The sequence below is a fragment of the Schistocerca gregaria genome, chromosome 3, assembly GCF_023897955.1.
Source record: "Schistocerca gregaria isolate iqSchGreg1 chromosome 3, iqSchGreg1.2, whole genome shotgun sequence".
Classification (NCBI taxonomy): Eukaryota; Metazoa; Arthropoda; class Insecta; order Orthoptera; family Acrididae; genus Schistocerca; species Schistocerca gregaria.
This window is the reverse complement of record NC_064922.1, coordinates 684,024,853-684,091,035: the sequence shown is the minus strand read 5'-3', so window position 1 is coordinate 684,091,035 and position 66,183 is coordinate 684,024,853. Positions and strand designations below refer to the sequence as shown.

The following is a 66,183-nucleotide window of genomic DNA, read 5'->3' as shown; positions in this document are numbered from 1 at the left end:
TTCACTGAAGAGTCATGCAGGACATTGCTCCCTCCTACGTATATCTCGCGAAGAGACCATGAGGATAAAATCAGAGAGATTAGAGCCCACACAGAAGCATACCAACAATCCTTCTATCCACGAACAATATGAGACTGGAATAGAAGGGAGAACTGATAGAGGTACTCAGGGTACCCTCCACCACACACCGTCAGGTGGCTTGCGGAGTATGGATGTAGATGTAGATGGATGTAGATGTAGATGTAGATGTAAATTAAAGTCCCCATCCCTTTTTATTAGGTTATCCAAAATCTTTATTTTGATAGACTCCTTAATTATACTGTCCAACAAGTAACCTGGCATTTGCACCCCAATACTGGTTTTATCATGTTTCATTTCATAATATATTTGAGGCAGTGCTCAACAACAGCCGATTTTCCAGGTCCGGTCAGTAAGGTGTGTTGTTGATGTTTCACATGGAATGTGATACACACCCCACTTTTGGAGACCTAGAACATCTACACACACACACACACACTCACACACACACACACAAATGGGGCTTGCTGGTTGTGAGAAATGATACATTAAAATGTTGAGTTACACATACATACCAGACACAGTCATAGAAATAATGGAATAGGTTTACAACTGGTTTAAAGCCAACAGTTTGACACTTGATCTTACAAATACTCATATTATGTGATTCCAAAATAATAAAATAAAGAATTTTGTGTAAAACTGAAAACAAACAACTTTCAGAAGCCTCTTCTGGTTGCTGGTGATTCTTACACTTACATACCACTGTATATACTGCATAAAGATACTCATGGTTAATAAGAAGAGCAAATTTATGATGAGCTTTGTAAATAACAACCAAAATACTAGACATAGGAATAATTTCCATACAGACTATAAAACACACTCCAGGGTTCAGAATAAAGTTTTGTGTTCTGGTGCTAAAGTCTGTAGCAAGTTTCCAATGGACACTGAGTAGCATATTAAAAATCCCCATTAGCCCTAGCCTAATTTACAGAAGTCTCCATCAGTGGTTGCTTCTACCTGTTAATTTATAACTTGACTCGTTCTACATCCTTTAAGGCTCTCGTTCATGAAGCTTTAGGGAAGATATGTGAATAAATGACTTACTGTCCCATTTAGCCTTCATATTACAGTATTATACAGGGTGAACATTAATAAAACCAAAAAAACTGCAGCGACTATTAGTGGCGAAAAAGAGGTCCTATTAACATATGTCCAGAAATGCATCATTGCCTCTGTACATGGTGCTGATGAATGAAAGTTCCTCTGACCACATGCTGTGTGTTTCTTGTGCAGTGAAGACTGTGTGATTGATGAAGCATATGCAGCAGGATGCTCTGGTATTCATGTTCGGAACAAGTCAAGATAGTCTATGTGTATGGCTAAGCAAATGGAAACAGTGGAGAGGTAGCACAGTTATGGCAAATCAAGTAGCCTATCCTCACAGACACCAGCCACATAACATGACATTTCAAACCCTTTCTGGCCACTTGTGTGATCATAGGTCTTTCCAGACAGATGAATGTTGTATGATGTGGTTAATGTCTGTTAAGGTCCTTTTTTAGTTCTGCCTCTTTACCGTTTCCATGTGATTGGCCATACATAAACACCATCTCAGCTTGTTTCTAAAATGAATACTGGCTTTCTTACAGTAGATCACACCAATCACACAGCCTGCAACACATAAGAAACACATCACACATGGTCAGATGAACTTTCATTTGTCAGTGCCATCTACTATGGCACCGATGCATTTCTGGACACATATTCACAGAGCCTTTTTCCATATATTTCCAGTCAGTAATCTGTCCCTGAAGTTTGTCAGTTTTATGAATGTTCACACTGTATAAAATTAAATTACAGACAAATATTTTCGGAAAAGAAATTCTAAGACTTAAAAATTTTACAATATTAACAAACTTCTGGTTTTGGGGTATTAAGTCTATGGTTCAATGCATAATTCACCACCTAAAATTTCCTCTTCCAATGCTGGAGATGTCTTCAGAGGCAGTAATTACTCAGTAAGAAGTTGCAATGTCAAACAAACTCGGCTTGTTTGAGACTGTAATTGCTTTTTGAATCACTCCAGCCATGTCTTCAGTATTAGAAGATGAAACATTGGGCAGAGGAATATGACTTGGACCAAGACCCAATGCCCATAAAAATAAAAATTATCTGAAACACAAATACCGGTCATAAAAACCTTCATTGAATTACTAGTAACATAATACTCTTTTTCAAAAAAGCTTTACAGCTTATTGCCAGTCTGTATTTTATATCCTCTTTAGTTTTGCAACCTTCACTTACTTTGCTGTTCACATTGCAAAATGAAACTTTTCTGTTTCTCTGCATTTAGTATTTTGCTTCCTAATCTAATTTCATTGGTGGCAGTTGACTTCATTCAACAACATTCCATCTTACTTTTATTGGCATTCATCTTATAGCCTATTGTCAAGACACTACCCATTTCATTTACCAGAGACTCCAAACGTTTTTGCCACTTCTGGCAGAATTAAAATACCATGTGAAAATCTTAAAGTTTTTATATCTTCTCCCTGAAATTTAATCTCTTTTCCTTATTTCTGTTTAATTTCATTTATTACTAGACCTATGTACAGATTGAGGCACATGGTGGATATGCTGCTGTTGTGTCTCACTCCCTTCACAGCTACTGCCTCCATTTCATATCCTTTTAAGCTTATAACTCAAGTCTGATTCCCCTGTAAACACCCTGGATTTTATGGTTGAGAACTTTAGATTTTCAAAGTGCATATTCCAGTTAACAGTCTGAAATATTTTCCTAATCGAAAGGGCTAAATATAACAAGGTTTTTCTTTCTACAGCATATGAAGACATGCATGGAGAATGGGTTAACCCTCAAGTGTTAAAGCTTAGAGATAAATGTTGCCATCAGTTGCTGCTTACAGAACTACCAAAATTGACATTGGTCTCACCCCTAAGTGATATTTAGGGGTTAGACCAATGCAGTGGCGAATACAGAAAAACATCAAGGAGGGAGCACTAAAGATGTCTTGAGCTACCTTTACTTTTATCTAATAAGAAATAATCAAGTCACATGTAAAGTTTAAGAAATTTTTATTTAAACAGATTTTACACATGCACAAGACAATGCAATCTTATGATATAAAAAAAGTTACAATTGTGGTTCTCTTTCTTAAATGATGAATTCTATGCACCTATTCTTCCTCGCAAATTGGTTAATTACATTGTCAATAGGACAATCAATGTCAGGGTGGGTGATCAACAGAACTAAACCATTAAGTTGATCCTCCTTCATTGTCAACCTCAGCCATATCTTTGAATGCTACAATGTTGGAAAACTTCTTTCTACTGTAGCAATAGATGCAGGTAGACAAGCAAATATTTTGTACAGCATGTGCAAAATAGGATAGTCTGATCAGATTTATTCCAAAACTTCCAGACAGAATAATGTATCGAGATTACTAGAATAGTCACGACTTTTCTTGTAGGTATGTGTTAGCTATCTATGTGCCAGACAGAAATATATAAAATACGATGACATGGATACGTGTGCTACATAGGAAAATACAACTACATGATAACTCGATTCAGTCAAGTCGACTGTGGCTCCGCAATAGGGGGGCAGCGTGCCGCCTCGCCCCCCACCCCCACCATCTATATAGGCCATGTAGGGTTGCTATTGTTTCATGTGTTCCTACATTTATTTTGTATTCAAACCAATATTACTCCAGGTTAGCTTCAATCATGCTACCCAACTTTTCTTTCGATGATTTAAATTAGAATTTTTCTCTATAGTCATGTGAGCTTCTAGAGTTTGTGTTTACCCTCTAAGCATTTCTGTTTTGCAACTTTGCCCTCTCCATTAGTCTCGTTATGTAAGTTTCTACAGGGTGAAACCGAATGACACTACCAAACTTTGAAGGATGGTCTTAGCATCTTAGATTAAGAGAGCCATAGTCTCTCATCACTGAATGTGCAGTACTAACATAATTATTATTTTTTGTTTTGTTAGCAAAATTACTTTTGGATAATGTAATATTCCATCCCAATTGATTTTTTAATGTTAAAACTTTACAAGTTTACCTATTTTGGATATTAATTCATTTGCAGAATCAGTAAGATAAGACAGCAATGAGACTTGGTTATCTTACAGAGTACAAAATGTTACATACATATATATAAAATGCCCAAATGATATCCCATGATCTGTAGAAATTTAGTGGTTGGATAAATAATTTGAATTTGAAAAATGAGAATACCTTATTAAATAAAAAATAAAATGAGAAAGAAAAGATCTACAAGTGCCTAATCAAAAACTCAAGTGCAAGACAGTACACACACACACACACACAACACACACACAACACACACACACACACACACACACACACACACACACGCACACACACATACATGATCACTATCACATCCACTGGGTCCAGGATTGAAACAGTCACATTGAACAAAAGCAGCAATCTGGAATGGGATGGGGAAGGAATAGCATGGCATGGAGGGTTAGGGGCCCGGGAGGGAAAGATGAGTGCTGCATAACAACAGAGTGTGCAGGGATAGGCAGCAGCAGGACAAAGCTGCCAGGTGCAGTGTCTGGAGTCTGGTAAGGAGTGGGGGGATGGAGCACATGGAGGGGGGAGAGTGGGATACAGAGAGTAGCAAAGGAGAGGTGCAGAGAAGGGGAAATGATGAGTGGGTGCATTGGCAGAGAGCAACATACTTTAAGGGGATATGATGGGGGAGTTTAAAGGACAGAGGGAATGGAAACTGTTGGGTGGAGGAAGTGTGACAGTGTTGGGTGCAGGCCAGAATGATTTTGGGAGCAGAGAATGTGTTGTAAGGATCCCTGTGACTAGGGGCTGGGATTGTAAGTCGCATGGTAATGCACTAGGATGCTGTGGAGGTTGAGTGGGCAAAGGAATACCACTTTATGAGGGGCAGGAGGGATCTTGGGTAGGGTATCCCTCATTTCAGGGCATAGTGATAGATAAAGCCCTGTATAAGGATGTGGTTCAGATCTTCCAGTCCGGGGCAGTAGTGGGTGACAAAGAGGGCACCCCCTTGTTCGATGGTGGGAGGATTTGTGTGTGTGGGGATATGAAATAGGATGATGAGTTTAATGTGGACAAAGGCATGGATGGAGACATAGAGAAGAGGAGGATAATACTCAGGAAGATAGCCCACTTGGTTGAGGAGGACCAGGTGAAGCAGATGGAAGAGGAGTTGAGGTTGTAGGGGAATGAGGATAGAGTGTCTTGGCCCAGAGTCCAGACCATGAATGTATCGTTAATGAATTTAAATCAGATCATGGGTTGGGACTTTGGGAGGCTAAGAAGGATTCCTGTAGATGGCCCATAAACAATTTGGGTGCCCATGGCCATGCCAAAGATTTGTTTGTGTACCTCTCCTTCAAAGCAGAGTAGTTGTGAGTTAGGATAAAGTTAGTAATGTCTCTAAGGAATGAAGTGGTAGATTTGGAGTCTGAGGGACACTAAGAGAGGTAATGTTTAATAGTGGCAAGACCATGGGCATGAGGGATATTGGTGTGAAGGGAAGTGGGGTCAGCAATGAACAGCAGGAATCCACATGGTTACAGAGTAGGGATGGTGTAGAGTTGGTGAAGAGAGTATTTGAGATCTTTGACTTGGGAAGCTAGATTTTAGGAAATTGGTTGCTATTTCCAATGAGGGCTGAAATTCTTTCAGTGGGGGCACAATGACCAGTTACAATGATGCATCAAGGATCATTGGGTTTGTGGTTTTTGCAGAGCATGTAGGAGGTGGATGTGCAGGCTAAGTGGAAAGGATCAGCTAAGCAGTATTTGGGTCCCATGATTGAGTGATAAAGAGGATCAGTGTAGGCAGGATAGAGGCTGGATAGTGGTGCCCCAAATGGCAGTAGGATGTCAGCAGGCTGGACAACTTACAAAGGTGGTGACTGGAATGCCCTTTCCAGTTCTGGAGTCCAAGGAAATCAAACCACAATAGGTGCTGCAGTGGTTAGCATACTGGACTTGCATTCAGGAGGACAATGGTTCAAACCTATGTCTGGCCATCATACTTTAGGTATTCCATGATTTTCCTAAATCACTTCAGGCAAATGCCAGATTGGTGCCTCTGACATGAAATAGCTGATTTCCTTCCTCATCCTTCCCTACTCAGATGGGGCCAGTGACCTTACTGTTTGGTCCCATCCCCCAAACCAAACAACCAACCAAGGGAATCACCATTTTGATATTCAAACCTGGCCTTTCCTTTGCATCATTATGCTTACATTTATCACTAATCAAACACTCTTTTTTCTGTGAACTTCCTGCTACATCCAGTTTATATACTATTTTCCCAAACTTATCTATTGTCTGTTGTGCGCATGCCCTTCAGTTACTTCAGAAAAGAAGGGAGACAAGTCACTGACTTATACCATTCCTGAAATGACCAGATTGCCTGCAGCAGTTATACAACTTTTAGGTGTAAATACTTTTGGATTAAAGGAGGCTACTGACTAAAAAGCAGAAGAATTGAGCCACCAATATGCACACACAAGAAAAAAAAAACCTCACTAGGTTTTGGAGTAATTTTTTTCAAGCAACAGTAAAATACACACTCTGAAAACACACACACACACACACACACACACACACACACACACACACACACAGAGAGAGAGAGAGAGAGAGAGAGAGAGAGAGAGAGAGAGAAACACACACACATACATACACATTTCTATGCCTACAATATTCTCGCTGTATGAACAGTGCCAGGCTGAATTTTGTTAATTGGACTAGGTTTGGTGGGGGTTGTTGGGTTGGGTGTGTAGAGAGAATAAAGCTTTCAGATGATGTATTCAACAGCATATCTGTACTAACGCCACCCAATGGCCAGAGTTTGTTTTACTTGAGTCAGGTTACATCACAAAACAATAGTTCTGTTCCATGATATTCTTGTGCACTGGAACAATTTACACAATACTATGTACTGATGTTATATTAATATGGTATGTCTCACTTTTATATGTGTATATACATAATATTTTGTGCTCTGGAAGTTATCTGCTCCTCATTATCATCTTTTCTATCTGACAGCTGCTGAAGATGGCTTAGTAGCTGAAATGTATGAATTTGTTAAGTCTGCACAATAAAAATGTGATCAAGATGGAGTATTAGATTGCCTAATATAATTATGACCACAGATTCTTTTGACACTTTTATGTCATTTATGAATCATGAACATGGGACTTACCATTTGTGGGGAGGTTTGCATGCCTCAGCAATACAGATAGCTGCACTCTAGGTGCAACCACAACAGAGGGGTATCTGTTGACAGGCAAGACAAAAGTACGGTTCCTGAACAGGGGCAGCAGCCTTTTCAGTAGTTGCAGGGGCAACAGTCTGGATGATTGACTGATCTGGCCTTGTAACATTAACCAAACTGGCCTTGCTCTGCTGATACTGTGAATGGCTGAAAGCAAGGGGAAACTACAGCCATAATTTTTCCCAAGGGCATGTAGCTTTACTGTATGGTTAAATGATGATGGCATCCTCTTGAGTAAAATATTCCAGAAGTAAAATAGTCCTCCATTTTGGATCTGCGGACAGGGACTACTCAGGAGGATGTCGTTTCCAGGAGAAAACTGGTGTTCCACAGATTGGAGTGTGAAATGTCAGTTCCCTTAATCAAACAGGTAGTTTAGGATATTTAAAAAGGAAAATTGATAGGTTAAAGTTAGATATAATGGGAATTCGTGAAGTTTGGTGACAGGAAGAACAAGACTTCTGGTCAGGTGAATACACAGTTATAAATACAAAATCAAATAGGGGTAATGCAGGAGTAGGTTTAATAATGAATAGGAAAACAGGAATGCAGCTAAGCTACTACAAACACACATTATTGTGGCCAAGATAGACAAGAAGCCCATGCCTACTACAGTAGTACAAGTTTATATGCAACTAGCTCCCCAGATGATGAAGAAATTGATGAAATGTATGGTGAGATAAAAGAAATTATTCAGATAGTGAAGAGAGACGAAAATTTAATAGTCATGGGTGACTGGAACTCGACAGTAGGAAAAGAAAGAGAAGGAAATGTAGTAGGGGAATATGGAGTAAGGAATTAAAGTGGAAGCTTGCTGGTAGAATTTTGGAAATAGCATAAATTAATTATAGCTAATACTTGGTTTAAGAATCATGAAATAACACTGTATGCATTGTGAGAGGCCTGAAGACACTGCAAGATTTCAAGTAGATTATATAATGGTAAGACAGAAATCTGTAAACCAGGTTTTACATTGTAAGACATTTGAAGGGGCAGATGTGAACTCTGACCACAATTTATTGCTTATGGACTGTAGACTGAAACTGAAGAAACTGCAAAAAGGTAGGAATTTAAGGAGATGGGACCTGGATAAACTGAAAGAACCAGAGGTTGTAGAGAGAGCATTAAGGAATGATTGACAAATACAGGGGAAACAAATACAGCAGAAGGAGAATGGGTAGCTTTGAGAGATGAAATAGTGAAGGCAGCAGAGGGTCAAGTGGGTAAAAAGACGAGGGCTAGTAGAAATCCTTGGGTAACAAAAGAAATATTGAATTTAATTGATGAAAGGAGAAAATATAAAAATGCAGTAAATGAAGCAATTGAAAAGGAATACAAACATCTCCACAGTGATCTCAACAGGAAGTGCAAAATGGCTAAGCAGGAATGGCTGGAGGACAAATGTAAGGATGTAGAAGCATATATCACTAGGAATGAGATAGATGCTGCCTACAGGAAAATTAAAGAGACTTTTGGAGAAAAGAAAACCACCTGCATGAATATCAAAAGCCCAGATGGAAAACAAGTCCTAAGCAAAGAAGAGTAAGCAGAAAAGCGGAAGGAGTATATAGAGGGTCATACAAGGGCAATGTACTTGAGGGCAATATTATGGAAATAGAAGAGGATGTAGATGAAGATGATGTGGCAGATGTGATACTGCATGAAGAATTTAACAGAGCACTCAAAAACCTAAATAAAAAAATGCCCTGGGAGTAGACAACATTCCATTAGTACTACGGATAGCCTTAGGAGAGAGAGGCACAACAAAACTCCACCAACTGCTGAGCAATATGTATGAGACAGTTGAAATACCCTCAGTATTCAAGAAGGATGTAATAATTCCAATCCCAAACAAAGCAAGTGTTGACAAGCATGAAAATTACTGAACTACCAGTTTAATGATCTACAGCTCCAAAATACTAACACGAATTCTTTACAGACGAATTGAAAAACTGGTAGAAGCTGGCCTCGGGAAGATCAGTTTGGATTCCGTAGAAATGTTGGAACACATGAGGCAGTACCAACCCTATGACTAATCTTAGAACATAGATTAAGGAAAGGAAAACCTACGTTTCTAGCATTTGTAGAGTTAAAGAAAGCTTTTGACAATATTGACTTGAATACTCTATCTCAAATTATAAAGGTGACAGGGGTCAAATACAGGGAGTGAAAAGCTATTCCCAATTTGTACAGAAACCAGATGGCAGTTATAAGAGTTGAGGAGCATGAAAGGGAAGCAGTGCTTGGGAAGGGAGTGAGACAGGGTTGTAGCCTTTCCCCGATGTTATTCAATCTGTATATTGAGCAAGCAATAAAGGAAACAAAAGAAAAATTTGGAGTAGGAATTAAAATCCATGGAGATGAAATAAAAACTATGAGGTTTGCCGATGACATAGTAATTCTATCAGAGACAGCAAAGGATCTAGAAGAGCAGCTGAACAGAAGATGACCATCACCAAAAATAAAACGAAGAAAATGGAATGTAGCCGAATTAAATCAGGTAATGTGGGAGATTATATGGGTAGATCACACAACTAATGAAGTGACACTGAATAGAATTGGGGAGAAGAGGACTTTATGGCACAACCTGACTGAAAGAAGGGATCAATTCGTAGTATACATTCTGAGGCGTCAAAGGATCACCAGATTAGTACTGGAGGGAAATTGTAGAGGGAGACCAAGAGATTAATACATAAAGCAGATTCAAAAGGATATAGATTGCAGTAGTTACTCAGAGATGAAGAGGCTTGCACAGGATAGGGGAAGCATGGAGAGCTGGATAAAACCAGTCTCTGAACTGAAGACCATAACAACAATATGTCATTTATTGACAAATTACTTTTGCTCCATTGCTGTTGAATACATCATCTGAAAGCTTTATTCTCTCTACACACCCAACCCAACAACCCCCACCAAACCTAGTCCAATTAAGTGCTGGCAGAAGTAAAGCTGTGAGTACCGGTCGTGAGTCGTGCTTCGGTAGCTCAGTTGGTAGAGCATTTGCCCGCGAAAGGCAAAGGTCCCGAGTTCGAGTCTCGGTCGGGCACACAGTTTTAATCTGCCAGGAAGTTTCATATCAGCGCACACTCCACTGCAGAGTGAAAATCTCATTCTGGAAACATCCCCCAGGCTGTGGCTAAGCCATGTCTCCACAGTATCCTTTCTTTCAGGAGTGCTGGTTCTGCATGTTTCACAGAAGAGCTTCTGTAAAGTTTCGAAGGTAGGAGACGGATACTGGCAGAAGTAAAGCTGTGAGTACCGGTCGTGAGTCGTGCTTCGGTAGCTCAGTTGGTAGAGCACTTGCCCACGAAAGGCAAAGGTCCCGAGTTCGAGTCTCGGTCGGGCACACAGTTTTAATCTGCCAGGAAGTTTCATATCAGCGCACACTCCGCTGCAGAGTGAAAATCTCATTCTGGAAACATCCCCCAGGCTGTGGCTAAGCCATGTCTCCACAGTATCCTTTCTTTCAGGAGTGCTAGTTCTGCATGTTTCGCAGAAGAGCTTCTGTAAAGTTTGGAAGGTAGGAGCCGGATACTGGCAGAAGTAAAGCTGTGAGTACCGGTCGTGAGTCGTGCTTCGGTAGCTCAGTTGGTAGAGCACTTGCCCACGAAAGGCAAAGGTCCCGAGTTCGAGTCTCGGTCGGGCACACAGTTTTAATCTGCCAGGAAGTTTCATATCAGCGCACACTCCGCTGCAGAGTGAAAATCTCATTCTGGAAACATCCCCCAGGCTGTGGCTAAGCCATGTCTCCACAGTATCCTTTCTTTCAGGAGTGCTAGTTCTGCATGTTTCGCAGAAGAGCTTCTGTAAAGTTTGGAAGGTAGGAGCCGGATACTGGCAGAAGTAAAGCTGTGAGTACCGGTCGTGAGTCGTGCTTCGGTAGCTCAGTTGGTAGAGCACTTGCCCGCGAAAGGCAAAGGTCCCGAGTTCGAGTCTCGGCCGGGCACACAATTTTAATCTGCCAGGAAGTTTCATATCAGCGCACACTCCGCTGCAGAGTGAAAATCTCATTCTGGAAACATCCCCCAGGCTGTGGCTAAGCCATGTCTCCACAGTATCCTTTCTTTCAGGAGTGCTAGTTCTGCATGTTTCGCAGAAGAGCTTCTGTGAAGTTTGGAAGGTAGGAGACGGATACTGGCAGAAGTAAAGCTGTGAGTACCGGTCGTGAGTAGTGCTTCGGTAGCTCAGTTGGTAGAGCACTTGCCCGCGAAAGGCAAAGGTCCTGAGTTCGAGTCTCGGTTGGGCACACAGTTTTAATCTGCCAGGAAGTTTCATATCAGTGCACACTCCGCTGCAGAGTGAAAATCTCATTCTGGAAACATCCCCCAGGCTGTGGCTAAGCCATGTCTCCACAGTATCCTTTCTTTCAGGAGTGCTAGTTCTGCATGTTTCGCAGAAGAGCTTCTGTAAAGTTTGGAAGGTAGGAGACGGATACTGGCAGAAGTAAAGCTGTGAGTACCGGTCGTGAGTCGTGCTTCGGTAGCTCAGTTGGTAGAGCACTTGCCCACGAAAGGCAAAGGTCCCGAGTTTGAGTCTCGGTCGGGCACACAGTTTTAATCTGCCAGGAAGTTTCATATCAGCGCACACTCCACTGCAGAGTGAAAATCTCATTCTGGAAACATCCCCCAGGCTGTGGCTAAGCCATGTCTCCACAGTATCCTTTCTTTCAGGAGTGCTAGTTCTGCATGTTTCGCAGAAGAGCTTTTGTGAAGTTTGGAAGGTAGGAGACGGATACTGGCAGAAGTAAAGCTGTGAGTACCGGTCGTGAGTCGTGCTTCGGTAGCTCACTTGGTAGAGCACTTGCCCGCGAAAGGCAAAGGTCCCGAGTTCGAGTCTTGGTCGGGCACACAGTTTTAATCTGCCAGGAAGTTTCATATCAGCGCACACTCCGCTGCAGAGTGAAAATCTCATTCTGGAAACATCCCCCAGGCTGTGGCTAAGGCATTTCTCCACAGTATCCTTTCTTTCAGGAGTGCTAGTTCTGCATGTTTTGCAGAAGAGCTTCTGTAAGGTTTGGAAGGTAGGAGACGGATACTGGCAGAAGTAAAGCTGTGAGTACCGGTCGTGAGTCGTGCTTCGGTAGCTCAGTTGGTAGAGCACTTGCACGCGAAAGGCAAAGGTCCCGAGTTCGAGTCTCAGTCGGGCACACAGTTTTAATCGTTTATACAGATAAGGAACAGCAAAGGGCCTGAAACGCTACCTTGGGGAACACCAGAAATCACTTCTGTTATACTCAATGACTTTCCATTGATTACTACAAACTGTGACCTCTCTGAAAGGAAATCACAAATCCAGTCACATAAATGAGCATGCAATTTTACTATGAGCCGATTGTGTGGTACAGTGTCAAAAGCCTTCCAGAAATACAGAATCGATCTGAAATCCCCTGTCAATGGCACTCAACTCTTCATGTCAATAAAGAGCTAGTTGTGTTTCACAGGAACAATGTTTTCTAAACCCATTAACAAATTCATACATTTCAGCTACTAAGGCATCTTCAGCAGCTGTCAGATAGAAAAGATGATAATGAGGAGCAGATAACTTCCAGAGCACAAAATATTATGTATATACACATATAAAAGTGAGACATACCATATTAATATAACATCAGTACATAGTATTGTGTAAATTGTTCCAGTGCACAAGAATATCATGGAACAGAACTATTGTTTTGTGATGTAACCTGACTCAAGTAAAACAAACTGTGGCCATTGGGTGGCGTTAGTACAGATATGCTGTTGAAAGTATCTTCTTATCAGGAAAAAAATCTGTATTATGCAATCACTGAAGTTTGCAGACTAAACACGGAGGAATGCAACAACTCTCACTGCAAAAGTACTGTTATGTGGTGGTTGTTGTTGCTGTGAAAACAGTTCAGCAAAGCATTGTTGTGTCACTCTTTAATTGCTTTCAGTAATCCCACACACAAGGTTCGTTTTGTCCAATCCTTCATCAGTGAACCCATCCATGTAGCTGTTAATATACAACCACTGCCGCAAAAACCAGGCAGTACAGAGTGCAAGCCTGAGGGTGCAGAGTAATGTGATTATTACTGTTGTCAATAGCACATACCATGAGTAAAAGGAACAAGTTTGTTTGTAAACAAGGCACACAATGCCTGCTGTCAACATTTGCACTGTTGTGCAGATATTTTTAGTGCTTTATTGATGTAAAAATACCTGGGGATGAGAAAGCAATTGATATATAAATACTCTGTAACCATCCACCAGAGACCCCTAATCAGTGTCTGTATTTTTGTTGGTGAAGTTCACGTTCGACCTGTATTTTCTATTTGCCTTCTTCATTTGCTACAACTAAATGTTGTCACATGCTCGCTTTAAAATTTTGAACATTCTATCATTGTTTGAAGTTATTGATGTCAACTTATTAATGCCTCATTTCATAACTCATAAATTATGGTCACATTGTGCATCTGCTACTGGAAATATTTCCTGTATAAAACCTCATTTTGAAATCTCTATTTTATAAGTACCAAATTCATCTGAAAACTTCCGGTTTCTTCAGGTCCTTTCTAAATATACAACCTTCTTTCGTGATTCTTAAAGCATGTGTTTGCAGTGTTAAATAGTGCTATATGTGAAATTCTATAAGGTAGCTTCCATTGTGACTCCTTTCCTTTAGTTCAAATTCTCGTAATTTTTTTCTTCTCTCCCTTTCCCACATCACAGTTAAATGTGTACATTCCTTTTCTGTATCATCATATAATCTTTTTAAATATCTTAATCAGTGCTGTAGAGATAGAAGGACTATACAGGGTGTGTCACCTAATGTTACCGGTGGGTATATTTCGTAAACCACATCAAATACTGACGAACCGATTCCACAGACTGAACGTGAGGAGAGGGGCTAGTGTAATTCTTTAATACAAACCGTACAGAAATGCACGGAAGTATGTTTTTTAACACAAACCTACATTTTTTAAAAATGGAACCCTGTTAGTTTTGTTAGCACATCTGAACATGTAAACAAATACGTAATCTGTACTCTTTGTTGCATTGTAAAATGTTAATTACATCCGGAGATATTGTAACCTAAAGTTGACGCTTGAAACATTATCCTCACTTCATTACAGGGGCCCAAACAGCTGCAACATACATTGCATTTCTACAGAATGATCTGCCAATGTTGCTTGAAAATGTCCCACTGGAAATGCGTCATCGTATGTGGTATCAGCATGATGGTGCACCTGCACATTCCGCAATTAACACTGGGCTGACCCTTGACAGGATGTTCGACGGGTGTTTCATAGGACATGGAGGACGCATAAATTGTCCAGCCAGTTCTACTGATCTTACACCTCTGGACTTCCTTCTGTGGGGTACGTTAAAGGAGAATGTGTACCGTGATGTGCCTACAACCCCAGAGAATATGAAACAACGTATTGTGGCAGCCTGCTGCGACAATACACCAGATGTACTGCGGCGTGTACGACATTCATTATGCCAGAGATTGCAATTGTGTGCAGCAAATAATGGCCACCACATTGAACATCTATGGGCCTGACATGTCAGGACACATTCTATTCCACTCCATAATTGAAAACAGAAACCACATGCGTATGTGTACCTCACCCCACATGGTAATGTACATGTGCGTCAGTGAAAAAGATGAAGAAATAGGTGTTAGTATTTGGACGTAATGTGCTGTTCCAGTCTCTTCTGTACCTAAGGACCATCACCGTTCCCTTTGGATCCCTACATAATTTGGTGCTCTCCGATACACATGATCGAACAGCGGAGGAGTGGTAATCAAGCGTCAACTTTAGGTTACAATATCTCCGGATGTAATTAACATTTTACAATGCAACAAATGGCACTGTTTACATATTTGTTTATATTTTGAGATGTGCTAACAAAACTAACAGGGTTCCATTTAAAAAAATGTAGGTTTGTGTTAAAAAACATACTTTAGTGCATTTTTTTTATGGTTTGTAGTAACCAATTACACTAGCCCTCTCCTCACGTTCGGTCTGCAGAATCGATTCGTCAGTATTTGATATGGTTTACGAACTCTATCCAGCGGTAATGTATTCTTCTACTTCTACTGCTGTTGTGAGTTATGGTTATGATAATGTGTTCACTATGCATTCTACTTTTCTTGTTCATTATTAGACATACTCCTACATTACCAATTACTTGTATTCCAGAATGAGATTTTCACTCTGCAGCGGAGTGTGCGCTGATATGAAACTTCCTGGCAGATTAAAACTGTGTGCCCGACCAAGACTCGAACTCGGGACCTTTGCCTTTCGCGGGCAAGTGCTCTACCAACTGAGCTACCGAAGCACGACTCACGACCGGTACTCACAGCTTTACTTCTGCCAGTATCCGGCTCCTACCTTCCAAACTTCACAGAAGCTCTTCTGCGAAACATGCAGAACTAGCACTCCTGAAAGAAAGGATACTGTGGAGACATAGCTTAGCCACAGCCTGGGGGATGTTTCCAGAATGAGATTTTCACTCTGCAGCGGAGTGTGCGCTGATATGAAACTTCCTGGCAGATTAAAACTGTGTGCCCAACCGAGACTCAAACTCGGGACCTTTGCCTTTCGCGGGCAAGTGCTCTACCAACTGAGCTACCGAAGCACGACTCACGACCGGTACTCACAGCTTTACTTCTGTCAGTGTCCATCTCCTACCTTCCAAACTTTACAGAAGCTCTTCTGCGAAACATGCAGAACTAGCACTCCTGAAAGAAAGGATACTGTGGAGAAATGCCTTAGCCACAGCCTGGGGGATGTTTCCAGAATGAGATTTTCACTCTGCAGCGGAGTGTGCACTGATATGAAACTTCCTGGCAGATTAAAACTGTGTGCCCGACCGAGACTCGAACTCAGGACCTTTGCCTTTCGCGGGCAAGTGCTCTACCAACTGAGTTACCGAAGCACGACTCACGACCGGTACTCACAGCTTTACTTCTGCCAGTATCCGTCTCCTACCTTCCAAACTTTACAGAAGCTCTTCTGCGAAACATGCAGAACTAGCACTCCTGAAAGAAAGGATACTGTGGAGACATGGCTTAGCCACAGCCTGGGGGATGTTTCCAGAATGAGATTTTCACTCTGCAGCGGAGTGTGCGCTGATATGAAACTTCCTGGCAGATTAAAACTGTGTGCCCGACTGAGACTCGAACTCGGAACCTTTGCCTTTCGCGGGCAAGTGCTCTACCAACGTCATGCTTCGGTAGCTCAGTTGGTAGAGCACTTGCCCGCGAAAGGCAAAGGTCCCGAGTTCGAGTCTCGGTCGGGCACACAGTTTTAATCTGCCAGGAAGTTTCATATCAGTGCACACTCCGCTGCAGAGTGAAAATCTCATTCTGGAAACATCCCCCAGGCTGTGGCTAAGCCATGTCTCCACAGTATCCTTTCTTTCAGGAGTGCTAGTTCTGCATGTTTCGCAGAAGAGCTTCTGTAAAGTTTGGAAGGTAGGAGACGGATACTGGCAGAAGTAAAGCTGTGAGTACCGGTCGTGAGTCGTGCTTCGGTAGCTCAGTTGGTTGAGCACTTGCCCGCGAAAGGCAAAGGTCCCGAGTTCGAGTCTCGGTCGGGCACACAGTTTTAATCTGCCAGGAAGTTTCATATCAGTGCACACTCCGCTGCAGAGTGAAAATCTCATTCTGGAAACATCCCCCAGGCTGTGGCTAAGCCATGTCTCCACAGTATCCTTTCTTTCAGGAGTGCTAGTTCTGCATGTTTCGCAGAAGAGCTTCTGTAAAGTTTGGAAGGTAGGAGACGGATACTGGCAGAAGTAAAGCTGTGAGTACCGGTCGTGAGTCGTGCTTCGGTAGCTCAGTTGGTAGAGCACTTGCCCGCGAAAGGCAAAGGTCCCGAGTTCGAGTCTCGGTCGGGCACACAGTTTTAATCTGCCAGGAAGTTTCAATTACTTGTATTGTTGTTGACAACTCTATATTCATCTGACCAGAAATCTAGTTCTTGTTGCTCCAGTATACCATAAAATCACTATATATAACCTCATATTTTACATTCCTCCTTTAAAATTCTGTAATCTACTAACATAATTAAAGGATTTAACAATTTGTGATCTGACTTATAAAATGCTAGATTTGTGTTTTCCTTAAACAATATCTCCTGAAGTACCTCTTACCTCAATATCTTATCTGTGAAATATTTTACCTCTGGAAAGTTTCACCAAGAGTAGTCCACTATTGTTAATCTATGCTGTAGAGCTGTATATCCCCATGGAATACCACAGTTGTAGTTTTCTTGCTTTAATCCATGTCACATTATCAATATTGCAAAGTTTTGTTTGCTAATGTTACATAGCCAGATCAGTAATCATCTTCCGTGATTACTGAAAATGCCGCTGCTCTTCTTCAAGTGTAATATGCTAATATGGCCCTTCACATGACAACCTTCAACATCACTGGACAAATAGTTTTTCTGTTTACATCACTGAGGCTAACATGCATCTGCACCTATGCCCAGTCCATAGCTCATACCAATTTATAGCTTTGGAAATTATTTATTAATGTGAGTAATTATCTCTTTTACTGTCAACCTTGCTAGTTGACTGGTCTGTATATTTATTTAATATACGTGCTCAGTTTTTGCTACTTGCTTTGCAACTAGTGCAGTTGTGACAGGTTTGGATAACAACGTAATAGGTTGCATCTGTTATCTCCACAATCGCCATCAGTGGAGTACAATACTTTGACAGAGATTTTATATTGCCAGAAAACCCTCTTGTGAGTCTTCCTTCTTTGATCTCCATTAGTTTGCTCGAGATAATTTAAACTAACCCTATGGTCTTCAGCCAACCCAGCAAACCTAATCATTATGGATTGAAGACTAATATTTGTCATTTTGGATTACATTTATGTCAGTATCATCACCACATTTCTTTGTGTGAAATGTCATAAAACTGTCATGAATCAGCTTAGTATCCTGGAAATTGTGGATTCGAGCCCAGTGTGTACTTTTTATTTTTACCTGTTCTCACTTTTTCAGCCCCAGCCCCTAAAATATGAGGGTTGTCCAGAAAGTTAGTTCCAATCGGTTGCTAAATGGAAACCACAATGAAAATCAGAAACATTTTATTTGCAAGAATTAGCTACAGTTTCCAGATACTTCTCTACAAAGTCGGCACTCTGACTTAGACATTTGTCAGAGCGTTATACCAAATTTCCAATACTGCCATCATAGAAGGCGGCCGCCTGTGCTTTCCAATAATTCTCTATGCTGGTCTATAGTGTGTAGCCTGTGCCCAAGTGTTGTCTTCATATCCAGCATTTCGTGTGAACAGAGATGATACTTAGGACAATCGAAGTAGGGCTGTGTTGTGGGTGATCAAATACTTCCCATCAGAAAGGCTGCAGGAGTATCTTCACTGCCCCTGCAGAGTGTGAGTGAGAATTGCCATGATGAAGGAAGTGCATGACAGTTGTGTTAGGTGGGCAGCATTCATTAAGGTGAAACCTCTCAGTGGACCCTCCTACTTGGCGGGAGACATCGTTGTTCTAGGCACATTTACTGATTCACAGTGCAATTACAACTGAAATGAGCATCCTGATGCAATCATTGGTCATACTAGAGAAACTATCCAACACATCTGTGCAAAGCTTTATTGGGTTTTCACTGTGATATCCATTTCATGACCAATCAGAACCTACTTTCTGGACAAACCTCATAGATGTCTTATGTTTGTTTTTCCCACAGAACAGAATGTTGTTGTTGTTGTTGTTGTCATCAGTCCTGAGACTGGTTTGATGCAGCTCTCCATGCTACTCTATCCTGTGCAAGCTGCTTCATCTCCCAGTACCTACTGCAACCCACATCCTTCTGAATCTGCTTAGTGTACTCATCTCTCAGTCTCCCTCTACGATTTTTACCCTCCACTCTGCCCTCCAATGCTAAATTTGTGATCCCTTGATGCCTCAAAACATGTCCTACCAACCGATCCCTTCTTCTAGTCAAGTTGTGCCACAAACTTCTCTTCTCCCCAATCCTATTCAATACCTCCTCATTAGTTACGCGATCTATCCACCTTATCTTCAGTATTCTTCTGTAGCACCACATTTCGAAAGCTTCTATTCTCTTCTTGTCCAAACTAGTTATCGTCCATGTTTCACTTCCATACATGGCTACACTCCAAACAAATACTTTCAGAAACGACTTCCTGATACATAAATCTATATTCGATTTTAACAAATTTCTCTTCTTCAGAAACGCTTTCCTTGCCATTGCCAGTCTACATTTTATATCCTCTCTACTTCGACCATCATCAGTTATTTTACTTCCTAAATAGCAAAACTCCTTTACTACTTTAAGTGTCTCATTTCCTAATCTAATTCCCTCAGCATCACCCGATTTAATTTGACTACATTCCATTATCCTCGTTTTGCTTTTGTTAATGTTCATCTTATATCCTCCTTTCAAGACACTGTCCATTCCGTTCAACTGCTCTTCCAAGTCCTTTGCCGTCTCTGACAGAATTACAATGTCATCGGCGAACCTCAAAGTTTTTACTTCGTCTCCATGAACTTTAATACCTACTCCAAATTTTTCTTTTGTTTCCTTTACTGCTTGCTCAATATACAGATTGAATAACATCGGGGAGAGGCTACAACCCTGTCTCACTCCTTTCCCCACCACTGCTTCCCTTTCATGCCCCTCGACTTTTATGACTGCCACCTGGTTTCTGTACAAATTGTAAATAGCCTTTCGCTCCCTGTATTTTACCCCTGCCACCTTTAGAATTTGAAAAAGAGTATTCCAGTCAACATTGTCAAAAGCTTTCTCTAAGTCTACAAATGCTAGAAACGTAGGTTTGCCTTTTCTTAATCTTTCTTCTAAGATAAGTCGTAAGGTCAGTATTGCCTCACGTATTCCAACATTTCGACGGAATCCAAACTGATCCTCCCCGAGGTCTGCATCTACCAGTTTTTCCATTCGTCTGTAAAGAATTCGCGTTAGTATTTTGCAGCCGTGGCTTATTAAACTGACAGTTCGGTAATTTTCACATCTGTCAGCACCTGCTTTCTTTGGGATTGGAATTATTATATTCTTCTTGAAGTCTGAGGGTATTTCGCCTGTCTCATACATCTTGCTCACCAGCTGGTAGAGTTTTGTCATGACTGGCTCTCCCAAGGCCGTCAGTAGTTCTAATGGAATGTTGTCTACTCCGGGGGCCTTGTTTCGACTCAGGTCTTTCAGTGCTGTGTCAAACTCTTCACGCAGTATCGTATCTCCCATTTCGTCTTCATCTACATCCTCTTCTTTTTCCATAATATTGTCCTCAAGTACATCGCCCTTGTATAAACCTTCTATATACTCCTTCCACCTTTCTGCCTTCCCTTCTTTGCTTAGAACTGGGCTGCCATCTGAGCTCTTGATATTCATACACATGGTTCTCTTCTCTCCAAAGGTCTCTTTAATTTTCCTGTAGGCAGTATCTATCTTACCCCTAGTGAGATAAGCTTCTACATCCTTACATTTGTCCTCTAGCCATCCCCGTTTAGCCACTTTGCACTTTCTGTCGATCGCATTTTTGAGACGTTTGTATTCCTTTTTGCCTGCTTCATTTACTGCATTTTTATATTTTCTCCTTTCATCAATTAAATTCAATATTTCTTCTGTTACCCAAGGATTTCTAGCAGCCCTCGTCTTTGTACCTACTTTATCCTCTGCTGCCTTCACTACTACATCCCTCAGAGCTACCCATTCTTCTTCTACTGTACTTCTTTCCCCTATTCCAGTCAATTGTTCCCTTATGCTCTTTTTGAAACTCTGTACAACCTCTGGTTCTTTCAGTTTACCCAGGTCCCATCTCCTTAATTTCCCACATTTTTGCAGTTTCTTCAGTTTTAATCTACAGGTCATAACCAATAGATTGTGGTCAGAGTCCACATCTGCCCCTGGAAATGTCTTACAACTTAAAACCTGGTTCCTAAATCTCTGTCTTACCATTATATAATCTATCTGATACCTTTTAGTATCTCCAGGGTTCTTCCACGTATACAACCTTCTTTCATGATTCTTAAACCAAGTGTTAGCTATGATTAAGTTGTGCTCCGTGCAAAATTCTACTAGGCGGCTTCCTCTTTCATTTCTTAGCCCCAATCCATATTCACCTACTATGTTTCCTTCTCTCCCTTTTCCTACACTCGAATTCCAGTCACCCATTACTATTAAATTTTCGTCTCCCTTCACTATCTGAATAATTTCTTTTATTTCATCATACATTTCTTCAATTTCTTCATCATCTGCAGAGCTAGTTGGCATATAAACTTGTACTACTGTAGTAGGTGTGGGCTTCGTATCTATCTTGGCCACAATAATGCGTTCACTATGCTGTTTGTAGTAGCTTACCCGCATTCCTATTTTCCTATTCATTATTAAACCTACTCCTGCATTACCCCTATTTGATTTTGTGTTTATAACCCTGTAGTCACCTGACCAGAAGTCTTGTTCCTCCTGCCACCGAACTTCACTAATTCCCACTATATCTAACTTTAACCTATCCATTTCCCTTTTTAATTTTTTTATCCTACCTGCCCGATTAAGGGATCTGACATTCCACGCTCCGATCCGTAGAACGCCAGTTTTCTTTCTCCTGATAACGACATCCTCCTGAGTAGTCCCCGCCCGGAGATCCGAATGGGGGACTATTTTACCTCCGGAATATTTTACCCAAGAGGATGCCATCATCATTTAATCATACAGTAAAGCTGCATGTCCTCGGGAAAAATTACGGCTGTAGTTTCCCCTTGCTTTCAGCCGTTCGCAGTACCAGCACAGCAAGGCCGTTTTGGTTAATGTTGCAAGGCCAGATCAGTCAATCATCCAGACTGTTGCCCCTGCAACTACTGAAAAGGCTGCTGCCCCTCTTCAGGAACCACACGTTTGTCTGGCCTCTCAACAGATACCCCTCCGTTGTGGTTGCACCTACGGTACGGCCATCTGTATCGCTGAGGCACGCAAGCCTCCCCACCAACGGCAAGGTCCATGGTTCATGGGGGGAGGACAGAACAGAATAGCATAGTATAATTTTACTGTCATTAGGCCACTACGGCAATAGACAAACTCATACATAAAATACAACAGAAATCATGTTGCAATAGAAAATAGGTTTGTTATTACAGTGTAATATTACAATTGATGAAATCCTACAAAGTTGTACTTATGACACAATATAATTCCTGTTGCAAACGATGGTAACTGAACTAAGTTTGGCTGAAATTACTCCATCTAAACATTCCAGAGCTGTGGAAAATACACACACACACACACACACACACACACACAGACACACACACACACACACATACACACACACACACACACACACACACACACACACACAGAGAGAGAGAGAGAGAGAGAGAGAGAGAGAGAGAGAGAGAGAAGAGAACAGTTTTTTAATCATTTAGTTTTCCTCGTGTGACAAGAAATACAACTATGTAAGCAGTAACTAATTATGCAGGAAAGGCTTGGCATGTGTCTGTAATAGAATCCTATTTATTTTGCAGCAAATAAATCACTCTGATGCCAAAATGCATTATGATCTGAAGAGAATCATGTCAGCTCTACTAAATAAAAGAAGACTTATTCAATAAATTATTGTGTACTCATAAAATGTGCAATTATGTATTATTCAAATCTCTTTTTATGTAAAATAAATTAGAGTTATTTGTCCTTGTAAATTATTTTTGCTTCATGTAAAAAATAAAATGACAATGAATAAAATTTCATAATTTTAGTAAAAGTATGATGATCATCTTTGGCTACAATACAGTTCTCAGCATGCATAACTTCTTCCTCCACACAATGAGCATTTCAACTCAAGTCATGGATGTGTTTCTGAAGACTGAACAGACCAATACTGGTGCAAAACATGCATTCATACAAATTGCACTGAATGGTTGGAGGAGAGTTGGATTGCAATTGACAGAGCTTTCTTGATTTTGCTTGGGCTTCTCATGTCTGCAGCATTCTCCTTCAAACAAGTTGTCAGGAATGGATGTAGTGTCACTCCACAGTAAATCAAAGTGGAAGGGAGTCGTCGAGAAAAAGAAAAATCATGAAAATCCGCCTCCTACATCTTTCCAGACTCAACGGTATCTAAAAAAGGGTTCGTCAGACATCAGTAAAACAAGAAGTCAACAAGGAACTTCTTTCAATTTTTTTTTCTTTGTAAAAATGGCGGCCAAGTTGAAAGTGTATAATGTGCCTCCATGAAAAAACGTTAATTTCAGTAGTAAAAGGAAAACATGTGCAAAAGGTAAAAATGAAATACAGAAGCTGAACGAACAGATATCCAGTCTACAGTTTATAATCGATGCTCAAAAGGTGAAAATAAGTAAACTACAATGAAAAAGGTGAGATGCTAATGAAGAAAGAAGACTCAGTCTTGGGAAAATGGAAGAGAATGACTGAAGGAAGCTGTACTCAGAAGGTAAAAGATGTGAAAGACAGTGACGATTTAGTGCAAAAAAACTCGTCTTTCTGCCGTGGATTTAGTGAACACATCGGAAAGGGTTGAAAAGTTGGAAAACAAAGTAGGCAAACCATTGCTCATTGTAAGTAGGTTAAACAGTGAAAATACTGCGTCAGGAGATATTCTAAAAACTCCGAAAATATGTGTGCACACATTCACTACCACAGATTTCAATGCAACAAAGGAAACTACCGGTACATTAAAAAACGTATCTCCAGCGAAACTGCAAACTGAAGAACATTTAGAATACATGCGGCAAAAAAACAACACTAGTCAGGTGAGAATAACCTTAAATCCTCCAGTTAGATAAAGTGTGAAACACAAAACAATCTTTGTGTCAGGTGATAGGCACGGCCGTGAAATTTCTGCAATGTTGGTGAGAACATGTAGTTTCAAAGCATCTGGTTTCACAAAGCCAGGGGCGCCTATTGAGTGAAATAACAGAGCTAACAACATCAACTGACGTTGCTAGTTTGAATAAAGACGATTTCGCCATGTTAATAGGAGGATCAAAAGACATCTATAGAAACGAGTCACACAAGGTGATTACAGAAATGAGGAAAAGTTTAAATAATTTAACCCACACAAATGTAGTCATTGTGAACATCCCGCATCATCATGATTTACCACCCTGAACGTGTGTGAACCGCAAAATTAATGTTGCAAACGAGTGTATCACTGAAATAAGCACTAACTTCGAGAATGTCGATATTGTAGATATAAACAGATTGGAGCGAAGGTTCCATACAGTCCATGGACTTCATTTAAATACGCCAGGAAAGAAATTACTAGCCGAAAACATATGTACTTGCATTTCGAAGAAGAGTGAAGGAAAAAAAGTATAAGTGACAAACAAACAAAGATTAAGAAGTGCTTTAGACGAGTTACAAGCTGTGCCATCGGCCAAACTCAAATTACCAAATGGCTCTGAGCACTATGGGACTTTAACATCTATGGTCATCAGTCCCCTAGAACTTAGAACTACTTAAACCTAACCAACCTAAGGACATCACACAACACCCAGTCATCACGAGGCAGAGAAAATCCCTGACCCCACCAAGAATCGAACCCGGGAACCTGGGCGTGGGAAGCAAGAACGCTACCGCACGACCACGAGATGCGGACAAACTCAAATTACCAAGTGGTTTAAACCAATTAGGCAAGAAACAATAAATAAAGTCGTCAGCCAAACTAAAATTACGAAATGGTTTAAACCAAAGAGGACAGATGAGGATGAAGCAAAACTTATACAAGCTCCAGAAGTTAACTCACCTGCTGATGCGAACAGAAGACACACACAAGAAAGATACAGAAAATGTTTTAGGGTAAGGGCTGTATTAAAAATGCCATTAGATAAAGAATCAGAAACCGTTTCAACTAAAGTTACTAAATACCCATATTTTGCTATACTACACCATAACGTTCAGTCACTCACAAATAAAATTTCCATGTTGGAAGCACCACTCCAGTATGTACTAAACAAAGACATAATTTTCGTTACTGAACATTGGCTTTGAAATGTTGTTGTTGTCTTCAGTCCTGAGACTGGTTTGATGCAGCTCTCCATGCTACTCTATCCTGTGCAAGCTGCTTCATCTCCCAGTACCTACTGCAACCTACATCCTTCTGAATCTGCTTAGTGTACTTATCTCTCGGTCTCCCTCTACGATTTTTACCCTCCACGCTGCCCTCCAACGCTAAATTTGTGATCCCATGATGCCTCAAAACATGTCCTACCAACCGATCCCTTCTTCTAGTCAAGTTGTGCCACAAACTTCTCTTCTCCCCAATCCTATTCAATACCTCCTCATTAGTTACGTGATCTATCCACCTTATCTTCAGTATTCTTCTGTAGCACCACATTTTGAAAGCTTCTATTCTCTTCTTGTCCAAACTAGTTATTGTCCATGTTTCACTTCCATACATGGCTACACTCCAAACAAATACTTTCAGAAACGACTTCCTGATACATAAATCTATATTCGATGTTAACAAATTTCTCTTCTTCAGAAATGCTTTCCTTGCCATTGCCAGTCTACATTTTATATCCTCTCTACTTCGACCATCATCAGTTATTTTACTTCCTAAATAGCAAAACTCCTTTACTACTTGAAGTGTCTCATTTCCTAATCTAATTCCCTCAGCATCACCCGATTTAATTTGACTACATTCCATTATCCTCATTTTGCTTTTGTTGATGTTCATCTTATATCCTCCTTTCAAGACACTGTCCATTCCGTTCAACTTCTCTTCCAAGTCCTTTGCCGTCTCTGACAGAATTACAATGTCATCGGCGAACCTCAAAGTTTTTACTTCGTCTCCATGAACTTTAATACCTACTCCAAATTTTTCTTTTGTTTCCTTTACTGCTTGCTCAATATACAGATTGAATAACATCGGGGAGAGGCTACAACCCTGTCTCACTCCTTTCCCCACCACTGCTTCCCTTTCATGCCCCTCGACTTTTATGACTGCCACCTGGTTTCTGTACAAATTGTAAATAGCCTTTCGCTCCCTGTATTTTACCCCTGCCACCTTTAGAATTTGAAAAAGAGTATTCCAGTCAACATTGTCAAAAGCTTTCTCTAAGTCTACAAATGCTAGAAACGTAGGTTTGCCTTTTCTTAATCTTTCTTCTAAGATAAGTCGTAAGGTCAGTATTGCCTCACGTGTTCCAACATTTCGACGGAATCCAAACTGATCCTCCCCGAGGTCTGCATCTACCAGTTTTTCCATTCGTCTGTAAAGAATTCGCGTTAGTATTTTGCAGCCGTGGCTTATTAAACTGACAGTTCGGTAATTTTCACATCTGTCAGCACCTGCTTTCTTTGGGATTGGAATTATTATATTCTTCTTGAAGTCTGAGGGTATTTCGCCTGTCTCATACATCTTGCTCACCAGCTGGTAGAGTTTTGTCATGACTGGCTCTCCCAAGGCCGTCAGTAGTTCTAATGGAATGTTGTCTACTCCGGGGGCCTTGTTTCGACTCAGGTCTTTCAGTGCTGTGTCAAACTCTTCACGCAGTATCGTATCTCCCATTTCGTCTTCATCTACATCCTCTTCTTTTTCCATAATATTGTCCTCAAGTACATCGCCCTTGTATAAACCTTCTATATACTCCTTCCACCTTTCTGCCTTCCCTTCTTTGCTTAGAACTGGGCTGCCATCTGAGCTCTTGATATTCATACACATGGTTCTCTTCTCTCCAAAGGTCTCTTTAATTTTCCTGTAGGCAGTATCTATCTTACCCCTAGTGAGATAAGCTTCTACATCCTTACATTTGTCCTCTAGCCATCCCTGTTTAGCCACTTTGCACTTTCTGTCGATCACATTTTTGAGACGTTTGTATTCCTTTTTGCCTGCTTCATTTACTGCATTTTTATATTTTCTCCTTTCATCAATTAAATTCAATATTTCTTCTGTTACCCAAGGATTTCTAGCAGCCCTCGTCTTTGTACCTACTTTATCCTCTGCTGCCTTCACTACTACATCCCTCAGAGCTACCCATTCTTCTTCTACTGTACTTCTTTCCCCTATTCCAGTCAATTGTTCCCTTATGCTCTTTTTGAAACTCTGTACAACCTCTGGTTCTTTCAGTTTACCCAGGTCCCATCTCCTTAATTTCCCACATTTTTGCAGTTTCTTCAGTTTTAATCTACAGGTCATAACCAATAGATTGTGGTCAGAGTCCACATCTGCCCCTGGAAATGTCTTACAACTTAAAACCTGGTTCCTAAATCTCTGTCTTACCATTATATAATCTATCTGATACCTTTTAGTATCTCCAGGGTTCTTCCACGTATACAACCTTCTTTCATGATTCTTAAACCAAGTGTTAGCTATGATTAAGTTGTGCTCCGTGCAAAATTCTACTAGGCGGCTTCCTCTTTCATTTCTTAGCCCCAATCCATATTCACCTACTATGTTTCCTTCTCTCCCTTTTCCTACACTCGAATTCCAGTCACCCATTACTATTAAATTTTCGTCTCCCTTCACTATCTGAATAATTTCTTTTATTTCATCATACATTTCTTCAATTTCTTCATCATCTGCAGAGCTAGTTGGCATATAAACTTGTACTACTGTAGTAGGTGTGGGCTTCGTATCTATCTTGGCCACAATAATGCGTTCACTATGCTGTTTGTAGTAGCTTACCCGCATTCCTATTTTCCTATTCATTATTAAACCTACTCCTGCATTACCCCTATTTGATTTTGTGTTTATAACCCTGTAGTCACCTGACCAGAAGTCTTGTTCCTCCTGCCACCGAACTTCACTAATTCCCACTATATCTAACTTTAACCTATCCATTTCCCTTTTTAAATTTTCTAACCTACCTGCCCGATTAAGGGATCTGACATTCCACGCTCCGATCCGTAGAACGCCAGTTTTCTTTCTCCTGATAACGACATCCTCCTGAGTAGTCCCTGCCCGGAGATCCGAATGGGGGACTATTTTACCTCCGGAATATTTTACCCAAGAGGATGCCATCATCATTTAATCATACAGTAAAGCTGCATGTCCTCGGGAAAAATTACGGCTGTAGTTTCCCCTTGCTTTCAGCCGTTCGCAGTACCAGCACAGCAAGGCCGTTTTGGTTAATGTTGCAAGGCCAGATCAGTCAATCATCCAGACTGTTGCCCCTGCAACTACTGAAAAGGCTGCTGCCCCTCTTCAGGAACCACACGTTTGTCTGGCCTCTCAACAGATACCCCTCCGTTGTGGTTGCACCTACGGTACGGCCATCTGTATCGCTGAGGCACGCAAGCCTCCCCACCAACGGCAAGGTCCATGGTTCATGGGGGGAGGACAGAACAGAATAGCATAGTATAATTTTACTGTCATTAGGCCACTACGGCAATAGACAAACTCATACATAAAATACAACAGAAATCATGTTGCAATAGAAAATAGGTTTGTTATTACAGTGTAATATTACAATTGATGAAATCCTACAAAGTTGTACTTATGACACAATATAATTCCTGTTGCAAACGATGGTAACTGAACTAAGTTTGGCTGAAATTACTCCATCTAAACATTCCAGAGCTGTGGAAAATACACACACACACACACACACACACACACACACACAGACACACACACACACACATACACACACACACACACACACACACACACACAGAGAGAGAGAGAGAGAGAGAGAGAGAGAGAGAGAGAGAGAGAAGAGAACAGTTTTTTAATCATTTAGTTTTCCTCGTGTGACAAGAAATACAACTATGTAAGCAGTAACTAATTATGCAGGAAAGGCTTGGCATGTGTCTGTAATAGAATCCTATTTATTTTGCAGCAAATAAATCACTCTGATGCCAAAATGCATTATGATCTGAAGAGAATCATGTCAGCTCTACTAAATAAAAGAAGACTTATTCAATAAATTATTGTGTACTCATAAAATGTGCAATTATGTATTATTCAAATCTCTTTTTATGTAAAATAAATTAGAGTTATTTGTCCTTGTAAATTATTTTTGCTTCATGTAAAAAATAAAATGACAATGAATAAAATTTCATAATTTTAGTAAAAGTATGATGATCATCTTTGGCTACAATACAGTTCTCAGCATGCATAACTTCTTCCTCCACACAATGAGCATTTCAACTCAAGTCATGGATGTGTTTCTGAAGACTGAACAGACCAATACTGGTGCAAAACATGCATTCATACAAATTGCACTGAATGGTTGGAGGAGAGTTGGATTGCAATTGACAGAGCTTTCTTGATTTTGCTTGGGCTTCTCATGTCTGCAGCATTCTCCTTCAAACAAGTTGTCAGGAATGGATGTAGTGTCACTCCACAGTAAATCAAAGTGGAAGGGAGTCGTCGAGAAAAAGAAAAATCATGAAAATCCGCCTCCTACATCTTTCCAGACTCAACGGTATCTAAAAAAGGGTTCGTCAGACATCAGTAAAACAAGAAGTCAACAAGGAACTTCTTTCAATTTTTTTTTCTTTGTAAAAATGGCGGCCAAGTTGAAAGTGTATAATGTGCCTCCATGAAAAAACGTTAATTTCAGTAGTAAAAGGAAAACATGTGCAAAAGGTAAAAATGAAATACAGAAGCTGAACGAACAGATATCCAGTCTACAGTTTATAATCGATGCTCAAAAGGTGAAAATAAGTAAACTACAATGAAAAAGGTGAGATGCTAATGAAGAAAGAAGACTCAGTCTTGGGAAAATGGAAGAGAATGACTGAAGGAAGCTGTACTCAGAAGGTAAAAGATGTGAAAGACAGTGACGATTTAGTGCAAAAAAACTCGTCTTTCTGCCGTGGATTTAGTGAACACATCGGAAAGGGTTGAAAAGTTGGAAAACAAAGTAGGCAAACCATTGCTCATTGTAAGTAGGTTAAACAGTGAAAATACTGCGTCAGGAGATATTCTAAAAACTCCGAAAATATGTGTGCACACATTCACTACCACAGATTTCAATGCAACAAAGGAAACTACCGGTACATTAAAAAACGTATCTCCAGCGAAACTGCAAACTGAAGAACATTTAGAATACATGCGGCAAAAAAACAACACTAGTCAGGTGAGAATAACCTTAAATCCTCCAGTTAGATAAAGTGTGAAACACAAAACAATCTTTGTGTCAGGTGATAGGCACGGCCGTGAAATTTCTGCAATGTTGGTGAGAACATGTAGTTTCAAAGCATCTGGTTTCACAAAGCCAGGGGCGCCTATTGAGTGAAATAACAGAGCTAACAACATCAACTGACGTTGCTAGTTTGAATAAAGATGATTTCGCCATGTTAATAGGAGGATCAAAAGACATCTATAGAAACGAGTCACACAAGGTGATTACAGAAATGAGGAAAAGTTTAAATAATTTAACCCACACAAATGTAGTCATTGTGAACATCCCGCATCATCATGATTTACCACCCTGAACGTGTGTGAACCGCAAAATTAATGTTGCAAACGAGTGTATCACTGAAATAAGCACTAACTTCGAGAATGTCGATATTGTAGATATAAACAGATTGGAGCGAAGGTTCCATACAGTCCATGGACTTCATTTAAATACGCCAGGAAAGAAATTACTAGCCGAAAACATATGTACTTGCATTTCGAAGAAGAGTGAAGGAAAAAAAGTATAAGTGACAAACAAACAAAGATTAAGAAGTGCTTTAGACGAGTTACAAGCTGTGCCATCGGCCAAACTCAAATTACCAAATGGCTCTGAGCACTATGGGACTTTAACATCTATGGTCATCAGTCCCCTAGAACTTAGAACTACTTAAACCTAACCAACCTAAGGACATCACACAACACCCAGTCATCACGAGGCAGAGAAAATCCCTGACCCCACCAAGAATCGAACCCGGGAACCTGGGCGTGGGAAGCAAGAACGCTACCGCACGACCACGAGATGCGGACAAACTCAAATTACCAAGTGGTTTAAACCAATTAGGCAAGAAACAATAAATAAAGTCGTCAGCCAAACTAAAATTACGAAATGGTTTAAACCAAAGAGGACAGATGAGGATGAAGCAAAACTTATACAAGCTCCAGAAGTTAACTCACCTGCTGATGCGAACAGAAGACACACACAAGAAAGATACAGAAAATGTTTTAGGGTAAGGGCTGTATTAAAAATGCCATTAGATAAAGAATCAGAAACCGTTTCAACTAAAGTTACTAAATACCCATATTTTGCTATACTACACCATAACGTTCAGTCACTCACAAATAAAATTTCCATGTTGGAAGCACCACTCCAGTATGTACTAAACAAAGACATAATTTTCGTTACTGAACATTGGCTTTGAAATGTTGTTGTTGTCTTCAGTCCTGAGACTGGTTTGATGCAGCTCTCCATGCTACTCTATCCTGTGCAAGCTGCTTCATCTCCCAGTACCTACTGCAACCTACATCCTTCTGAATCTGCTTAGTGTACTTATCTCTCGGTCTCCCTCTACGATTTTTACCCTCCACGCTGCCCTCCAACGCTAAATTTGTGATCCCATGATGCCTCAAAACATGTCCTACCAACCGATCCCTTCTTCTAGTCAAGTTGTGCCACAAACTTCTCTTCTCCCCAATCCTATTCAATACCTCCTCATTAGTTACGTGATCTATCCACCTTATCTTCAGTATTCTTCTGTAGCACCACATTTTGAAAGCTTCTATTCTCTTCTTGTCCAAACTAGTTATTGTCCATGTTTCACTTCCATACATGGCTACACTCCAAACAAATACTTTCAGAAACGACTTCCTGATACATAAATCTATATTCGATGTTAACAAATTTCTCTTCTTCAGAAATGCTTTCCTTGCCATTGCCAGTCTACATTTTATATCCTCTCTACTTCGACCATCATCAGTTATTTTACTTCCTAAATAGCAAAACTCCTTTACTACTTGAAGTGTCTCATTTCCTAATCTAATTCCCTCAGCATCACCCGATTTAATTTGACTACATTCCATTATCCTCATTTTGCTTTTGTTGATGTTCATCTTATATCCTCCTTTCAAGACACTGTCCATTCCGTTCAACTGCTCTTCCAAGTCCTTTGCCGTCTCTGACAGAATTACAATGTCATCGGCGAACCTCAAAGTTTTTACTTCGTCTCCATGAATTTTAATACCTACTCCAAATTTTTCTTTTGTTTCCTTTACTGCTTGCTCAATATACAGATTGAATAACATCAGAATTAACCTCAATCTCACGATATAGATTAGCAAGTCATTTTAGCCGAGAGTTTTCTGAACATGGTGGCTCTGCTATCTTTGTGAAAGAACAAATAAAGTTCTGTGGTGTCAGTAAAAGTTATATTAACTCAACTGAAAAAGACTTGGAACTCTCCATTACAAAACTGCCAGAGCTTAATTTCATAGTTATTAACATATATAGAGTACCAAGTGGAAACCTGTCAGTCTTCGTGAATAAACTAGAGGTTCTGCTGAACAGCATCAGTACACTAAATATGAAGATAGTGCTTTGTGGGGATTTCAATACTGATTTTCCAAAATACAGCAGCACCAGAGATGCATTGATAAATATGACCAACAAATTCAATATGATCCCCACAATACACTGTCCAACAAGATTAACAGAGTGCACAAATTCCATTACTGACCAAATACTCATCTCAGAAACAACTAACAGATTCACAAGCAGAGTACTGAGCATGGGTTATAGTGATCATGAGGCACAGCTGCTGTGTATAGAAATGCCAAGAAGTAGTAGCAGTTCCGGAAAAGTAGTTGAAAAAAGAACCTTGTCTGAAGATAACATTAGAATTTTTAATCTCTTACTGGTGAAGGAAAACTGGGAAAGCATCGCCACTCAGAACAATGTTGATAGCATGTACATGAGTTTTAAGAGAATCTTTCTTCACTATTTTAATATGGCATTTCCAAAAGTAGTAAAAACAGTAAAACCTAACAATAATAAGCAATGGGTAACTAAAGGCATAAAATTTCCATGGGAGAAACAGATTTCTGCAGTACTCTTGTAAGAAATACAGAGTAACCCAAGAATTCGCAGATCATTCAAAAGCCTATGAAAGAATCTATGGTAGTCAAAGAGGCAAAAATTATGTGGAATGACAATTTGATAAAAAACTCATCTAACAAAATGAGATCCACGTGGAGAGTTATAAAGAAAGAAACTTGTAGTTCAGTGCCAAAGAAAAAGAATGTATCATTAACACTAGGAGGCTCAAAAAGTCACAGACCCAAATTCAGTTGTGGAAAAATTCAATGAATACTTCACCTCACTAGCTGAAGACATCATTCAAGTACACTGTCAAGGACCAGTCCCAAGTTTCTCCAGCAAGTCAGTCGTCACGACTGCTTTTACGTATGTGTATGAAATAAACCCCAAAGTCAAGTGGTCTTGATGAAGTACCTGATTTCATCTACATCTACATCTACATGACTACTCTGCAAATTCACATCTAAGTGCTTGGCAGAGGGTTCATCGAACCACAATCATACGATCTCTCTACTATTCCACTCCCGAACAGCGAGCGGGAAAAACAAACACCTAAACCTTTCTGTTCGAGCTCTGATTTCTCTTATTTTATTTTGATGATCATTCCTACCTATGTAGGTTGGGCTCAACAAAATATTTTCGCAGTCGGAAGAGAAAGTTGGTGACTGAAATTTCGTAAAAAGGTCTCGCCGTGACGAAAAACGTCTATGCTTTAATGACTTCCATCCCAACTCGTGTATCATATCTGCCACACTCTCTCCCCTATAACGTGATAATACAAAACGAGCTGCCCTTTTTTGCACCCTTTCAATGTCCTCCGTCAATCCCAGCTGGTAAGGATCCCACACTGCGCAGCAATATTCTAACAGAGGACGAACGAGTGTAGTGTAAGCTGTCTCGTTAGTGGACTTCTTGCATCTTCTAAGTGTCCTGCCAATGAAACGCAACCTTTGGCTCGCCTTCCCGACAATATTATCTATGTGGTCCTTCCAACTGAAGTTGTTCGTAATTTTAACACCCAGGTACTTAGTTGAATTGACAGCCTTGAGAATTGTACTATTTATCGAGTAATCGAATTCCAACGGATTTCTTTTGGAACTCATGTGGATCATCTCACACTTTTCGTTATTTAGCATCAACTGCCACCTGACACACCATACAGCAATCTTTTCTAAATCGCTTTGCAACTGAAACTGGTCTTTGGATGACCTTACTAGACGGTAAATTACAGCATCATCTGCGAACAGTCTAAGAGAACTGCTCAGATTGTCACCCAGGTCATTTATATAGATCAGGAACAGCCTAGGTCCCAGGACGCTTCCCTGGGGAACACCTGATATCACTTCAGTTTTACTCGATGATTTGCCGTCTATTACTACGAACTGCGACCTTCCTGACAGAAAATCACGAATCCAGTCACACAACTGAGACGATACCCCATAGCTCCGCAGCTTGATTAGAAGTCGCTTAAGAGGAACGGTGTCAAAAGCTTTCCGGAAATCTAGAAATACGGAATCAACTTGAGATCCCCTGTCGATAGCGGCCATTACTTCGTGCGAATAAAGAGCTAGCTGTGTTGCACAAGAGCGATGTTTTCTGAAGCCATGCTGATTACGTGTCAATAGATCGTTCCCTTCGAGGTGATTCATAATGTTTGAATACAGTATATGCTCCAAAACCCTACTGCAAACCGACGTCAATGATATAGGTCTGTAGTTAAATGGATTACTCCTACTACCCTTCTTGAACACTGGTGCGACCTGCACAATTTTCCAATCTGTAGGTACAGATCTATCGGTGAGCGAGTGGTTGTATATGAGTGCTAAGTAGGGAGCTATAATATCAGCGTAATCTGAAAGGAACCTAATCGGTATACAATCTGGACCTGAAGACTTGCCCGTATCAAGCGATTTGAGTTGCTTCGCAACCCCTAAGGTATCTACTTCTAAGAAACTCATGCTAGCAGATGTTCGTGTTTCAAATTCTGGAATATTCCATTCGTCTTCCCTGGTGAAGGAATTTCGGAAAACTGCGTTCAATAACTCCGCTTTAGCGGCACAGTCGTCGATAACAGTACCATCGGCACTGCGCAGCGAAGGTATTGACTGCGTCTTGCCGCTTGTGTACTTTACATACGACCAGAATTTCTTCGGATTTTCTACCAAATTTCGAGACAATGTTTCGTTGTGGAACCTATTAAAGGCATCTTGCATCGAAGTACGTGCCAAATTTCGTGCATCTGTAAATTTTTGCCCATCTTCAGGATTTCGCGTTCTTCTGAACTTCGCATGCTTTTTCCGTTGCCTCTGCAACAGCGTTCGGACCTTTTGTGTGTACCACGGGGGATCAGTTCCACCTCTTACCAATTTATGAGGTATGAATATCTCAATTGCTGTTGCTACTATATCTTTGAATTTGAGCCACATCTCATCTACATTCCCATAGTCAGTTCGTAAGGAATGGAAATTGTCTTTTAGGAAGGCTTCTAGTGGCACTTTATCCACTTTTTTAAATAAAATTATTTTGCGTTTGTTTCTGATGGATTTGGAAGAAATGGTATTGAGCGTAGCTACAATGACCTTGTGATCACTAATCCCTGTATCAGTCATGATGCTCTCTATCAGCTCTGGATTGTTTGTGGCTAAGACGTCAAGTGTGTTTTCGCAACCATTTACAATTCGCATGGGTTTGTGGACTAACTGCTCGAAATAATTTTCGGAGAAAGCATTTAGGACAATCTCGAAAGATGTTTTCTGCCTACCACCGGTTTTGAACAAGTATTTTTGCCAACATACCGAGGGTAGGTTGAAGTCCCCACCAACTATAACCGTATGAGTGGGGTATTTATTTGTTACGAGACTCAAACTTTCTCTGAACTGTTCCGCAACTGTATCATCAGAGTCTGGGGGTCGGTAGAAGGAGCCAATTATTAACTTAATTCGGCTGTTAAGTATAACCTCCACCCATACCAATTCGCACGGAGTATCTACTTCGACTTCACTACAAGATAAACCACTACTGACAGACACAAACACTCCACCACCAATTCTGCCTAATCTATCTTTCCTGAACACCGTCTGAGACTTCGTAAAAATTTCTGCAGAACTTATTTCAGGCTTTAGCCAGCTTTCTGTACCTATAATGATATCAGCTTCTATGCTTTCTATTAGCGCTTGAAGCTCAGGGACTTTTCCAGCGCAACTACAACAATTTACAACTATAATTCTGACTGTTCCTTGATCCAAGCACGTCCTGTAATTGCCAAGCACCCTTTGACATTGCAGCCCATCCCGCACTTTCCCGAGGCCTTCTATCCTAAAAAACCGCCCAGTCCATGCCACACAGCCTCCGCTACCCATGTAGCCGCCAGCTGAGTGTAGTGAACTCCTGACCTATTCAGCGGAACCCGAAACCCCACCACCCTATGGCGCAAGTCAAGGAATCTGCAGCCAATACGGTCGCAAAACCGTCTGAGCCTCTGATTCAGACCCTCCACCCGGCTCTGCACCAAAGGTCCGCAATCGGTTCTGTCTTTCATATGAAAAGCATGTGCTCACCACATAGCAAACCCGTTGGCAAAAATTTTCAACCACTCTTTACAAACTGGTGTATTTCCAGATATTTTTAAAATAGCAAAGGTTTCACAACTGCTAAAAAACAGGTTCTTCTGAAAAAATATCAAACTACCGACCCACGTCACAGTCAAGTTCCTTCTCAAAAATTCTAGAAAAACTCTTCTATGACACGCTTTTAAGTTTCATAAATAAATATGCACCTCTTACAGTACAACAACATGGTTTTAGAAAGTGTAAATCTACACAAACAGCAATTTTCGAATTTTTATACTGCATTTTAAAATCCCTTGATCAACATAAATTAGCTGCTGGTATTTTTCCAGATCTATCAAAAGCCTTCAACATCCTGGACCATAACACTCTGCTCGAAAAATTAGAAAGACAAGGTGTAAGAGGTGTAGCACATAGCTGGTTGTGTTCATACTTAAAAACCGCAGGCAGAAAGTATCACTTCAGTATGAATTCAACAAAATGAATAAAACAAGAAACAACTCCTTTCTTTCTAGGGAATTACCAACAAAATATGGTGTACCACAGGGTTCAATCTTAGGTCCACTACTGTTCTTGATTTATGTGGACGAGTTGGTTGAATATATGACTCCCACAAAAACTATCCTGTTTGCCGATGACACCAGCATATTGCTCACTGGATCCAGTCCAGAAACTCCACGGTCCACAGCAGAATGTTCTATGAAAAGACTTTCTGAGTGGTTCACAAAAAACAAACTCATTATAAATATTGAAAAAACTGAGTGTGACGATTTTCATTTAATTCCTCCAACTAATCAAATGTCTATTCAAGCCCAATTAAAAAATGATCCCCTAGCAAATGTAAGTGTCACAAAATTCTTGTGTCTTTGGGTTCAGCAAGACTTAAAGTATGACACACATATAAATAACTTGTGTAGAAAACTATCATCTGTGTGCTATGGCCTAAGAATTTTAAAGGCTACAACAAGCAAAACAAAAGTACTGCAGGCATACTGTGCACAGTTCCACTCACTAATCCGATATGGGATCATTTTCTGGGGATACTCAACTCACAATGTAAAGGTTTTTAGAATGCAAAAAAGAGCTTTAAGAATAATTTGTGCCCTAAAAAAAGATGGAGTCCTGTAAATCCCATTTTACTGAGCTTGGAGTTCTAAATGTTCCAAGTTTATTCATTTATGAAACTATCTTGTTCACTAGGGACTATCTCCTGAAAACAGGCAAACTGGTACAGAACAAAAATGTACACAACTATAGTGCCAGAAGGGAATCGAATACACATCAAAAATATCACTGAACAACCACCTATCAGAGGAGCATAATTATTATTGGTGTAATACTGTAATACTACCAGTGTTAGAGTCAGAGATGCATCATCATGAAAAGCAGGATAAAACACAAGATAATATCTTTTGATCAGTCACATTTGTGTTATACTTCCATGGCATCATGATATGAGTGCATAGCTATTATGTAGAAAATTACAATAAAGATCACTAAAACTAAACTCTTCCCAAACAGGCCATGAAAGCCCAACGGTACCAACTGGCCGCCATGTGATCCTCATCCCATAGGCGTCACTATATACGGATAAGTGGCATGTGGTCAGCACACCGTTCTCTCAGCCGTATGTCAGTTTCCGAGACCAGAGCCACTACATCTCAATCAAGTAGCTCCTCAATTTGCCTCACAAAGCCTGAGTGTGCCCCACTTGCTAACAGCTCTGAGCAGACCGAATGGTCACCCATCCAAGTGCTAGCCCACCCTGACAGTGCTTAACGTCGGTAAATCTGACAGGAATTGGTGTTACAAGTGCGGCAAGGCCATTGGCAATAAAGATCACAACTAATTAACTACAAATATTATAATCTAACATATATATTAACACTTCAATTAATATTGTAATCAAGTTTTCAAATACGGTATTTATATGGCAATGCTTTATATTTATTAAAATTCAAACGTACTGCAAACTATTGAAAAAGTATGAAGAATTTTCCAGAAGATTACATTTTCTCCGTTTACTTAAAATTTATTAATGCTGTAAAAACTAATGTGAAATGAAATGATACTACTTAAATACATTTCTGTTTGAATAACATACTTCTTTTTACACCATCTTCATTTTTTTTTACTTCTATGTGACAATAATGTATGCTACTTGCATCATCATAATGGTATGGACTGTTCACTTTCTAAGTCAACTGATTCTTATTAATGAACCAGAAAGTGAATAAATGTATTGGTATTGTGTGGTAATATTACTCAGTTGCTTGGAAAAGTTCCTGTAAAAGCATTTTATGATGCAAATTCTTGTGATTTTCTTTTCTATGATGAAAGTTTTCATTCGATTGTTATTGGTTTTCATATAATATACTGCAATAAGCCACATGGAAATAGTTTATACATGGGGGTTTTAATGTGTTTGTAATCCAAATTAATGCAATAATTTGTGTAGGTAACACAGCCATACCCTATCCCCCTCCCCCTTTTTTTTTTGTAGATCAAGCACATCATTGCTTACACTTGAGCATGAACAACTGCTACAATTCCGCACTGCATTGACACAGCTCAAAATCTGATCTGTGTTGTGACTTAAATGTCATATTAAAGCAACTTAATTCTACAACTGATTGCTCCTCTATCTAAACCAAAATGGGAACTGGCAAAATAATGAGTATACAAAATGCTGCCATGTCTGAGCATAAAGTATTATTTAAACAAGCCTGATGGGATTATAATGGCTGTCTTAGGGATGTCGTCTTTGTACATTGGAACCTGATGGTATGCCTTATGACAGTCAATGTCGCTAAAATACTGAGCATCATGTAATTTCAACACAAAATCTTGAATGCAGGAATAGGGGAAGTTGTCTAAAATGGTGTGGCATTGAGCCTATGGTAGTCTCCACAAGGTCTGAAGACTGGGTCCTTTTTGGGCATGAGATGTATGTAATGAACAATTACTCTCAGAAGGATGTATAATTCCTAGTTGTTAAAGTTCCTGAATGTACAAAGTTCCTTGGGCAATAAACAGCGTGCTTTTACAAAATAGCAGTTCATTCTGTAGTATGTAGCTTATGACATGTACCATTCATAATAACTTTAATGAAGAACCTCACTGGAAGGCACTCCAGAGGAAGGAGTGACATCACACGCAGCACTGTGAAACTGAGAACTGAAGTGTACAAGGGTTGTTTTTTAAGTGAGGGCCGTTTGCGCGATTAGTCCCGTAGTTCGCATCGACGCAGCAACAAGCCACCACGCCACTTGCCGGCATCCTTCACGTTCACACTGAGGCAAGCTGCAGCTCTGTAGCTGACGTGTACACATCGCTGTGCTACTTTATAATGTTAACGATTATTGAATCGCCCGCCGCATATGAGATACGCTCAGTGATACGTTTTTTGACCGCGAGAAGCCTATCAGCTGCAGAAATTCATCGTCAGTTAACAGAAGTTTATGGCTTGAATGCAATGAGTGAAGGTAAAGTGTGTCAATCGGTTAGAGAGTTTAAAAATGGCCGTCAAAACGTCCATGATGAAGAACGCTCAGGCCGCCCTCTGTGATCACTGATGATTTGGTGGCTGCAGTCAAAACAAAGATTCATGAGGACAGAAGATTCACAATTTCCACTCTTTCTTTGGAATTTCCACAAGTTTCAAGATCGCTTTTGTACACAATTGTGTCTGAAAACCTAAACTTTAAGAAACTGTGTTCCCGGTGGGTACCCAGACTCCTCACAGAGGGCCACAAAGGGAAGAGATTTGCCACTTCATTGGACTTTTTGATTCATTACGAGGAAGAAGGGGATGACATGTTGAGTCAAATTGTCACTGGAGATGAAACATGGGCATCCCATATCACTCCCGAAAGCAAGCGATAATCGATGGAATGGCGACACACAATCTAACCCGTCAAGGTCAAAGCCAAACAGATGCTGTCAAAGCACAAGGTTAAGGCAACTGTGTTCTGGGATTGGCACGGTGTTTTGCTAGTGGTCTTTATGCCACGAGGAATGACAATCAACTCAGATGCCTACTGGGCAACTCTAAAGAACCTCCGCAGAGCAATTCAAAACAAAAGGCGTGGCATGCTGACAAAAGGAGTTTTGCTCCTGCATCATAACGCTTGGCCTCACACCTCTCAAAAGACTCGAGATTTGATTGATTCTTTTGGCTGGGAAGTTTTGGACCATGCACCACACAGTCCCGACCTTGCTCCTAGCGATTTTCACCTTTTCCGGTATCTGAAACACCATCTTGGCGGGCAGCACTTCAGTGACACCGATGAAGTGAAAGTGGCTGTGAACTCTTGGCTGTCGGAGCAGGCGGCCGAATTCTTTGAAGAGGGAATTATAAACTTTGTTGTACGGTATGACAAGTGCTTAAATAAACAAGGCAACTATGTTGAAAAATAGGTGAAAGTGTGTAGAATCAGAAAATAAAAGGTTTTTTACAAAAGTATTTGTATATTTTTTTCAAAATAAAAACGGCCCTTACTTAAAAAACAACCCTTGTAGAACAGGTGGCAAAGATTCACTGCCATCAGGTACTGTGTTGGCAGCTGCAGCTATGGAGTCTGGACTAGCTGTTGTATGCTGTGTCAGTGCGGCGAGAGGGGTGTGATCTGCGTCAGGGTGGATAACATGGTGTGAGAGTGTGCGGGCTCAATGTGAGCAGGTGGGACGGCATCAATCATAGCAGCTGTGTAGTTTGTTGGTATGACAGAACATAATCTGCTGATGTGGAGGAGGTAGATTTTTTGCTGAGGGAACAAGAAGGCAGTTCCCATTGCACATTGCCTGCAGAGAGCAAGACTGGAGCAGTGGACAGTGTTGTGGTGGTGGTAGACACTGAAAGGTGCTGCGATGGTCATTCACATACATGCCAGGTCCACAGAAGTGTTGTTGATCGGTGCTTGCACCATTGGCCACACATAGGGCTGCAATTTCATGTCACTGGTTGAGTAGCTTGCAGAGTGAATCCACCACGTCTGTAGTGAGGTCACCCAACTGGTGCAAAGGGGTAGCCATTGTTGCTTATAAATGTGTGGGTGTAGTGATGTAGGAGCCCTTGATGCATCTGTTAGAAGAGTGATGGAATAGCGTTCCTGATGATAAATCTGGAGAGAGGCAGTAGTGTCATAGAAAATCAATGCCCAACACTGGTTCATCAATGTCAGCCATGCTGAATGTCCTTTCAAAACAAAGTTTCAGTTTAAGTTTGAGGCAAATGTTTGTGGAGCTTTAGATTGTGACCAAGAATTGTTTGCTGCTTGCAATGTCAAGGCAGAAGGCGTTGGTGGCAAAGTTGACAATGCTGGAGGTATGACACTTGTATCTGCACGAGTGTCAACCAGAAAGGAGGCGTTGCTTATGAGGTCTTGTACATAAAGTCTGGCTGGAGGTAGTTGATTGCTGTGTGAACATTGGTGTTGCTGCAGGCACCCTGTAAAAAACCTATGAGATGATGCACCTGACTCATCCCGCAACAGAAGTTTGGTTACGGGGCGCACAGCAGGCGACACTTCGGAGCCATATCTCCGTTATGGGCGTGGTATCAACATAGTGAATATTCAGGGTGCAGCTGTGGACTGTGTGTGATGTCTGTAGTTGGAGGTCCAGAATCATGTCAGTTGGAGAGGGTACCTGGATGAGGAGGTATGGAGGGGTGGCCGGTTTACTGCCACAGCAATGATGCACACCTCAACTGAGGTTGTTGACTAAAGTGACCTTGTATGCCTTTGCGTAAAAGTACATGCTGGGATGTGTGCAGTATTGCCAACTGTCAGCGAAGAACTCTGTGTTGCAGTGAGTTGTTGATGTATGGTGATTTTATAAGCGTCATCTGCCCTAACTGTAGATGCATCTCTAATGGGTTAATGGCGTGTGATAAAAGTTGCAGCTGGAGAACTTCCAGTATTTTCACTATCCGTAACAACCACAAAGCAGCATCAAACAGGAACAGATTGGGGTCAATACTCTGATCTTTCACTACTGTGGAGGTTTGTTTACCATTCTGATGCACTGGTGACGCTCGATCTAGGAGTACTGGACGGGACAGTGGCAGAAGTCAAATTGTTCATTAATAAAAGGTCACTGTTCAAGGAGCATTGCTGTTGCACTGAACTGAACACGTTGTTTATCATCGAATTTGATGAGGTTATATGAATCTGCTGCCAATATGGCACCATGGTGTAGAGCTGACAGTGTGATCTGTAGGTTAGAATTAGAAAGGGTAACAAATGGATTTTGTGACACAGCAGCGTTATTGTGCACACAGAAATTTACTCATTGATAGTAAGATATTTCCACAAGCCTTACTGAAATAGCTGAACCATAACTGTACAATTTGGAGAATGTCTCAAGGGTCTAATAAAGGGCTTGTTGCATGGCAATGGTTTGGATTCCATGCCCCTTTCTGCCAAATTCATATTTTACCCAAACTGTTGCATATCTATTTTATTAATTAAACCAGATTATGAAAAGGTAGAGGACTTGATAATTTATGTATGCTAACCTTTTTTACAAGTTACGATGAGCTTTAATTATGTGCAGAAGAGTACAACTGGAGTTAAACCTGCTACTGCAGTTTAAAGTTAATACATTTAGCTATTTGAGTAAAGAACAAGGCACCACAAACACAAGACAATGAACAGATTCCATGAACAATGACAACAAGACAAAAAAGTACATATTGGTATAAAAGATCATGTGCCAATTGGAAGCAGCAAAGGTACAAAAACATTAGACCCACAACAACATACTGTCCAGCTGCACACATACATCACAAGACAATCAGCACAACAAGTCATACTACATAACACTTGCACCCTTGCTTGCTGATTTTAAAGACACAACTTATAATGATCAACAATTACTCTGGAACTTTCCTTCAGCAGTGCCTTTGTAAACTTGTCTGACAACAGATCTCCTGACTTGACATAGGCTATAAGATATCTGTGTGCTGCAAAAAGTAGCAATTATCTCTAAATAATAAAAATAGTGAAATCATTGACATGAGTACTAAAAGGAAAAATCTGAATTTTGGATACATGAAAAATCAAACAAATCTGAAGGCTGTCATTTCAACTATGTAGTTAGAGATTACAATTACAAATAACTTAAATTTGAATGGTGACATAGATAATGTTCTTGGGAAAGCATGTCTTCTTTTGGACTATTTCTGCATGATATGGGATCTGCATCAGATAGGACTGATGGAGTAAATCAAAAAAGTTCAAAAAGGGGCAGCTCATTTTGTATGATCACAAAATAGGGGAAAGAGTGCCATGGTATAACTTATAAACTGGGGTGGCAATCATTAAAACACAGGTGTTTTTTTATTACAGCAAGATCTTCTTATGAAGTTTCAACCACCAACTTTCTGCTCAAAATGTGAAACTATTTTATTGATGCTTATCTAAATACAAAGACATGATCATTATAATAAAATAAGAGAAATCAGAACCCACACAGAAAAATATAAGTGTTTGTTTTTCTCACATGTTGTTCCAGAATGTAACAGTAGAGAAATAGCTTGAAGGTGGTTTGATATACCCTCTGCCAGGAACTTGAATGTGAAATGCAGAGTAATCATGTAGCTGTAGATGTCAAACAGAACTACCATTTATCTTTCATGAAACTTTGTATCTATGTATTTAGTCCTTTTGTGATGATAATTATTTTTCAACAACTGCAGTGCACTGTGGTTGTCCACAAAGAGTTCAGCTGGTTCTTCCTTGTTGACATAGAGCTGTTGAAAGAACATGTGAAACCACATCATTTCATTAGCTGTGTCATATGCTGGAATATACTCTGCTTCCATTGTGGATCTGATAACACATCTTTGTCTGTGAAATGTCCATATGACAGTCCACTGATTAATACCCTGGCATTTATTTATTTATTTATTTATTTATACTGATTTGTTTATTTGTTGTATTTTTTGCATGGAGACACCAGCTAATGACTTTTGTAAATATGAAAACAATTTCTTACAAGTTTTACACAAACATAACCTGCTGTTGAATAATGAGTATCTATATCTCAATCAAAATCTGAATATGATATAACAATAAATTATTGATAATATAATAAAATGGATAGATAAAAAATCTACTCACCAAGTGGTGGCAGGGAAACACACACACAAAAGGATTTCAATTTTTACAAGCTTTCGGAGCCAGTGGCTCCTTCTTTTGGAGAAGGGTTGAAGGGGAAGGAATAGGGGTGAAGGAAAAGGACTAGGAGAGGTTTAGGGAAGGGGATTCAGTCCTGAAAAGTCACCCAGAACACAAGATTAGGGGAGACTTACTGGACACGATAAGAAGGAAAGACTGATTGTTGGGAATGTACAAAACAAGATTTGAAAATCTGAGAGCTTAAAGGTGGAAGACAGGGTAATATGCAAACCAGAGATTACTACTAAAATGTCATGCATGAGTTAATAATAGTGAAACGCTAAATGCATTGTATTTAACAGTGGTGGGAGGGTGGATGGTGAAAAATAAACAAGTCAGAAAATGAAAGATGTAGAAAACTAAAATGGAGTGAAGAAAGTAGTTACAGCGAATAAATGCTGAGACAGAAGGAAGTAAAGTAAATTAAAACCAGGTGAGTGGAAAGAACCAAGGATATGTTGTAGTGTAGTTCCCACCTCTTGAGTTCTGAAAAACTGGTGTCTGGGGAAGAATCCAGATGGCATGTGTGGTGAAACAGTCACTGAGGTCATGACTGTCAAGTTGCGCAGCATGCTCTGCAACAGGATATTGTGTGTTGCCTATATACACTCTCTGCCTATGCCCATTCATCTTGACTGATAACTGGGTGGTAGTGATGCCAATGTAAAAGGCCAAACAGTGTTTACATAACAGCTGCTGTATGACGTGTAGTTTCACATGTGGCTCTCCCTTTGATAGTATATGTTTTGCCAGTTACAGGGCTGGAATAGGAGGTGGTAGGAGGGTGCATAGGGCAAGTCTTGTATTGGGGATGGTCATAGGGGTAGGAGCCATAGGGAAGGGAGGCGGGTGCAGAAGGGGCACATAATGTCAACTCAAAATATCACTTTGCAACCTAATCCCAAAACCTTTCCAATAACAAACATGACTTTGAATCCTGCCTTGAACAATTCTGACTTCAATCCCAACTTGATCAAACACCACTACCTCAGAATCATCCCTTACAAGCCTTACAAGAATTCCTCACATCCAGCATTGCTTCACACCCTTTCCTTTGTTCCTACAGCATGACCCTAACCTGCCCTTTGCAGAATTTCAGGCTCTACATCCCCTAAAGGCTGATGACTCCATCAAAATCCTCCCAGCAGACAAAGGATCTACCACTGTGCTACTTGACCAATGGGAGTATGTTAGTGAAGGTCTACACCAGCTGCCTGACACCTCTGCTTACAGCATCTGCCACCAAGATCCCATCCGTCTGATTCAAACTGACCTGCAGTCTCTCCTAAAAACTTCAGGCCCCTCACAAGGAATTACATCTCAATCCACAGAACTTCTTACACCACCCAAAACATGCACCCCCCCCCCCCCCCTTCCCCCATTTTTTACTTTCTTCCTAAGGTCCATAAACCCAATAATCCTTGCCGTCCTATAGTTGCTCACTTCAAAGCATACACCGAACGTATATCTGCCTCAGTTGGTCAACATCTGTAACCCATAGTACGAAGAATTCCCTCTTATATTAAAGATACCAACCATTTGCTAGATTGTCTGAAATCTGTGCCTGTCCTATGCCCACTACACACCTTGCTTGTTACCATTGATGCCATCTCCCTCTATACCAACATCTCCCATGTACATGGTCTCTCTGCTGCTGAACATTTCCTCACTCAATGCTCACCTGATTCCAGGCCTATGACATCTTTCTTGTTCACCTTAATCAGCTTTATACTTACCAACAAGTACTTCACCTCTGAGTGGCATACATTCAAACAGATAAAGGTATGGCCATGGGAACCAGGATGGCTCCTTCCTATGCCAACCTTTTCAAGGGTCACTTGGAGGGGGCTTTCCTGGGATCCACAAGTCTTTGGCTCCTGGTCTGGTTTAGATACGTTGATGACACCTTAGCCATATGGACTCATGGTGAGGCTGAGCTGTTAAAATTCCTGAAGTCTCTAAATGCCTTCTCCAATTAAATGTCACATGGTCATATTTGGAATTCCATGTCACTTTCATTGATGTCGATCTCATCCCCTCCCAAAGGCCAGCTACACTTCAGTCCACATTGACCTACTGCAACAACAGTACTTACATTATGACAGTGGCCATCATTTCCATGTCAAACGTTCCCTACCATACAGCCTTGGAATTCAAGACAAACATATTTGTTCGGATGCATATTCTTTACAGCCATACACCACCACTCTCACTTCAGCCTTCACGGGATGTAATCATCCCAAAAGCCTAATTCAAAAGCAGGTTTCCTGGGCCACCACATCCAATCCTGGTACTGCTGATTTATCCAAAAACGAACTTCAGAGCACACCTCACACCAGCCAGTAGTAACCTGGTGTTGAATGTATCAATCACCTACTTCAACAAGGCCATGATTTCCTAAAATCATGCCCTGAAATGAGATCCATTCCATCTGAGATTTTGCCCACCACACCTAGAGTAGCTTTTAGTTGCTCTCCCAATCTTCACAATGTCCTTGTCAGACTCTATGCTTCTTCTGCACCCATCTCCCTATCCTATGGCTCCTACCCCTGTGACCATCCCCAATACAAGACCTGCCCTCTCATGTCCTTGGTTCTTTCCACTCACCTGGTCTTAATCTACTTTACTTCCATCTGTCTCAGCATTTGTTCACTGTAACTACTTTCTCCACTCCATTTTAGTTTTCTACACCTTTCATTTTCTGACTTGTTTATTTTTCACCATCCACCCTCCCACCACTGTTAAATACAATGCACTTAGCGTTTCACTCTTATCAACTCATGCATGACATTTTAGTAGTAATCTCTGGCTTGCATATTACCCTGTCTTCCACCTTTAAGCTCTCAGGTTTTAAAATCTTGTCTGGTACATTCCCAACAATCAGTCTTTCCATCTTATCATTCCCAGCAATTAGTCTTTCCTTCTTTTCATGTCCAGTAAGTCTCCCCTAATCTGGTGTTCTGGGTGACTTTTCTGGACTGAATCCCCTTCCCTAAACCTCTCCAGTCCTTTTCCTTCACCCCTATTCCTTCCCCTTCAACTCTTCCGCCAGAAGAATGAAACACTGGCTCTGAAAGCTTGTAAAAATTGAAATCCTTTTGTATGTGTGTGTTTCCCTGGCACCACTTGGTGAGTAGACTTTTTATCTATCCATTTTTATTATAGAATAGAATCTGATACACTTATGGAAAAGATAGTTGCTACTACCATGTAGCAGAGATGTTGAGTCGCAGACAGGCACAACAAAGAGACTGTCAGACAAAATCTGGCATTGGTAGCCAGAAACTGTGGCCATGTGTGTGTGAGTTGCATTTGTATGTGCCTGTGTTGTCAAACTCAGGTTAAGGCCTGTTTGGCCAAAAGCTTTGTTTGACGGTCTTCTGTTGTGCCTAGTGGTGACTCAATACCTCTTCTGTATGACTAGCAGCAGCTATCCTTTTCATAATATTGTAGTTATTCCATCCTGGATTTTCCATTGTTTAAAAGCAGAATCTGAGCACATACAAGGTTTAAGTTTGCGTCCACTGTATTTAATACCTTTGTCTCTTGCACCCTGAAATTAGTTTAGTACATTTTTGATGGTAATCAGTTGCTCAGGTCCAGGGATGTTGAGAACCTGATTTTCTTGACTGACAGGTCTTGTCACTACAGCAGCAGCATGAATCCACATAAAGCTTCACAGTACAAAACATTTTCTATAGATTTCTTGTCTTCTTTAGTTGGGCACTGTCCCAGGTGCAACTGTAAATTGTATCACTTGACGTTGCATGAAGCCTTCAGTTGTTCATGTTGAATGCTTCTAAGAGCACAGTTGGCAGGTGAACAGTTGTTTAGGTTCACAGTCTCGCCAGATATCCAATCCTACAAGGTAACTGGGATCATCAACCACATTTTCAAAATGAATATTGAATTCTTCAATTATTTTGTTTATAGCTATGGTTGATTTACTCAGAATTAGTCCATCATCAACAGAAACAGATACAAACCCTTCCTGTCTATCAACTTGAGCACAAAACATACAATTGTCTGAATAAAGATGTTTGAAATCAAAAAGCTTTATAAACTGAACAAATTTTTCATTCCAACATTGAGAAGAACATTTGTAGACTAAGGCTGCATTATCATTAATAAAACGTTCAGGCTGTTCCATGAAAATATCTTCTTTCAAATCACAATTAATAAGGGCAGTTTTCACATGAAATTGATTGATGTTCATATCATACACTCCAGCTAAAGCTAAAACAATACACATAGATTCATATTTAACAGGTGAAAAAGTTTCTCCATACTAAACTCTGGGTTTCTGGGAACATCCTTTTGCACCTAATCTAGCTTTATACGTCATTATACTATCATCTGATTCACATTTAATTTTGTACAGAGGTTTACAACTCATAGCCTGATGACTTGGTAGTAGATCCACTAAGTATTAGGTATTATTTATTGGACATTTGATCTTTTATTCCTTCTTACCACTTCTATGAACCTGTTGATGCCATCACCTTCTCAAAAGTTAGTGGTGTATCAATGACTGCTGCACAAGTCCCATAATTTTGGAAGTGCACTGGAGGGTACACAGCTTCTAAGATTCGTTCTAAGTTGAGTTACATTCTCAGTAGCACACTGTACTGGATCTTGCATGACTACATTTTCATTTTCCTCAGGTTGTTGAATATCATCTTCTTCTGCTTCTTTTGGAAAGTTATGTTCCAAACATAATGTAGTTCTTTAGGGTACCCTGTTGTATTTGCATTGAAAACCACATCTCATGAACCAGTTTTTTCTTCATCATAGGATCGTACAGCCTATATTTGTTTCAGTAACCACTGTAACCAACCATTACCATCTTCTTTGATTTGATTTGAAATTTTTACCAAAAACATTTGGGAATATGCACAAAATATTCAGCTGAAAAGCTCCTAATATATTTTGATAATGTTTTCTTGCCAAACTATTTCTCATAGGTTATCTATTCACAATGATTTAATCTATAGACTGCTGTGTTGACAGCTTCTGTCCAAAGCATCTCTTAAAGACCAGTATCCAGAAGCACTGTGCAGGTACTTTCCACTTAGCCAGGTGATAGAAGACATAGGACCACTCTGTAGGGACTTTGACAAGAATGATGAAGTGATAGTAATAGGTGGGGCAGGAAACAGTCTGGCTAAGGATAGGAATTATGATATTAAGAGTGACCTGGATAAAATAGGAGCTGCAACAGGATGTACAAATGTTGGTTTTGTTGAGGTATTGCAGCATTACGATCAGCCCTCGCTTAACCCTTCTGTGTGGCGAGTTAACAGAGAGTTGAGCGAGCAGCTGCTGGACTGTGCAAAAACACACATTTATACAGTGCCTGTTGGTAGCATTGGGAGATGGGGATACACTCGACATGGCCTGCACCTAAATAGTCTAGGGAAGGATAGATTAGCTGATTTAATTGTAGGTCGTCTAAAGGGGGCCACTAGCACTCAAGGCAAAACCCCTGTGACCCGAACGGGCATAGGGGCACCTTTTTTAGGTTGAACAAGATGTCCAGACAGGCAGCTCTTAAAGGTAAAAAAATAAATGGTTCGAATAAAGGTAGAGGAAACAGTTGTGTTAATATATTTCACCAAAATATCAGGGGATTAAGGAACAAAATAGACAAACTAATAATTTGTTTTGAGAATATTAAAAATACAACAGAAGTTGATGTACTGTGCCTGTCTGAACATCATATAACTACACAAATGGAAAATGGAAATATTAATGGGTATAAACTAGCAACTTATTTTTGTAGAGACAATATGGAGAAAGGAGGAGCTGCCATTTATGTTAAGGGGGAACATGGTTTTAAAAACATAGAAACCGTAAAATTCTGTGTAGAACAGCACATTGAAGTATGCGCTTGTGAGCTTGAATTGGACAGTAGTAAATTCATAATTGTGACTGTGTATAGGTCCCCACTTGGAAATTTTCAAATGTTTCTTAAAAACCTAGATCTCTTGCTGTGTTATCTGTCAGAAAAAGGAAAACACATTATCATTTGTGGAGATTTTAACGTAGATTTTCTTAAACACTCAAGCAAGAAGAACGACCTTGAACTATTACTTTGCTCTTACAATCTGACATCAGTCATTGATTTTCCTACTCGTATTGTACAAGACAGTAGCACCCTGATAGATAACATTTTCATAGACCAAGATAAATTAAAAGAAGTAAGCACTTATCCTATTAAGAACGGGCTTTCTGATCACGATGCACAGCTACTTTCAATTCATGACTTTGCTCCATACAGTAATGTGAAAAAAAAATAATAAAATAAAATAATACGCCCAATTAACCATATAACAATTCAACAATTTAAGGAAAGCTTGAAACGGGTAGACTGGGAGGATGTTTATCGGGAACCTGATGCAAATGTTAAATTTAACTTATTCCATGATAAACTTGTGGGTATATTTGAAAGCAGTTTTCCTAAGAAATTAGTGAATCATAATTCAAATAAACTTGATAAAAAACCATGGCTGACTAAATGGATTAAAATTTCTTGTAGCCGGAAGTGGGAACTATACCAAGACACTAGAATAAGTCGAGATGAAGAAAAGCTCAACCATTATAAGAAATATTGTAATATACTAAGGAAAGTTATAAAAAAATCCAGAAGTATGTGTATCAAGTCTGAGATTAGCACCTCTGATGACAAAGTTAAAACAATATGGAATATCGTTAAAAGGGAAACAGGGCAACCAAGGTCACAGGACAACAGTATTACTGTTAAGCACAATGAAATGCTTATAAATGAAAAATCACAGTTTGAAAATATTTTTAATAATCATTTTATAAATGTAGTGGAAAATATAGGCACTAGCTGCTCACCAGATAGGACAGAACTCTATATGAAAGAGGCATTCCCAGTGCAAACAAATGAAATTGAAATCCTACCCACCTCACCGTCTGAAATTAAGAAAATAATAAATTCACTTAAGAATAATAACTTACATGGAACTGATGGTATCTCCAATAGAATACTAAAATCTTGTCCACACCTGATAAGTCGAGTTCTTTGTCACATATGTAATAGCTCATTGAATCAGGGAATATTTCCTGACAGATTGAAATATGCCATAGTTAAACCCTTGTATAAAAAAGGTGACAAGACAGACGTCAACAATTATCGTCCTATTTCACTTCTGAAATCCTTCTCAAAAGTGTTTGAAAAAGTAATGTACTCAAGAGTAACTTTACACATCAGTGGGAATAACGTTTTAACAAAATGTCAGTTCGATTTTCAGAAAGGTGTTTCAACAGATAGTGCTATACATGCTTTCACTGATCAAATTTTAAATGCTCTGGATAGTAGAAAATCACCAATTGGGATTTTCTGTGATCTCTCTAAGGCTTTTGATTGTGTGGATCATGAAATCCTCTTAGATAAGCTGAAGTACTATGGAATGAATGGTTCAGTACACAGATGGTTCACTTCATATTTAACTGGTAGAATGCAGAAGGTTGAAACAGTAAACCCACATAGTACACAAAGGGCATCAGATTATTCAGACTGGGGATGTATCAAGAATGAGGTACCACAGGGTTCTGTCTTGGGGCCTTTATTGTTTTTAATATATGTTAATGACTTGCCTAATTATATTCATGAAGATGCAAACTTGGTTCTCTTTGCAGATGACACAAGTATTGTAATCAAGCCTAAAAAGCAAGAATCAGCTGAGGAAAATGCAAATAATGTTTTTCAAAGAGTTATTAGGTGGTTTTCCACAAATGGACTTTCATTGAACTTTGAAAAAACACTGTACATACAGTTCAGTACAGGGAAAGGCATAACACCGGAAATAAATATAGAGTGTGGAAGAAAATCTTTAGCTAAAGCAGATTGTTCAAAATTTCTGGGTGTCTCTATTGATCAGAATTTAAACTGGAAGACACACATTGACAATCTACTGAAACGATTGAGCTCAGCTACTTATGCTATTAGTGTCATTGCAAATTTTGGAGACAAGCACATCAGTAAGTTAGCTTACCATGCATATTTTCATTCGTTGCTTTCTTACGGAATCATCTTTTGGGGCAATTCATCACTAAGAAAGAACGTATTTATTGCACAAAAACGTGTTATCAGAATAATGTCTGGGGCTCATCCAAGATCATCTTGTAGACAATTATTTAAAGAATTAGGTATATTGCCAGTAGCTTCACAATATATATACAGCCTAATGAAATTTTTTGTTAGTAACCCAGATCACTTCAGAATTAATAGCACAGTCCACAGCTACAATACTAGGAGACAGGGTGACCTTCACTACCATTCATTGAATTTGACATTGGCACAAAAGGGGGTGAATTATACTGCCACAAAGATTTTTGGTCACTTGCCAAACAATATCAAAAGTCTGACAGACAACCAATCGGCATTCAAAAGTAAGTTAAGGGAATTCCTGAATGACAACTCCTTCTACTCCATAGATAAATTTTTAGACATAGGCTAAAGAAATACAGTAAGTATTAACAATTGTGCCGTATATAAGACTAACAAAGATTATTTGGGATAAATGAATCTTTTGTACTTTGACACGTTCCACATCATTACGAAAGAATCGTGTTCATGATCCGTGGAACAAGTAATATAACTAACTAACTAACTAAACACTACTGATATGATATAACAGTCAACATTGCCATTCTGTTCCAATGCACCATATTTACCTGATCTAAGAACCACTTAAATATAAGGTGCATGCAAAAAATGAGACTCAAAATTCAAGAAAAAAAAAGTACCCAAATGTAAGCATAGAGCTGCGTGCCTCAGTGGGCACTGTGCCAACAGCGGCAACCCATGAGGTGCCTCACACAGAGAGCATCCCAGAGTGCCCCTGAGAGCTACAACACCAAGAAGTATCGCTTCTCGGCTTTTGGCAAGATCAATGTGTAGTTGTTTTCTTTTTTTTTCTTTTTTTTATGGGATATAAAGAAAAGGAGTTACTTTATTTGAATCAAATATTACAACAATAAAACATTATAGCTCCTTCCACATTACAATCATTAGCCAAAGAACCACCACACTTACACTATACGTATACAGATTCAGAACTTTCAAGTTTATGACAAACATGACTTCATAAAATCAGTGGTTCATCACTGGACAGATAACTTCCTCCATAGGCTTTATTAGATTGGTGTACAATATTAAAAGTCTTCCACGCAATTACTTCACGAATTGGAAAGGAATCCAAAGAACTCTTCTTAGCATCAGTAGAACGAACAAAGGCAATAGTAATCCAACCATTTCCCGTTCCTTGCACAGACATAGCCAAACTAGATCTTGCAACAAAACCCATCCACCTGTGGGCACCAGAAAGTATAGAAGCCTTGTCAGTAGCTTTTGGAGAAAGATTAGTACTCTTACATACTTTGAAAACAGAGGGCCTAAAATGCCTTTGAACATAACGTCGACGAGGCATCGTGCGGCTGCTCGTGCGGCTGCTGGCTGATTGACGTCAGAATTCAAGGGGGAAAAAGTTGTAGGTCATACATCAACAATGAAGCATATTTGGTTCATTTTAACACAAGATACAAATTAGATAGACTGGATGAAGATACAGCTACAGTAGTTTGGTTTGAGTTGTAAGCTTAGCTGTCAAATTTTAGCAAGGTTATTTTGTACTAATTTACCATATCAAATGTTTAAAACTACATAACTTGTCTGAACAAAATTTTGATTAATAGAAGATTTAAAAATCAAAAGAAGAAGCCAGTTGCCATGCTTCATTTCTCACTGTATCACTATTCAGAGTCAGAATAATACAAATGCATACATTAAATTACATGTATATTCTTCCAGCTTTGTCATTGTCTCACTTGTTAGGTGGACAGAATCTAAATGAGATAACAGCTAACATGGAAGAATACATGGTGTAGTGTTTTTCATTTGTATTATTTTTATGGCAAAGAGAGAATATAATTCATTATTCATAGGAAAACATCTAGTACATAGTGTCAGCAATATTAACATAAATTGTAAACACAGGCTTGCCAATCAGCTTCACACAGCAGATTTTTAGTGAAGCCTTGAAATGTATGAATAGCAACACTTACATAATAAGAATGAAAGTAACTTAGAAATTAAAAACAGAAATATAAAACAAAGTTTTATTAGAGTTATAAAACACTTCTCAACAGAAGTTGGAATACTGTAAAAATGTAGTCTATAATAACAGAGGTCTCATTTCCCTACACACTCATGAATTATACAGTTAGAACCCATATATTGTGCAGTGTTTATTGCTGGCCTGCTTTGTGGCCATTGTCTAGTCACATAAATGTGAAGCTGCCACAGCAGCACACAGCAATCAGTCCAGTATCAACAACAGCATTATTCAGTATGTGTTCAACACTGCAGTAACATGCCACATAGGGGTGTAAAACACTTTGACAGAGTGACAATAGTGGCTTTACTTCCAGCAGGTTAGACAAAACAAGATATTGCTGATTAGTTATATGTCACTCAAAGTAGTATGTCTAAGGTGTGGAGAAAGTACAGAGAGATGGGAACTGTGAATGACAGACCTTGCAGTGGTCGTCCTCGTACGACAATACCAATACACTATCATTTCTTCCAACAGTTGGCTCGCAGGTGCCCAATGTGGACTGCCAGAAATATTGGAAATGGCTTATCCCACACAACAGGGAGTCATATCTCAGTCCAAACAGTATGTATAACATTGCATCAGGGTGGTCTTTGTTCCAGAAGACCAATGAGAAATTTTTCACTGAACTAGCAGAATAAGTACAGTCAAAGGACCTGGACTCTTGCTCATCAACATTGGATCATTGCAGACTGGAGTAATGTCATGTTTGCCAACAAGACCAGGACTAGTTTGTGACTGCACACTAAATGTGTTAGGGTTTGGAGAAGCATAGATGACACCAGGAATGTCGATACATTCAAGAAGTCCATCTCTTTTCAGGCAGAAGTGTACTGTTCTGGGCGGCTATAATGATGGTATGGCAGGTCACTATAATTTCCATCTATGGCAATTTCATTGGTGCCCAATACCTCCAAGAGGCCCTACAAACAATTGTAAGGTCCTGCATATGTGAAGTTGGTGATAACTTCATACTAGTCAATGACAATGCAACAATGCACCATACTCTAGCATAATCTTGGTATTTTCAAAGATGCAACATCAACTGAATGCATTGGCCAGCACAGTCCCAGACATGAATGCAACTGAACATGCACATGGGACCTGTTGAAGGCAGCTAATGCACAGAATCCAAATCCTCCTGATAAACTTCAGGACCTCACTGAAGCTGCTACTCATGAGTGGGACTTCATATCCCAAGTCATCTTGATGGTCTCTTCCAGGCCATGCCTTGCAGAGAGGAATAACTCATATGTTTGTGGAGGGGACATACTCACTAGGAAAGACATAATCACCATCATGAGAGAAAGACTTTCACTGTTTCCATTACAAGATGTTCACTTAGGAGAGAACCTGCTTTGTTTGTAATGATTTTTTCTAACTAACCAAAATCTTTCTTGTTTTCACAAAAAATTATGATTATTTTGTTAATAAGGTATTGCACAGACCTCAATTGGTATACTATAAGAAGTAATTGTCGTACACTCTAGATATTCAAACTTTTGTTGAGGTGTGTACAAATTTTATGACATGTATAAAATTTCAATTAGGTAATTCTGAATCACCATCACCCAGTTCCTTGTTACTCAGTTCTATACACAGAGTATCATCCTCTGTACCATCTACTGCATTTGGTATTGAACATTTTTTAAATGCCTATTGCACAGTCCGATTTGGAACACACTTCCAAGCACCAATAATCCATTGGCACACTTGTGACAAACTTGAGCATTTTACACAATTGGTTGCAGAATTGGCATCATCCCACCTGGATTTACTGCCACGACCATATTGCTTTCTAATAATTTTCATTTTACTGCAGGTGTTATAGGGCCTGTGTATACATCTAACACCAGCAGACTGCATAAACCAAGCATTGCACCAGGACGAAAATTCCATATAAGCCTAATCCATTCCATCTCCATGTCCTCCAAAAACCATCTACTTTCATTTGCTCATATAATTACAGTTTTTGGAAACACTTCCAATTTCTGTAAAGTCTCCCACTTTAAAACTATGAATGGGGTAATTCTTGTCCCTGTGCTGTGCAAACAAGCATGACGCACATTTTCTAATCTAATCTCTATAGCTTCCTTGAAGACAGATTCCCAGAAGGAAGAGGTGGATGTTAAAATCTTCACATCAGTATAATTTGAGGAATACCCTGTATCAATGCAATGTTCGGACACAGCTGACTTGTCTGGCTGTAATAAGCATGTGTATCTTCGATGCTCCACATATCTCTTGTTAATGGTGCTTGTTGTTTGACCCTTGTATGACTTCTCACAGTCCACTGCCACGGTGGAGTATATAAGGCCATGCTTGGCATCTTGTTGTCAGTCTTGTGACTCACTCTGAGGATGGCTGGACAATACAGGGCCGAAATATCAGTGGAGGAAATTTTATTTGCCTGGCTGCATGCCCGAAATTTAATGGACTATACATTATGCCACGAAAAGTTGGAAATGCATATCAAGTACCTCTTTGGGGAGGACATGGTTTCATGGGTCCATAGTTTGGACAAATTATGACACCAGAGAGCACAACTATTGAGCCCCTTCAGTTTCTTACTGAAGTGCCAGGACCATGGAGTTGTCCCAAAATTTGCAAGGTTGGTTCACTTTGTTAAGAACACTGCAATAAATAGATTTTTTCATATGGCTGGTTGTGCTATTGTCAGAGACAGAATTCATTTTACTCGTTGGAAGTTGACATTGTTTCTGAACACCTGTATCATCTGCATTTGAAGGTAGCAGCTGTTTTATCTCCTGAATCATGGGACTGGATTGAAGTCACAACAAAGAAATTCGGAAAACAAACATTAAAATAAGGAAATTGTGTTCTCAACACACAAAGTGCGATGTACTGGATATAAGCAAGCTGCATTGAAATCTGCACACGAAGCATGGAATGAAATTGAACTATGAAGGGAAAAGATTTGTTTGTGATCATGTTAGTGAAATAATTAAAGAAAGACTTGTAAGGGATAGAACAATTTATCAGCTTCCTGAACATCCTTCCAAAAGCGAGGAAAACAAAATAAACAAGAAAGAAGAATGAAAATACAACACTGCTGATGTTCCTAATTTAAACTAGAGGTATGTGATGCTGTAAATATGATTCCCAACTACCAAACTGTGAATACGCCCGAACTAAAAATTTATCACCATAATGTGCAATCCCTGCATAATAAGATTGATGAAATTAATGTTCTATTAACACACGAACTTAATGATATCTCAGTGTTATGCATTTCTGAGCACTGGCTTAACCCAGACTTAATCCAGAATACGAAAATAAACAAATTTGTCTTGGCTACTTACTACTGCAGGAAAAACAGCAAGCAGGGCGGGGTAGCAATTTACACAAAGTATAATGTAGATTTTATTACACTACCTGACTTAACTAGGGCAAATGTCGAAAAGGATTATGAAATTGCAGCTATAAAAATTACTCAGTTCAACCTGGTTATTGCTACAGTTTACTGATCACCGTCCGGGAATTTTGAACTTTTCTTAAACAAAATGGAGTCACTACTAAATAAAGTAAATAAAATTGATTGTGAATTGATAATCTGTGGGGATTTAACTATTGACTTCCTCACGAATAGTGGAAATAGGGAGACCATTTTGAATCTTGCAACGTCCTATAATTTAAAGGCTGAAGTAAAAGCATCTCCCCTATTATCAGAAACTTGCCAAACAGCTCTTGATCAGTTTCTAGTCAAGAAGAGTTTACACAACACCTCACTAAGAATTTTCAATGCAGGTTTTAGTGATCATCTTGCTCAAATATTAAGCATAAAAGTACAAGGCAGTATTATTAACAACATGTCTTTCAGAACAGCATATCGAAGTTATAATCAGCATAATGTGAACTACTTCAACAACTTATTACAGAAAGAAAAATGGCTAGGAGTGTACAAAATGAATGATATAAATGAAAAATTCAACACTTTCATTGATGTATTAACCCATTTCTTTGAACTTGCGTTCCCACTGAAAACATTAACCATATGGGGAAACTCTAGAACAAACAGCTGGATCACAAAGGGAATAAGAGTTTCATGCCAGAAGAAAAGACTACTTAATGAAATATGTAACTCAAAAAATTCCCCACCTGTAGTACGCGCATACTATAAAAAATACTCCCAAATTTTAAGAAATGTAATAAAAGCAGCAAAAATAATGCATAATGATGAAATCATTTATAATTCAGCTAATAAATCAAAGGCTATGTGGAGTGTTATGAAAAAAGAATGCAGAGAATACAGACAACCTTGGAAAAATATAACACTATCACATAAAAATAAAAAAGTAACAAACCCCTTAGAAGTAGCCAACACATTTAACAACTTTTTCACAGGTGTTGTTGAAAATATGTTACAGTCAAACTTTAAGAGTACCCAGGCAAATGAATATAAAATAAGTGCATGTAGAGGATCAATGTACATCAGTTCTGTTTCACAAGATGAAGTAGCTAAAGCAATAAAAGGACTAAAAAATTCCAAATCGGCTGGTATTGATGGTATACCTGCAACAATATTAAAGAAGAGCGCATCAAACCTGATTGAAGTACTCACACATTTATGCAACTGCTCACTTCAGGCAGGCACTTTCCCTGATGTGTTGAAAACATCAAAAGTTATTCCTGTATTTAAAAAAGGGGATAAAGACAATGTAAATAACTACAGAACCATCACAATTTCCTGCTGCATCTCTAAAGTACTGGAAAAAGTGATGTATGAGAAACTTATGAAATTTATTAATAAAAACAGCATCCTATGTAATGAACAACATGGATTCAGAAATAAGAGGGCAACAACAACTGCTATCTATGAGTGCATCAATTCCATTCTAAACCTAATGGACAAAAAACAGGAAACAATAGGAGTCTTTATTGACTTGTCAAAAGCTTTTGACATGGTGGACCATAAAATTCTGCTATCAAAGCTAGAAAGATATGGTATTCGAGGTCTGTCCAACAAGTGGATCAGTTCCTTCCTGACAAATCGTATGCAGGCAGTGTGCGTCAAGCACACAAATATTGAACTAAAAACTGTATCTAATCACTTATCTGACTATAAACAAATAAAATGTGGTGTACCCCAAGGATCCGTATTGGGACCCCTGCTGTTTCTTCTGTACATAAATGATCTAAGCTTAAATATTGATGCACACAAAACAATCATATTTGCCGATGACACCACGATTCTACTAAAAGGAGGCGACGATGAACAGTTACAGCAGACAGTAAACACGGTCACGAAACAACTTAGTAACTGGGCACAGAGTAATTAGCTTGTAACAAACAGTAAGAAAACCGTTGCTCTAAAATTCCACAATGTTCCTAACAAGGACATGTTTATCCCATCAGTCTCTATCAATGATGAGCCAGTTGGTAACAGTACTGAAACCAAATTCTTAGGACTTGGGCTGCAGAGTAACATCAGATGGAATAAGCATATTGTATATCTCAATGCTGAACTGAGCAAAACATGTTATCTTCTTTGTTCACTAAAATCATGCTGTAGTGAGAAAACAGTATTGAATGCATATCATGCGTACTTTCATTCTCGTCTTAGATATGGGGTCACCTTCTGGGGAAACTCTAAAACAGCTAATAGCACTTTTAAACTACAAACAAGGACCATTAGAATCTTGTTTGGGTGCAAGCCTAGAGAATCTTGTAAACCCCTGTTTAAGTAATCTGGTATTCCCCCATTACCATGTGTATACATTATGGAAACCCTTTTGTTCTTTAAATTAAATGTAATAGGCAAGGACCGGAGACTACAAAAAAACTGTGATATACATGAGCACTTTACCAGACAAAACAGAAACTTACATATGACTCAAATCAGCACAGCACTGTGCTAAAAAGGTACTTTTCACATGGGAGTTAAGCTTTATAACAAACTTCCTGAAAACATAAAAGCTATCACTGAGGTCAATACATTTGGAAGATCTCTAAAGTCATATTTACAGCATCACTGCTGTTACTCCATTGAAGAATATTTAAATTTATGAAATGTGTTATATAAATACTTACTTATGTGTAAAGTGTATTATTGTAAGCTTACATATGTATGCCTTGAAATTACTTTCAGCCTGTATATTTATAACTTGACTTGTCCAATGTCTTATGCATAAGCTGCTATGTAGACAACAGGACCAATAAAATACAATCTACAATCAACATGGTCTAAGTCTGACTGGGTTCGCGAAGTGGCCACAAAATGACAGATTACCAAGTACAGCTGACTGGCTCAGCCTTCTCAGGTGGATGCTGTTATTCAACATCTTGACATTAATTTGATGGGTAAGGATCTGGATGAAGCTATGTTGTCTGTGTTATGTAAAGGGCTAAATTTTGCCCCTACTCCAAAGACTTTACTGATATCATCTTTCATCAGTGCCATTGTAAGACCACTATCAGAGGATTCTGCTGAAGAAATCAGACAAGATACCTGTTGAGCAATTATGAAGCATTGTCCACAAAGAAGCAATGTTTCCAAGGAAGAAATTTGTGTGATACAAAAGCTGCATGAGGATAGTGACACAGTCATCCTGCATGCTGATAAAGGCAATGCTACCATCCTTTTGCCTCGGGAAGTCTACAAGGAAAAGATATGTGGTCTACTTAGTTATGGCATCATAAGAAGTTTAAAAGTGCGAGATGCAGTACCACCAAGGTTTTGTGGTCTTCCTGAAGTTCACAAGATGGGTAAGGATGAGCGTTTAGAGGACTTGTCTATGAGACCTGTAACAAGCACTATTGGTTCAGCAATGTATTTTTCTGCCAAATATTTAGCTTCCTTATTAAAACCATTGGTAGGAAAATGTAGTCACCACATTCATAATTCTATGGATTTTATTCAGAGACTTGGCAATGTCAGGCTAAATAGTACGGCTATGCTTGTTAGTTTTGACTTTGTATCATTATACACCAAGGTACCTGTAAAGGACTCTTTATCTCTTATCAGTCAAGATTTTGATTAGAAAATTATGGCCTTATTTGAACATGTGCCTTTATCATCTTATTTTCAGTTTAATGGTGAATTTTATGAGCAGATTGATGGTGTTGCTATGGGAAGCCCCCTCTCCCCTCCGGTAGCTAATTTACTCATGGAAGACTTCGAGAACAAGGCACTGGACTCAGCAAGTTTTAAATCAACTGTCTTCTGGAGGTACGTGGATGACACATTTGTGGCACGGCCACATGGGATGGATGAATTACATTGATTTCTTGAGCATTTGAATTCCATCCATACTAGCATCAGATTTAATATGGAAATAGAAAAAGATGGCTGACTCCCCTTCTGGGTGTTGATGTTCACCGTTAAGTTGATGGCACATTAGGACATGCCGTATATCGGAAACCAACACACACAAATATGTATCTTCATGCCGGTAGCTGCCATCACCCCTCACAGACCATAAGTGTCCTTGAGACCTTAGTGCATAGGGTGCACTGTATATCCTATAAAGACAATTGTCAAGAAGAGCTCACATACCTCAAGACCATTTTTAAATCAAATTAATTTTCTCCACAGCAAATTTGTAGGGCATTCAATGCAAAACCTAGAATGCAGGTATGTGATGGGGAAGAAGACAGTAATTCTGTCAGATCTAGTGCATTTTTGCCTTATGTGGGTCTCTTTCCACGCAGATAGGCCATATTCTTGAGAAACACTGTGTTAAAATGATCTTCGACCCCCCCACAAAGACTGCAGCCTTACTCAGCACTGTAAAGGATGATTTACAGTTTCATAAAGCAGGTGTGTATCAGATTCCTTGCGGAAATTGTGAAAGTCATACACAGGTCAAACAACACGCATCGTTCATGAGAGATGTGTGGAGCATTGAAGATACAAATGCTTATTACAGCCAGACAGGTAAGGTGTGGCCGAACATGGTATTGATACAGGGCATTCTATGAATTACAGTGATGTGAAGATTTTAACATCCATCTCTTCCTTTTGGGAATCTGTCTTCAAGGAAGCTAAAGAAATTAGATTAGCTAATAATTTAATAAATAGAGATAATGGTTTTAATTTGGACAAGGCATGGAATCCAGCTCTTGGGGCAATTAAACTGCAGAGAAGTCATCATGGTGTCACCGCCCCCAATCATACACCAACAAGCAAATTGAATGTCGGTACTCCTTCGCCACAGGCAGAGCATGTGTAAGGGTATTTCTTTGCCGCTGATCAGCATGTGTGACCCGCATGTGCAGTACCTCTGTGGTGGAACATATAAGGCCGTGCTTGGCATTTTGTCATCTGTCTTGTGACTCACTCTGAGGATGTACACTTATTAAAGTTGCTTGAAAATTGTCAGTGCACCTGCACAGTCGAGGTGCATACTTAGCAGTGCGGAATGTGTTAAGCCTATTCTCAGTCAACCCATCCACCAACTTTTGAAACTAAAGTAATACAGAAGTAGAATCACTTTTGTTCTTAACAAAATATTTAGATATGTAGGAACTACTGTCATATTTGAAACAACAAAATATTTGGCTCCACCTAATGATGTGTGTGGCATCTTCCCACATAAATCAGCATGAACAAAATCTTCTGGAGTACATGCACAAATAGGCAAATTTGATCTAAATGCCTTCCAAAACAGTTTAATATACTGAAATATTCATAAAATTTTTCTTAAAGTGTTTTATTTTAAATTTGGAATTGAACAGCAGTCAGCTATTTTTCTTCAAATTTTCAAAATGTACAAGTCCCAAACTCTTGTGCCATTACAGAGCAAAATCAGGCAAGGCACAATTTGCTTGTTCAACACTTTGCTTCGAAAACAACTATCTATAACATTGATTTTCTAGGTACCTCAATCTTGTCATTACTGCATATGATTTTCAAAATCTTTATGCTCTGTTGCTCCCACAGAAGAAAGATTTCTCTTCAAACCAGTTATATCCTCCAGTGAACTGGGTACCCGCACACTATTTAATAGTGCATTTAACTTGACTGATCTAATATCTTCAGCAGAGACTACTGAATTATCTCTTATTTGTCAGGGACTTTGAGCTTTCACAGTAGTTTATATGTTGAAAACAATTCCTTGTGTGAAATCATGTGTTTTGATGCAGCAAACCAAACAATACCACAGTTGATAGCCCAAAATTTTTCTAATTTCAGCACTTTGAGTTTGATATTTAGTTTATTGATTTTCTGTTGACAGTTTAAATAGTTCTTGGGTACCCTACAGGCAGAAGCAGCAGTCTCCAATCTTATTCAAAAGTTACCTTATGGTAGAAATGGTAGACCTCTTGTAGGGTGAAAACTGGAAATGCCAAACATTCACTTCTGTTTCACATTTCCAATTAATTATTTCATAGTCTTCTGTCCCAGTTTTCACTATTTTTGAATATTTTGAGATTAATTTTTTATACTCCTCAGAGCACTGAATTACCTGTCTAAGAATTACAAAATTATTCGGAATAAAGGATACGGCTCTCCAAAAGGCAGAAGTGCTGCATCGTTGATAGATACACAAACAAAATGGACTGAGATTCACTAGCCTTCTGAATAGACTTCCTTTTTGAAACTTATAGGAAAAACATGGACGCACACACACACACACACACACACACACACACACACACACACACACACACGGTACTCAGTTGACTGCCAACTCTTTTCTGGCCCATGGTGAGTGTAATGGGGTGAGGTGTTGGGAGGGGTGAAGGATGGATAGAGGTGGGAGGCAGGGATGGAGATGGAGGGAAGCATCTGGTGGCTTGTGGAAGAGTGGGGAGCCATCTATGGGCTAGCAAGTGGTGCAGCTGGAGGGGGAAAGTGGCAGATGGCTGGCCACACAATTTCATAGACTAGAGCGTGAGATAACAACACACACCTAGCTGATGTGGGGACACAAGTTGGGCAGAGGTACTTGGGCAGGGGATGCTGGACACACACACACACACTCACTATTGGGTATGGGTTGTCTGTGTGTGTGTGTGTGCGGGGAGGGGGGGGGGGCGCGCTTAGATTTAAGCCAGAGAGTTCACAGGAGCAAAGGATGTGCTTAAGGATAGCTCCCATCTTCGCAGCTCAGGAAAGGTGGCGGTGGTGGGGAGGATCTAGATGGCATGGGTTGTGAAACAGTCACTAAAATCTAGCACGTCATGCTCTGGTGCATGTTGTATCACTGGATGGTCCACCTCGTTTTTGGCAACAGTTTGGCAGTGACCATTCATTCTAGTTGACAGCTGGATGGTTGTCATATCAACGTGAAATGTTGTGCAGTTGTTGCAGCATTTGCAGCATAGCTGGTATATGACATAGCTGCTTTCACAGGTGGCCTGGCCTCTGAAGGGGATAGGATAAGACTTTGAAGGGAATGGAGTAGGTGGTGCTGAGTGGGTGGATTGGATAGGTCGTCCATCTGTCTCTTGCACAAGGGTATGGTCCCTGTGGTAGAGAACTGGGGGTGGGAGTGGCATATGGATGAACTAGGATGTTGTGGAGCACCACTTTGGGATGGGATGGAAATATCTTGTGTGGGATGTCCTTCATTTCACCGCTTGATGACAGGTAGTCAAAGTCCTGACAAAGGATGTGGTTCAGTCATTTCAGTCTGGATTTGTACTGGATGACAAGGAGGGTGCTTCTTCATGGTTGGTTCATGGGATGGATTTGAGGATCAGGTGTGTGTGGGAATATGGCATGGGAGATCTACCTGTATATTATTTCTAGAGGGTATTGCCTGTCTGTGAAGGCATTTGTGAGGCTTTCAGCATAATGGATTTGGTAGTTTTCACCACTGCAGATGCATCTGCTCTAAGTGGCCAAGCTGTATAAGAGGCATTTTTGGTACATAAGGGGTAACAGCTGTCAAAGTGTAGGTGCTGTTGGTGATTGGTGGGTTTGATGTGGACTGAGGTGTGTATGGAGCCATCTGTCAGGTAGAGATCACTGACTAGGAAGGTGGCACGATGGGCAGAGGAGGACCAGGTGAAGCGGTTGGGAGAGATGTTGATATTG

The 66,183-nt window shown here is 39.8% G+C and overlaps 1 protein-coding gene and 2 non-coding genes across 3 annotated transcripts; 2 read left to right on the top strand and 1 right to left on the bottom strand.

Moving 5' to 3' along the window:
* Nucleotides 1-10,318: 10,318 nt before the first annotated feature.
* Trnas-cga (transfer RNA serine (anticodon CGA)) lies at nt 10,319-10,393 on the top strand. The gene has a single exon. It is a non-coding gene; the product is annotated as a tRNA-Ser (tRNA).
* Nucleotides 10,394-11,218: 825 nt separating this feature from the next.
* Nucleotides 11,219-11,293, top strand: Trnas-cga (transfer RNA serine (anticodon CGA)). Its single transcript has one exon. It is a non-coding gene; the product is annotated as a tRNA-Ser (tRNA).
* A 37,542-nt stretch (nt 11,294-48,835) lies between these two features.
* Nucleotides 48,836-49,381, bottom strand: LOC126355557 (uncharacterized). Its single transcript, XM_050005917.1, has 2 exons — nt 49,360-49,381; nt 48,836-49,272 (listed from the first exon to the last, which is right to left on the bottom strand). The coding sequence occupies exons 1-2, from the start codon at nt 49,379-49,381 to the stop codon at nt 48,836-48,838; spliced, it is 459 nt and encodes a 152-aa protein (XP_049861874.1).
* Nucleotides 49,382-66,183: the final 16,802 nt, after the last annotated feature.

What these genes read in the sequence shown, in the direction of transcription:
- LOC126355557 (XM_050005917.1), bottom strand. Translation starts at nt 49,381, where the DNA reads ATGACGTATAAAGCTAGATTAG. An exon ending in GACGTATAAAGCTAGATTAG is followed by an intron (nt 49,273 to 49,359) that starts GTGCAAAAGGAT and finishes GTATTGTTTTAG; the next exon opens with CTTTAGCTGGAGTGTATGAT.